General features: G+C 44.5%; 1 protein-coding gene across 1 annotated transcript; it reads right to left on the bottom strand.

Moving 5' to 3' along the window:
* Positions 1 to 33926: 33926 nt before the first annotated feature.
* zpld1a (zona pellucida-like domain containing 1a) lies at positions 33927 to 44966 on the bottom strand. The gene is made up of 12 exons (XM_034099640.1): positions 44617 to 44966; positions 44310 to 44434; positions 43680 to 43793; positions 43224 to 43444; positions 42549 to 42730; positions 41853 to 41925; positions 41346 to 41443; positions 39990 to 40070; positions 39723 to 39894; positions 36594 to 36696; positions 36402 to 36431; positions 33927 to 34839 (listed from the first exon to the last, which is right to left on the bottom strand). Exons 1-12 carry the CDS (start codon positions 44745 to 44747, stop codon positions 34664 to 34666), a joined length of 1506 nt encoding a protein of 501 aa, XP_033955531.1. The 5' UTR covers positions 44748 to 44966; the 3' UTR covers positions 33927 to 34663.
* Positions 44967 to 72089: the final 27123 nt, after the last annotated feature.

Genomic DNA, 72089 nt, shown 5'->3' with positions numbered 1-72089 from the left:
AAATGCAGTGAGGAACAGGTGGGTCTTGAGGCATTTCCTAAAAACTGAGAGTGATGCCGAGGTCCGTATGTTCTCTGGAAGCTGATTCCACAGACGTGGACCCAGGGAGGAGAAAGCACGGTTTCCCATGGTGACCAGTTTTGTCCGCGGGACAGCCAGGAGATTGGAGCTGTCTGACCTGAGTGTGCGTGAGGTATGGGAATGTTAAGTACATGTACTGTATTAAAGATGTGATTATTCAGCAGGTAAGAAATTGTGAAATTGACTGGGCACAAACGAATGAGTAAAGTGCCTCCTACTGGTTTAACGAAGAAATTACTGGACCATGAAATATCTGAACATGAAGTAGAGAGACAATGTAAACACACCAACTGATTGAATTGATTACATCAGAAAATGATAGCTAAAATGTGTAGTGATCGTGGCTGCGAGGGAATGCGGTCGTCTTTCGTTCCCAGCCAATGCAGACAACGGGTGTTTCTCAATGTCGAGTAAAGCTGCCCCAGAGCCACTATTTCAAGCATACTACGTCATCGAGTGCCACCGAAGGACGTTCCAATGTCCAGCAAACTTGGAATTCTACCGAGCCCGGCGTACTTCGTAGCGAGACATTTCGAGGCTGCACATGTGTAGACTCTTAGAGGTCTTAAAATCCCCACAATGCTTTGCGCACGGACTAATTTCCCAAAATCTGTGGCGGAAAATGTAAGGCTGGGCCTCTCATATGATGCACACCTGCACACTTGCTAGCCTGTTCCACTCTTCGTTTTCCAAATGCCAGGAAGGATTCTTGCCTAGCTTCTGAAGGAAGTGACTCGGAAGACATGAGAAGACACGAGCAGGCGTCCTCGACATTGAGAAACACCCAACATGTCGATGTGTTCTTGGGCAAGTGGATGAATGAGGGGTCATAAAGACTGGATAAAGCGCTATCTAACACTCGATTTTACTGTGGGAAATGACGCAGAGCCCTGTCACATCCCTTTTCTATTTATTGATCAACTGTATCCTGCAACAACCACCAAGCCGCCTGGATGAACATTTATTGACACGTGCACAATATGATAACAATGTTAATACTAGTCTTTGGCGATTAGAATCTACTGGGTTGCATTCAGCAACCATTAGAACATCTTTGTTTCCAGACTTTATTATAGGATCCAAATTCTGTTTCACATATACCGTACATACAGGATTACAATCTGATCACCTCTGGCTCTGGAATAAAAGTCTCAAAAATGCTACAACTACTGTCACAAACTGGATGAATGTGAAGTATTGTGTTAAAAGAGGATGAGAGCGTAATTAAGGAGCACTATTGGATCGACTTTGATGGTTATTGGACTCAGGATTCATTCATCTGGATTCCTGCTGTATGAAGAAACTAAAGGACGGCGCAAGTGGAAACAATTCACAAAGGGATTAAACTGTTTAAAACACATGCTCACAGTAAACCGGATTTTGCCGATGTGTTTATGTGGATTAAAAAGTCGTAAATAATCTACAAAATGGAGGAGACCGATCTGATCGGAGCAACTGTGATGAATAATCCAACTGAAACCGGCATGGACAATGACTATGTTTTAAAAATACGCTTATCCAGAAAAGCCTGGTTTGGACACTTAACGGGCAGAACAAACATTTCTATCAAAGAAAAAAGTATACATTTCTGTCTTTTTATGCCTTTAATACTAACTTGAATTTTTATTAAAATGAATTAATCAATTATTTTTTATATTTTATTGTAATGTAGCTTTTAGTGACAATCATGTATTGCTTTTTCTTTTGAAAATCATCTGAGGCCTGGCGCCCCCCCTGCGATCTTTGGCACCCCTCCAAGAGGGGCGCTGTTGTGCGTAGACGGCTCTGCTAAGATTGTTCCCTAGTTTAGGTTTCATGTTATGTGTTTAGATAGGTTCCTGTTTTATTTGTGATAGTCTTGTCTACCCTCATGTGTCTAAAGTACGTTTCCTGCCTAGTCTGTTTTCCCGCTGTTGTGATTGTCTAATTGTCTTCACCTGGTGTTGTCTGTCTAGTATATATAGTTCTCGTCTTCCCCTGTCTCGTTGCCAGATTGTCTTGTGTGTTCCAAGCCTTCCATCGTAAGATCATTTTGTCATTGTCCATAGAGTTAGATTAAGTAAGTAGTTTTTTGATAGTATAGGTTAGACAGTTTATTGAGTGTTTGTTTTGTTGCTTTATGTATTCAGTGTGTTATGACCTGTCTACATTAAAACACTTTATTTTGATACTTTGTTTGTCTCTGCATCGTGCATTTGATTCCACGCCCTTGTCCAGTCTTAACAGTACAATCTGGCCAAAACATGGAATTAGCAGATGCAGAACCAGTTAAAATAGCGATACGACGACTTCAGGGTGAACGTACACCATCATGAGGAGAAGTTCTCTGTCATACACCAGGCAGTGAGGGACCTGGCGGAGCAGCAACATGGACTCCAAGCCTCTGTCAACACCCAAATCAGCGACATGGCGGAGGCGGTGCATCGGGTGCTGGCACGCCTGGACGCCGGTGCCACTGCTCCGGCATTACCTGATGCTGCGGCTCATCCTCAACAGCTGGCAGCCCCTCCTACTACAGCAGCGCCGCTTCCTGGATCTCATGCTGTCCCGTGGCCTCGCTTGGCCCCTCCAGATAAGTTTTCCGGAGATTCCAATGACTATACATCAGTGGCGTAGCCAGGAATTATTGTGTGGGTGGGCCTGGAGAAATGTAGGTGGGCCAGGGGGAGACATATTAAGCGTGGGGTCTGAGCTGAAACTTCATTAATGATTTTAATGATTTTTTAATGCACTAATAGAACATAAGCATACATTAGCAGTGAAAACAAAAAACATAGGCACGGCGGCCTCAGAATGTGTGTACAACTGACATCCACATAGGGATGGGTATCGTTAAGGCTTTAACGGTACTACTACTTTTATCGATAACGCTTATGCTTATGCTCCAGGTTCAGTACCAACCACATCATAAAGTACGCGGACGATACAACAGTGGTGGGACTCATCAGGGACAACAACGAACAGGCCTACAGGGAGGAGGTGAAACATCTGACAGACTGGTGTAACACCAACAACCTGATCCTGAATGTCGATAAAACAAAAGAGATCATTGTCGACTTCAGGAACAAAAAGCACCGTCACCCACCACTCCACATCAACGGCACAGCAGTGAAGACTACAGGCCGCACCAAGTTCCTGGGGGTGCATATCACAAGCAGTCTGACCTGGTCCACTCACACTACATCACTATTTAAGAAGTCACAGCAGCGCCTATACTTCCTGCACAGCTCCCCCCTCCCATCCTCACCACGTTCTACAGAGGAACCATAGAGAGCGTGCTGACCATCTCCATCTGGTCGAGAGACTGCAACGCCAAAGACTGGAAGTCTCTGCAGAGACTGGTCAGGACAGCAGAGAAGATCATCGGAGTTTCTCTCCCTCCCATCAGAGACACCGCTCAGAAACGCTCCCTGACAAAAGCCCAGAACATTTTTAAAGACCCCACTCATCCTCACATGCTCTGTTCTCCCTGCTGCCCTCCGGCAAGAGGCTCTGCAGCATTAAGAGCAGAACAGCCAGATTCTGCAATAGCTTTTCCCCCAAGCCATCAGACTGCTGAACAGCAAGTAGACCAGTAACATAAAGATTACATTACGCTGTGTAAAGAGCACATATTTGTTACATAGTATGTCTATTTTATTTATATGTATAGTAAGTCTTTATATTTTAAACGCACACGTTATCTTTAATTTTATCAGCACCACGTCACTATTATTTATTTATATGTACAATGTTAGCAAGTTGTTATATTGTCCTGTTCCTGTAAGCCAGTACAACGACATGTCGTTTTAATAGTAGGCTACACTCTCATTTCATTTCATTTCAAACCTTTATTTATACAGATAAATCCCATTGAGATCATTGATCTCTTTTTCAAGGGAGATCTGCTCAAGTAGTTCCACATGAAACATAAAAACATAAATAGAACAACAAAAGGACATCATACAGCATCATTTACATAATTAAAATGTACTCTTGTTGAAATGACAATAAAGTATGTCTATGTCTATGTCTTATAGATCCGGTCCTTTAACATTACTTTTATCGGTTCTTTCGGAGAAAAAAATAAGGTCAACTAACTAAACAAATTGTGAACAAAACTAACATTGCTTTTTATTTAAATTAAATACATAATATTTCACATCAAAAGAAACAACAATGTTTTAACAAATCGTATTAAATAATCTGATGACAGAACTGTAAACAGAACAGCTGAAACTTTAACAAAATAAAGAGTAACTCTTGTTACCTCTAATCATTATGTTGTTAACTCTGTGTGTTGCTGCTAGCATACATAACACCTGACGTGGAAACGTTACTCGTGGATGGGGCTACAGAGCTGCTAGAAAGACAGTCGAACCCGGTGCATTCCTCCGTCTGGATGTGGAGCACTTTTGCTAAATGTTTAGACAAATTGCTCGTGTTACCGCCCTTACATGCTAAACTCTTATTCCACTTTTGGTAATGAGTATTGTCCACATCGACACGGCTATAGTTTAACCACACCTCGGAGCGCGTTCTCTCCGCCATCTCCTGTGTGTGTGTGTGTGTGTGTGTGTGTGTGTGTGTGTGTGTGTGTGTGTGTGTGTGTGTGTGTGTGTGTGTGTGTGTGTGTGTGTGTGTGTGTGTGTGTGTGTGTGTGTGTGTGTGTGTGTGTGTGTGTGTGTGTGTGTGTGTGTGTGTGTGTGTGTGTGTGTGTGTGTGTGTGTGTGTGTGTGTGTGTGTGTGTGTGTGTGTGTGTGTGTGTGTGTGTGTGTGTGTGTGTGTGTGTGTGTGTGTGTGTGTGTGTGTGTGTAAACTGCCCCGCCCCCTCGCTCATTCACTCACGGCAAAAGTTACTTTACTTACTATAAAAACTCACGGTAAAAAAATGCACTCCCTATTCCATTGTCATGAAGGTGGAATCTAACTATATCCAGAATAAGTTTTATTGGATCCAGGCTAGAAACATGTTTATTTCTGCTGTAAAGTTGGGCATTTTAACATGGGGGTCTATGGGAATTGCTGCTTTTTGCATCCATCCCCTGTCGGCCACTAGATGAACTGCAGTTTGTGGCACTTCCTTCTGGGCTTCCCGGCTCTGCGCTATGAAGCGCTGATTGGCTGTGGGTGGGCCAGACGTGCATGTGGGTGGGCCCAGGCCCACCCACAGCTACGCCGCTGCTATACATATACATATACATATATAGCTCTGATTATGCTCAGATTGCATTTCTCATTTGTCATCTGTCCGGCCGTGCGGCTGCATGTGCTACGGCGGAGTGGGAGAAAAATTCTACAACTTGCAACTCTGTCTCTCAGTTCATCCACTCGTTTAAAAGAGCGTTTGCACATCACACACCAGCTGTAGAGAGCGCACATAATTTGACATACATTCAGCAAAATCAACACTGAGTGGCGGATTATACAATTGAGTTCCGCACTATGGCTATTGATTGCGATTGGAATGATTCAGCGTTATGGGATATATTTCGGAACGGACTATCAGAGAAAATGAAGGATCATTTATTGTTTATGGATCCTCCCACAGACTTAGAAACTATGGTAGCGGCTGCTATTAAGATTGACAATCATATCTGTGAGAGGGATAGAGAAAGAAAGAAGACTGCCGTTTCGTCCAGCGGAACCAGAGGGTTCTCAACAGCTTTTCATCCTGTTCGGAGGACATCATTCGGCTCGTCATCAGCTTCAGAGGCCACAGCGCTCCCCATTGACTCGGAGAAGCCGATGCAGCTCGGCAGGGCCAGAATCTCACCGGAGGAACGACGTCACCGCCTAGTGTTTCTACTGCGGTCAACAGGGGCATCAATAAGCCATGTGTCCAGTAAAAGAACAGGCTCACCGGTGAAAGGGAAGACACTGGTGAGCCAATCTGACTTTTTTGACTTCCCTCCACGCACATTAACTCAAGTTATGCTATGTGAAGGTAATCAGGTTATTGAACAGGGGGCACTTGTAGATTCTGGAGCCGATGAGAGTTTTTTGGATAAAGAGCTAGCTCGAGGCTTAACCTGACGTTGACGCCATTCCCTTCGCCGTTAAAAGCGAACGCGTTAGATGGGCGCCTACTATTCACAGTGACTCATTGCACCACACCTGTAAGAATGACAATCAATGACACTCATGTTGAGAACATAGTTTTTCATGTGTTTAAATCAGCTCAACACCCGATCATTTTAGGTTACCCTTGGTTACTTTTGCACAATCCTGTCATTGATTGGCGGTCAGGAAAAGTACAAGATTGGGGAATGTTGTGTAAACAGAAGTGTGTACACGATCAGAGTAAGTTGATACTGAGGAAGATCTCCACTTCTAAAGCAGACTGTCACAACGAACTTCTTTCTGACTATTTTTCTGATTACCCTGATTTATCAAAGGTCCCCGCATGTTATCATGATCTAAAGGAAGTCTTTAGTAAAGCTAGGGCGAGTGCACTACCACCCCATCGGCCTTATGATTGTGCTATAGACTTGTTGCCAGGATCCACGATTCCCAAGGGCCGTCTGTACTCCCTGTCAGCTCCAGAAAAGGGGTCCATGAAGGATTACATCGACACCTCGCTCAAGGCAGGACTCGTCCGACCGTCTTCCTCTCCTGCCGGAGCGGGCTTCTTTGTGAAGAAGAAAGATGGTTCTCTCCGTCCCTGCATTGATTACAGTCCACTGAATGACATCACGGTAAAAAACAGATACCCCCTCCCTCTCATTGCTTTTGACCTGTTGCAGGATGCTAAAGTGTTCACAAAACTGGATTTACGCAACACTTATCATCTGGTAAGAATAAGAGAGGGGGATGAGTGGAACACTGGATTTAATACCAGGACAGTACCTCGTAATGCCTCTCGGGTTAACTAACGTCCCAGCAGTTTTCCAGACGCTGGTGAATGATGTACTCAGGGAGTTTTTGAATGTGTCTGTCTTTGTGTATTTGGATGATATTTTAATCTTCTCTCTTGATAAGGAGACTCATGTGCAACATGTCCACCAAGTACTACAGCGCCTACTGGATAATCACCTGTTCGTAAAAGCAGAGAAGTGTGAGTTCCATGCATCAACTGTCTCATTCCTGGGGTTCATCCTTTCTCCTGGACAAATCCTGCAAAGGTCAGTGCAGTGGCAGACTGGGCCACCCCCACCAATAGGAAGAAGGTACAGCAGTTTTTGGGGTTTGCTAACTTCTACAGACGATGTATTAGGAACTTTAGCTCTGTTGCTGCTCCCCTCACCAGGGGTTAACGTTGTGTGGGGCATCAGGGCCGAGGAGGCTTTTAATGAGTTAAAAAGAAGGTTTACCACAGCTCCCATACTGACTGTTCCTGATCCTCAACGACAGTTTGTTGTGGAGGTGGATGCCTCCAATGATGGGGTGGGGGCCATTCTCTCACAGAGAGCGGCTGGGGATCATAAGATGCATCCTTGTGCCTTTTTGTCTCGCAAACTATCTCCCGCAGAGAGAAACTATGACGTCGGAAACCGAGAGCTGTTGGCAGTCAAGATGGCTCTGGAAGAGTGGAGGCACTGGCTTGAGGGGGCGCCACAGCCGTTCTTGATTTGGACCGACCACAAGAACCTTCAATACATCCGCAAAGCTAAGAGGTTGAACTCACGCCAGACCCGGTGGCAACTTTTTTTCAACCGTTTATACTTTACATTGTCTTTCAGACCTGGGTCCAAGAATGGCAAACCTGACGTCCTCTCACGCCTCCATGACCCAGAGCTCATGGCCAAGGATCCAGAGCCAATCCTTCCACTCTCCCGTGTGGTTGGGGTGGTGACATGGCCTATAGTAGATCAGGTGAAACGTGTCAATGGTGAGGGGCCAAAACCTAGTGGATGTCCATTGGACAGGCTATTCGTGCCTGAATCCATGCGGTCACAGGTTATTCATTTGTCTCACACATTACTGCTCACTTGTCATCCAGGGGTTAAGTGGACCGTATTCGTCGTTCGACAGAGGTTTTGGTGGCCTTCCTTGGTTAAGGATGTGTCCGAATATGTGGCTGCCTGTGTAGTTTGTGCCAGGAACAAGACGTCATCAAAATCACAGATGGGACTGCTGCAGCCTCTCCCCGTTCCCAGCAGGCCCTGGTCTGACATTTAGTTGGATTTTGTCACGGGTCTTCCTTCATCCAAGGGTAACACCACTGTCCTCACTGTAGTGGACAGGTTCTCTAAGATGGTCCATTTTATTGCCATGCAAAAGTTGCCGTCAGCTAAAGAGACTGCTCAGGCGTTATTGACTCATGTTGTCCGTATTCATGGTATTCCCAGAGACATTGTGTCGGATTGAGGTCCTCAGTTTTCCTCCAGGTTCTGGAAGGAGTTTTGCACCCTCCTGGGAGCGACCGTCAGCCTCACCTCAGGTTATCATCCCCAGTCCAACGGACAGACGGAACAGCTGAATCAGGAGCTGGAGACGTGCCTGCGCTGCCTGGTTTCTCAGAACCCTGCAACCTGGAGCAAGCATCTGACATGGGTGAAGTATGCACGCAACTCTTTGCCCACCTCTGCTACCGGTCTGACTCCCTTTCACTGTGTCTTTGGCTATCAGCCTCCTTTATTCTCAGAAACTGAGAAGGAGGTGGTGGTGCCATCTGCTCAGAAGATGCCACCGTGTCTGGGCTGCAGCTCGTCGGGTCCTCCTGAGGAATTCGGCTCGGATGAAGACGGTGGCGAATCAACGGCGGCGGGCGGCACCTACATACAGACCGGGGCAGCGGGTGTGGTTGTCCACTAAGGATCTGCCACTCAGGGTCTTGTCAAAGAAGCTCGTTCCAAGGTTTGTGGGTCCATTTCCTGTCACTAAAATAATCAATCCTGTATCTGTCCGTCTCCGCCTGCCCAGGTCACTACGGGTTCATCCAACGTTCCACGTCAACCGAATCAAGCCGGTTCTGGACAGTCCCCCCCCCTGTGTTGTTGATGGCGGTCCGGTGTACTCTGTCAAACGTCTCCTGTCAGTGAGAAATCGAGGCCAATTTCGTCAATTTCTGGTTGATTGGGAGGGCTACGGTCCTGAAGAACGGTCCTGGGTCCAGTTTTATCGTGGGCAAAGACTTAATCGAGGACTACTACAGATGTCATCCGGAGGTCCCAGGGCCGTCAGGTGTCATCCCTAAAGGGGAGGGTACTGTTGTGCATAGACGGCTCTGCAAAGATTGTTCCCTAGTTTAGGTTTCATGTTATGTGTTTAGATAGGTTCCTGTTTTATTTTGATAGTCTTGTCTACCCTCATGTGTCTAAAGTACGTTTCCTGCCTTGTCTGTTTTCCCGCTGTTGTGATTGTCTAATTGTCTTCACCTGGTGTTGTCTGTCTAGTATATATAGTTCTCGTCTTCCCCTGTCTTGTTGCCAGATTGTCTTGTGTGTTCCAAGCCTTCGAGCGTAAGATCATTTTGTCATTGTCCATAGAGTTATTATCGTCCATTAAGTAAGTCGTTTTTGTAGTTTTTTGATAGTATAGGTTAGACCAGGGGTCAGGAACCTTTTTGACTGGGAGAGCCATAAAAGCCAAATATTTCTAAATATATTTCATTGAGAGCCATATAGTATTTTTAACGTATAATAAATTAAATATGTCTTACTTTTAATGTGACTTCTGGTGCTGCATGGTTTTGCTGATGGCCTTGTAGTCTGGTTCATACGTGGTGAGGTTGAGCTTCATGCAGGCGTTGAGGCTTCCATCAGTTAAACGTGAGCGTAGGTTGGTCTTAATGTTCCTCATATGCGAGAATGACTGCTCACATGCATATGTAGAGCCAAACATGGTCAATACGGCAATACTCACACGCTGCATTGTGTGGTATGTCACAGGAAGCTCGTTCCAAGTTTTAAGAATCAGCTGGTCTTCAGGTTGAAGATTTTTCATTTCTGTCCACTTGTGCTCCCTCGCCAGCTCTGCTCGCTGTCGCGTAAGACTTTCCAACTCTCCATTAAGTGACTTGAACTTACTCATCCACATGTCTGATGCCTTCAGGTCAGCAACTTCAAGCTCAAAGTCTCCGATAGAGACCCCGGGGATGCATGTCAGGTCGATTTTGTCCACTGCACACTCATGTGGATGAGTGATGAACTTGAAAAGACCAGTGCGCGCACGAAATTCTCCAAAACGTGCTTTGAATGACTGCAGGAGATTGGACGTAAAGCCAGCTAGCTGCAGGAGATCCAGATGTTGAGTGGAGTCACTTGCTAAGCATGCATCCCTAAATTGTTGCAGTCTTTCAAAGTGCAGAAGACGACCTGTTTCAATGTTCCTGAGAAAGACTTCCAGCTTGCTTTCAAATGCAAACACTGCTTGGGATGAGATTGTATTTCCAATACCTTGCATTTTCACATTGAGCTGGTTCAGATGGCCAGTGATGTCCACGAGATAGTGAAACTGCAGGAGCCAGTCAGTGTTGTCTAGCTCAGGATGCTTGACGCCTTTCATTTCAAGAAAAGTCCGGATTTCACTCAGGCAAGCTGCAAAACGGCTGAGCACCTTCCCCCTTGACAACCAACGCACGTTGCTGTGTAAAAGCAGGCCGGGATAATGATTCCCAACTTCTTCTAACAGAGCTTTAAACTGGCGATCATTTAAAGCTCGGGCAACAATAAAGTTGACCACTCGAATGACCAGCGACATCACCTCACCAAGCTCCTGGCCACACGTCTGAGCGCAAAGCGCCTCCTGGTGCAGGATGCAATGAAAACTTAGGATGGCTCTCTTTTCATGTTCACGGAGAAGCGCTACAAATCCTTTGTTCTTCCCCAACATACAGGGTGCACCATCGGTACAGACAGAAATAAGTTTGTCCATCGGTAATTTTTTTTCTTTAGCAAACTCCATAAAAGACGTGAATAAATCCTCTCCTCTTGTTGTCCCTTTCATTGGCAAAACAGCCAAGCTTTCCTCACGCAGTGTGTCACCTGCAGCATACCTGGCAATTATACTGCACTGAGATATATGGCTAACGTCTGTTGACTCATCTAACGCGAGAGAAAAGTATGTCCCGGCATTTATGTCCTTAATTTGTGTTTCCTCGACTTGATTTGCCATCATGATGCTACGATCGTGCACAGTTCTTGCTGACAGGGGCATGTCTTTTATTCGTTTGATTATCTTGTCTTTATTTGGGAAGTCATCAAACAGTTCATTGGCCACATCAAGCATGAATGTTTTGGCATACTCGCCATCTGTGAATGGCTTTCCATTCCTTACTATTGCCAAAGCACCCGCAAAGCTAGCGGAATTTCCATCACCTTGCTTGGTCCACACACGTAGTTGCTGCTGACTCGTCTGCACTCTCCGCTGTAGCTCCTCGCATGCCCTTTTCCTGCTGTCCCCCGCTGGATATTTCGATGCAAATGAAGCATGGTGCGTATCGAAGTGCCGCTTTATATTTGACCGTTTCATCGATGCAATTTTATCATTGCATATTAGACATACTGCAGATCCTGCTCTCTCCACAAATGCAAATTCCTCTGTCCACGCAGCCTGGAATGCACGGTAATCATCGTCTTTTTTTCTTTTCGCCATCTTTTCCGTTACAAGGGTTGAAGTGGATAAACTTGATTTCTTCACCTTTACAATGACCCGGACATGCTCGCGAGCCATTGGTTCCCAACCCGACCCACGGGTGACCCGTGACCCGTGAAATGTATCTTCAAAACTAATTTCTGTTTACTTTAAAATGACACAGTATTATTAAGAAATATCACAAGTATTTTAAAATCAGTTCCAAACTGATTTTTTTTTTTTTTTTTCAACTCAAAATTGTCTGGGAGCCATATGCCGTCACCGGAAGAGCCATATATGGCTCGCGAGCCATAGGTTCCCGACCGCTGGGTTAGACAGTTTATTGAGTGTTTGTTTTGTTGCTTTATGTATTCAGTGTGTTATGACCTGTCTACATTAAAACATTTTATTTTGATACTTTGTTTGTCTCTGCATCGTGCATTTGATTCCACGCCCTTGTACAGCCTTAACAGGCGCACCCCCCAGGTTGGGAACTGCTCTAGACACATTGAAAATACCTTTCTATGTCATTGTATCCCGTGCTGTTTAAAATATACTTTTTTTTGTTTCATAAAAGGGGATCTATCATGCATGATAGATCCCCTTTTATACATGAATATGTGTCCCCGGTGTGTCAGGGAACTCACCAAGTGTCAGAAAACACAACCCTCTCTCTTTTCCTCCATACCCAAATCTCTAAAAACGGGGCTGCAACGGATCTGATACAGATTTGAAAATTCTCTGACGTCAGAAACAAGGAGCTCCGCCTATACTGTATGGGCAACTCTCCACCTATCAGGGGAATGAGAGGTTGCCGTGGCATGGTAACAGCATGGTAACATGACACTCGTGCCTCGCCCCCCTCCTTTGCAGGGGGGCGTGGTCAGCTGCAGCTCATTTGCCACAGAATCAGCCCTTGCAAAAACTGGGCTGGAATACAGCAAATAGAGCGAAATGAGGCATGGCTAAAATATATGATCTGTTTGGTATTTTGAAAAAAAAACTTCACAGATATGTTTTATAAAGGTATGGCCCTACAAAATATTATTCAAATATATATATAGGTCCACTTTAAACAAGACAGGTGCAACTCAGTGAGCCAAAGAACATTTCTGGTCTCGCAGAGTGAATCTGGAACCAGGACCCCGCATACTCGGCCCCACAGAGAAATGACAAAAATACTATGGATAACAAATAAGGGTAACACTTAAGGTAAGTAAGGTACACAAATTCACCATCAACTATATATATATATATATATATTAGCAGTATATTGGCTCTTTATTAGTCATTATACAACACTTATTAATGCCTTATTCTACATGACCATATTCTACAAGTAATAGGCCATTAGTTGACCGTTTTTCCTCAATAGCCCTCAAATTTGTTCTTATTTATTGCAAGTAAGGAAGTTGTTATACATGAGTTTTGGTCTTAATATGCGCTGCTTAATATGGGCCTAATAAGGCAATAGTACCACAAGAATATGTCAAGGGGTGAACTCAGAGGCATGAACTTAGACTCAGACTCAGGAGGTTTCAAGACTTTACTGGACTTAACACAGTAACAAAAACAGGAAACACAAAATCACTCTTTCGAGGAAAAACTAATTGCTATCATCAGGAGCTTGAACACGGAATTCGAACATGGAGAAGGCTTGAATGTAGTCATGAAGGAAACAAACTGGCACTGGACAGGTGGGGACTAAAACAATATATACACAAGGTGAGGGGCACAGGTGGAAACAATCAGGGAAGGGTAAACAATCACAAACGCAGGAGACACATAGGGGCGGGGAGCATGGAGTCCTGAAACGAGAGGGAGAATTACTTTTCAAAAATTAAACAGAAGGTACAGGACAAAGGGACATCCATCCATCCATATTCTCCCGCTTATCCGTGGTCGGGTCGTGGGGGTAGCAGAGAGCCCCAAACTTCCTTTTCCCTGGGGACATCAACCAGCTCTGACTGGGGGATCCCAAGGCGCTCCCAGGCCAGCGAAGAGATATAATCCCTCCACCTGGTCCCAGGTCTACCCCTTGGTCTCTTCCCAGCTGGACGTGCCTGGAACACCTCCCTATACATATCCATGTATATTACAAACAGGATTGGTGACAAAGCGCAGCCCTGGCGGAGGCCAACCCTCACCGGAAATGGGTCGGACTTACTGCCGAGGACCCGCACACAGCTCTCGCTTTGGGAGTACAAAGATTGGATGGCCCTGAGTAGAGACCCCCTCACCCCATACTCCTGCAGCACCTCCCACAGTAACTCCCTTGGAACTCGGTCATACACCTTCTCCAAGTCTACAAAACACATGTAGACCGGATAAGCGTACTCCCAGGCCCCCTCCAGGATCCTTGAGAGAGTAAAAAGCTGATCCATCGTTCCACGACCAGGACGGAATCCGCATTGTTCCTCCTCAATCTGAGGTTCGACAATCGGCCTGACCCTCCTTTCGAGTACCTTGGAGTAAACTTTCCCGGGGAGGCTGAGTAGTGTGATGCCTCTGTAATTGGCACACACCCTCTGATCCCCCTTTTTAAAAAGGGGAACCACCACCCCGGTCTGCTACATCTTCGGTACTGTTTCCGACTTCCACGCAATGTTGACGAGACATGTCAACCATGACAGTCCCTCAACACCCAGAGCCTTCAGCATTTCTGGGCGGATCTCATCCGCCCAGATGTGTGCCCAGATGTGCCCAGATGTGTGCCCAGTGGCTTTGCCACTGTGGAGTTGTTTAACGACCTCAGTGACCTCCCCCCGGGAGATTGGTGTTGATCCCCCGTCATACTCCAGCTCTGCCTCTAAAGGCCCTGACACACCAACCCGATTTTGGGAGTCAGAGGCCGTCAGAGGCTGTCGGGCATTCGCGGCGCCGTAGTCAGGTTGGTGTGTCCCGCACCGTCGACCGTGACACGCCTTATTTGGACTGCCAGACCCGATGCATGGCCGATTCAACATGTTGAATCGGCCATGCATCGGGTCTGGCAGTCGGACCAAATAATCACTCTGATTGGCTGTTCAGCTAGCAAATCAGTGCATGAGAAGCGAAGCGGAAGTGAGGGACGTAAACAAACGATTTAAGAAGGCACACACAGACTGCTATTCATTTTCATCTCATCATGGCGATCTGGAATGATGCAAACGAAGACCTGCTCATCACCTTGATCCAGGAGAGGCCAGCTCTGTATGATATTACGGAGAAAAGATACTCTTCTTCTTCTCTGTCTTCCGGTTGTTGCCTCTTTTGAATGACGAATACACACTACCGCCGCCTGTTGGTAAGGAGAGTTATTGCCACTCACGCACTGAAGTCGGTGCGGTGTGTTCCCGTGCGACACATGGCCAAAACTTAGGAGAACACGGCCAGGCAACAGCCGACTTCAGCGTCGGCTAGTCCTCTGGTGACTGCTTGGTGTGTCAGGGCCTTAACATAGAAGGCAGAGTTGTCGGGTTCAGGAGTTCCTCAAAGTGTTCCCTCCAACGCCCCAACACTCCATCAGTTGAGGTCAACAACGTCCCATCCTTACTGTACACAGCTTGGATGGTTCCCTGCTTCCCCCTCCTGAGGTGTCGGACAGTTTTCCAGAACAACTTTGGTGCCTCCCGAAAGTCCTTCTCCATGTCTTCTCCGAACTTCTCCCACACCCGCTGCTTTGCCTCGGCCACAAAGGGACATGACAAAACTAATTTAAAGAATAAACGTACACAATAATCTTCCGAGACATGACAGAATAGTAATCCTCCCATAACAACACTTAACAAATATGATCTCTTCTTATGTAAGAATACATGAAACTGCAAGTGTTAATTGTGTCTAAATACTTCAAAATTAGGTATTTCTATCTAAGAACGTGAAGTCTTGTTCATAACCAATAAGCTAGTAGTTTGACTCTAATTAGGTATTTCTATCTAAGAATATGTTCCCTATTTTAAAGTGAAGTCTTGTTCATAACCAATAAGCTAGTAGTTTGACTCTAATTGACCTGAACAGGTTCCCTATAGCACACAACTACTGAAATTAACCTCAACAGTACATGAACAAAGTAGGCTCACGTTGAAATATCTGTTTTATCAATGAACCACTAAAGAGAGGTTCAGACACATCCCAAAACATGTCAAGTTTCACCAAGGCTGAGAACACAAGCAACATGTACTTTTTAATAAAAACAGATTTGTGATTTGTGATCATACTGTGTGACCTGCTTGCATGTACTTACACACTAGGTGTACTGTTGTCTCTCTGTGTTGTACCGTCTCAGTGTGAACAGAGATTAAACAGCCAGCCAAATTCTTTTGAGAGCCAGGGAATGAGCAGCCATGCTCCTTTATTGAATTATTTGCAGTCCACTGACATTCAAACGGAGTGAAACTATAAAAAAGAGGTTACAAGGGCAAGGCACTTAAGGATCTCATACATGCAAGTGTAACATACACAGATTAACACATAGGACCGCTAAGTGTCAACAAGGTAAATACAGCTAATGCTAGCTGTGTGTGAAGTCAACTTGGAAAATCCTCACAGGAGATCAAGGGGTTAAAAAGTCGGGCCTCCTATGGACTGTACCATCCCTTTCAAGCGGGGAAACTGCTAATATACCCAAGGGCTTGACACTGTGCAATAAGCATGTATGGGCGGCTGTGGCTCAGAGTGCTGGACTTAGAATCAGGGGGTAGCAAGTTCGAGACCCACAGCAGTCAGCATGTCGTTGTGTCCATGGGCAAGACACTTCACCCCAAATTGTTCCTGTGGGGATTGTCCACAGTACTGAATTTATGTAAGTCGCTTTGGATAAAAGCCTCTAACAAATGACATGTATACAGGCTATTATGGCTAATGCTAGCGTGTATGCTAACGCTAGCGCGAATGCTAATGCATTTTCTCATTGAGTTTAAATATCTCCAAATGTCATCACATAAACACAATACATGTTATTAATCCTTACAGTGTAAGTGTAAAGCTTACACTTACAGTCATTGCTTTCTGACGGACTTGACCCTTTTACTATTCAGGTTGCATAGGGACAATTAGTAGCAGTCTACTGCCCAGTAGGGCCTGGCTCATTTCGTGGCATCTGCAGGCAGTGGCAAATACTTCCGGCATCTGTCACAGAGGCCACTACTCTGTGGCATCTGTGGAAAGTACTTCCGGCATATGCCACCGATGCCACTATTTAAACCCGTATTTATCGTGTATCGGAAGTACTTGCCACAGATACCACAGAGTAGCGGCCTCTGTGGCATATGCCGGAAGTACTTGCCATTGCCTGCAGATGCCACGAAATGCGCTTGCTGTCTCTCCTACTGCCATGCTATTCAGTTCACTTTCTCTTACTTCCTGTACCCGGTTTCCTGTCTAACCTTCAGTACAAATTTAACAAAAATATAAATTTGCAAATATGAAACATGTAAGGGAAACTTCTGTCTAGCAATGCAGTGGGAGTCACCGACTCAGGAAGGAGACACGGTAGAGCAGGAGCTTCGATGTCAAACACTGGAGGTTTATTTGGAGTTTTGGCCGGAGCATTCACATCACAAGTCACAGCAGTCACGGTCTGACTGCACGGCAGAGTTGCCACGTCAATTCTAGAGCGCCTTTCTCTTGCTAGCCCATTTAACTGGTTTCACAGAGAGTAATCAACATGTTTTGATAAGATAGCTTTAGACAGTTTGGGCACACCAAGTTACCTGCTTCCGCCACTTATGGCCTTGGATATGTCATACCCTGGAGTCCTCAAACAATAAAGAAGGAAGAGTCCCAGTGCACCCACAACAAAGACCATCTGTGACCTAGTATTGACCGGTCACAGAATGGGAACAATAACATTATTGGCTGAAGCAGCCTGTGTCCTTAAAGGACATAAACAGACGTCAAGGTTGGTCCTGTACGTCACATCTAGGAGTCTAGGATAATTATTTCCCTAACAGTTCCTCTCTTTTTATCATTTATGATAACCTAAAAACATTAGTCTAATAATGATTTGGTCAATAATTAACTCAATAGGCGTCTCCAGATTTGAGTGTGGTCTCACCTTACATTAATTACATCACAAAGTAGAATAAGATTGAAACATTCAATCACAATGATTGATACAGCCAATCATAATAGGAAAAATCATCTCTCATCAGTGTTTAATCATCTTTTTTCAAAAGCACAATAATGAACACACATAAAACACAGATGCACAATAGCCAAATATTTGTTTTAAACTAATATCTTTTATTATTTACCATTAGTTAATTTCATTTATCAAACTATAAAATCAAAACCAGCTTGCCGCTTTAAAGATTTACTTCAAGGCAATCACTAGTCAAAAGCATTTAAAATGTAGGATCCTAAGAGATCCAGCTAAGGTATACAATTCACAGTTGTGATTTTATCAATCTGTAATCTGTAAAAGTGCAGTGTCTTCAATTTTAGGATTACTTTTACGTTTACTTACATACGCTTTAGTCCAGAGTAAGGCACTTAGTCAAATCAATACATTCATTTTAGTCAAGTACATTGTTCAAAATCTGAAAAGGAAAAGTTAGGCAAATATTCAAAGACTTTTGCAAAAAACCTGGAAAGGAATGCTGTGAATGCTACCACTGATCTGTACCAAATTAAGTCTATCAATTATTCATATTAGCCATACTTACCTGAGCATCTACTTATGGTACTTGGAAAGGATTCTTCTTTGTGTATCTAATGTTGAATATAGAATATCAATTTCTTTAAATCATATTTCTCTAATTTGAGGATCAAATATGCTACATAATTGTTTATATGAAATATTATAAATATGAAATTAATCCAGTACTTGAAACATCATTGTAGGTCTTTCTGTGCATGGATAATACATTAAATAGTAGTGTTGTTAAGCCTGATTGCTGGACGATTAAGGATATGAACATTATCTGTGATAATAGTATAAATATCTTATTATTCAATCTGAAAATATTAATTAATTAATTTTGTTTAGTGTGAAAGTGCAATCTGATCCGGCAAAATATATTAATCAACACTATTCAACACATGTCTGGTCATTGGAAATATAAAGACAGTCATTAATTGTACATATGTAAACATCCAAGATATAAAAAAAATTCAAAGTTCATCTTTGTACGGGAGCTGGAAGAACGTGTCTTTCAGTCTTTCTGACTCGTTCTCCTCCTCTCTTTATGACAACGAGGGTGTGGTGTGTGTAAAAGGCATCCTGATACTGTAGATTAGCACTGAGGTGCTGATTGGCTCAAACTCTTCTTCATCAGAGCGCCATATTTAAACCCCCCAATTGCTCTGCTTTTTTTGTGTGGCTCATTCAGTGAGCACTGGAGTTGATCCCCCCAGTGAAACGGAGGCTCATCCTCCTGCATTCCTTCTGCTGCTTGAGAGTAGTGCCAGACAAAACTGCGTATTCCAAGTGGCGCATCCAGGTCTCCCCCCGTGATGGGAGAGGTTAGGAAGACATCTGCTCCTCCAAGAAACAAGGAACCTTGTATGAAGCCTCTGAAGTCCTCGCTCGTCCTGCAGGGTTGTCTGCTTGAGCCCACCGAGCAGAATGGTGAAGAAGCATCCCATCTCCACAGATAGTTGAAGATTAGAATCCTCTCATCTCGAACGACCTTGTGCCTCCTTGCCCGTGGATGGGGTTCCCTCTGCAGCCGGAGAGCGTGACCCTCTATCTCTGACCCTTGGCCTTCAGAGCTGTCCTAGTTATTGGGTTAACACTTGATAGGGATGTTTTCCTGAGTGCAGACAACTCAAAGTAATGGATTAGCACATTATCATTTAATTACAAAAATAGGATAGGCCCCTCAGAATTATTTGGGAGCCTTCCTGACACATGCACATGCGTAAATGTAAGGTTTGCATTAGTCATTTAACATGCAAGAATCATATACTCATCAGTCCAAAGCAGAGACATTTTATTTGAAGTTAAAGGTGAGCTAGTCCCTGTCGATATAACCCCTTCTCAATGATTCTAGATGTTATATTAATTCACCATTTGATAAAATATTAGTTTATCAGAAATATATATTTTTTCCTCTTCCATAAAACAGGTTTGAGAAATAAATGTTCCAATACAAAATCAATTACTCAATATAATTGACTCCTCCCTTCCTTTTCTTATATATATCACATATGCAATAATAACTTAGGAGTCTATTTAAGCATGGTGTAATCTATTACTCGAGAAGACTCGGTATCACCTGTGTGCAGTTTGCAACAAAAAAACAATTGTGAGAAACATATATTATGCAGGAAATGTATACTTTTGTTGAAAAACAAAGCATCTCTGATTTGGGAGGGAAAGCTTCATCCCCCCTAACATCTGAGTTATTACTGATGGCATAGCATAGCATGAATGGAATGTGGTGTCTGAGGGTGTTATTACTGAGAAATGTCAAACAAATTCAAAACCTTACATTTGAAAACAGGTTTGCATTCCTCCACTTAAGGTGACGTTATCATTGGAAACAATAAAAGCTAATTGTTTTGATGTAGAATCTATCAATTGAATCGTTAGAGCAGAACAGAACGGTCGTATTGTTGCTCCATTGAAAAAGAAGAAAATAAAACAACACAGATTAGCTCCATGGCATAATGCCGAAACCCGCAGAATAAACCAAAAGTCGAGACAACTTGAAAGGATATGGTGTTCCACTAAACTTGAAGAATCTCGTTTAATTTGGCATATTACTCTCAATGAATATAAGAAAGCACTGCGTAAAGCGAGAGCAGCCTACTACTCTTCATTAATAGATGAGAATAAGAATAATGCCAGATTTATTTTCAGCACTGTAGCCAGGCTGACAGAGAGCCACTGCTCGATTGAGCCTTCTATTCCCATAGCACTCAGTAGTAATGATTGTATGTGCTTTATTAACGATTAAATTGTTACAAAATTAATGACCTCTTGCCTTTGACCAGTATAGTGTTATCAACAGCTCCCGGAAACGTAAGTTCTAATATTACACTAGATAGTAAACTAGAATTCTTTTCAGCCATAAACCTTGAACAATTACATTCAATGATTCTCTCTTCTAAACCATCAACGTGCATGTTAGACCCAATTCCAACTAAGCTGTTGAAGGAAGTTTTTCCATTAATTAGCACTTCTTTATTAAATATTATGAATACGTCTTTATTATCAGGCTATGTTCCACAATCATTCAAAGTAGCAGTGATAAAACCGCTTCTTAAAAAGCACAACCTCGATCCAGAGGTTTTAGCCAACTATAGACCTATTTCTAATCTTCCGTTCCTCTCAAAAAGTCTTGAGAAAGCGGTTGCAAAACAGCTGTGTGATTACTTAAAAAACAATGATTTATTTGAAGATTTTCAGTCTGGCTTTAGAACACATCATAGCACAGAGACAGCTCTGGTTAAAGTCACAAATGACATTCTAATAGCCTCAGACAAGGGACTTGTCTCTATTATTGTTTTGCTCGATCTCAGTGCTGCATTCGATACTATCGACCATGATATCCTATTGCAAAGACTAGAGCACTTAGTTGGCATACAGGGAACTGCTTTAGGCTGGTTTAGGTCCTATCTATCTGAACGCTCTCAGTTTGTACGTGTTAATGATGAATCTTCCACGCAAACCAAAGTTAGCCATGGAGTGCCACAGGGCTCAGTGCTCGGACCTATTTTGTTCACATTATATATGCTTCCGTTAGGCAATATTATAAGGAATCATTCTGTAAACTTTCATTGTTATGCGGATGATACTCAACTATATTTATCAATCAAGCCTGATTAAATTAATCATCTAAATAAAATTCAAGACTGCCTCAAGGACTTAAAAACGTGGATGACCTTAAACTTTTTGATGTTAAACACGACCAAAACTGAAGTTATTGTACTTGGCCCGAAGAATCTGCGAAACAAATTATCTAAGGATATACTAACTATGGATGGCATTCATTTGGCTTCCAGTGAGACTGTAAGGAATCTTGGTGTTATATTTGATCAGGATTTATCCTTTAACGCCCACATCAAATCAATTTCAAGGACCGCCTACTTCCATCTACGTAACATTGCAAAAATCAGGCATATCTTGCCTCAAAACGATGCAGAGAAACTAGTCCATGCATTTGTTACTTCTAGGCTGGATTATTGTAACTCCTTATTATCAGGGTGTACCAAGAAGTCAGTCAAGTCGCTTCAGCTGATTCAAAATGCTGCAGCTCGTGTACTAACCAGAGTTAGGAAAAGGGACCACATTACTCCTGTTCTGGCTGCCTTACACTGGCTCCCTATAGAACACAGGATAGAATTTAAAATTCTTCTTCTCGCCTACAAAGCCCTTAATGGGCAGGCTCCATCTTACCTTAAATAACTCATTATACCCTACTGTCCTACTAGGGCATTGCGTTCCAAGAATGCAGGGTTGTTGGTTGTTCCTAGAGTCTCTAAAAGTACAATGGGAGCCAGAGCCTTTTCTTATCAAGCTCCACATTTGTGGAATCAGCTTCCAGTTTGTGTTCGGGCGGCAGACACCCTATCCGTTTTTAAGAGTGCGCTTAAGACCTTCCTTTTTGATAAAGCTTATAGTTAGGGCTGATTAGATTCAGCCCCTAGTTTTGCTAATATAGGCTTAGTTTGTCGGGGGACATCTTACTTCTTCCTTCTCTCTGTCTATACCTGTGTCCTCTCATGTTCCCATTAACCCAGCTTCCCCACATGTCTTTCTTTTTGGTGTCTATATACGCCGGGATCCGGAGTCATGGATGATCCTGCGGTCCTGTGTCCTGGATCACGAGCCCTGGATTGCGAGTCGTGGCTGTGGCCCTGGATCATCGGTCCTGGATGGATATCCTCGTGGATTCATCTTCCTCTTATACACACATGCATTTCCAAACATTTGGACTACCTATGTTGCAAATGTATTATCTTTTCAATTTACACACGGCATCTATTGCACGTCTGTCCGTCCTGGGAGAGGGATCCCTCCTCTGTTGCTCTCCCTGAGGTTTCTCCCATTTGGAGATCCCATTTAAACTGTGGGTTTTCTTCGGAAGTTTTTCCTTGTACGATGTGAGGGTCTAAGGACAGAGGGTCTAAGGACAGAGGGTGTCGTATTGTCATGCTGATATTCTGTACACACTGTGAAGACCACTGAGACAAATGTAACATTTGTGATATTGGGCTATATAAATAAACATTGATTGATTGATTGATTGATTGATATTGTAGCCTGAGTACCGTGCAGCCTTTAGTTTTACCAGGTGTAAACATGGTCCATATAATGTGAATACATGTAGAACTAAGAGGCCCCTGACATTAGGCCTATTTTAAAAATAGTAGGGGCTTTTAACAGCTTGCCAACTTTACAGGCATCCTCTGCATAGCAGTCTGAATAGCCTTAAAAAAACAACCCACTCTGCGGCAACGAGTCATATTTCTGAACCAAATTCCCTAAGTTAAGCCGTTAGTCCCATCTGACTGACCCAAGGGTTTGGTGCTGGTGTGACCGGGAGGCTTCCAGGTGTTCAAAGCAGAGGTCAAGCTTTCAGTTCATGGCTTGGTGGGGGGAGTGGCCCACGTGAGACAGTATCAATGGCAGTTTGAGGAGCATTGTCTCTGGGAGCAGGAAATGGTGTCCTTTCTCGGACCAGACCATTAATGTCATTTCATGTAGAGCAGCATCTCTGTGACTGCACTCAGCCGGACAGTAGCAGGGTATAACTGGGTGACTCTTAGTGAAGCCGTCCAAGGCCATAGACAAAATGGAACCACGTACCAACAAAAGGGACACAAGGTCATCAATGTCTCTCTTTACCATTGGCCTAATTGCACAATAAATGAGTGGGGAAAAAAATGTGGAACACTAATCCATCATGTGAAATGTTGAGTTAATCTAAATAATTACTTATGGGTTGAAATCAAATTAACATTAACATTAGAACTAAAGTCAGTCAAAATTGGACTTGCACGGATCAGAATCTAAGCAATACACCATCTTCCCAGCTCTGTAATGAAAAGGATAACAAGATTAGGTACATTACAGGAGTGTTAAAACATCCAACATGCACACATATCTATATATATATCTATATTCTAGTAGAGATTAGAGGACAAGGTCTAATTATGTAGCATATTTAATTTAATAATTAATCTTGAATTACTAATAACTTTAAAGAAGGCAACAATTTACAATTTGGATAAAGTGAATACTCATCCAAAGTGTGTGTGTGTGTGTGTGTGTGTGTGTGTGTGTGTGTGTGTGTGTGTGTGTGTGTGTGTGTGTGTGTGTGTGTGTGTGTGTGTGTGTGTGTGTGTGTGTGTGTGTGTGTGTGTGTGTGTGTGTGTGTGTGTGTGTGTGTGTGTGTGTGTGTGCTTGTCTGCCCAAGGTTTAAAACATTTGGGGCAGCACAGCAGTGAGAATGTTATGAGAACCAATATGTTGTTTACACTAAATTCGAAGGAAGCTAGACTGGAACACTTTCAATAAATCAAAACACTTGCACATTAATTAAATACATTTGACATTTAGCTCGAGCTGGGTTCAATACTTTTCTTTATGGTATTTCAATTGGGTTCGAGTAGAACCCCTGGATTTGGCTTGCAACACAAAAGTGATACTGATCTCTGTTGGACTTGGAAATGTTATGATTCAAAGTGTGGGCCTGTGAAAGAGAGGCCCTTGGAAAACAACATCTATTTTTTAACTGTAATTACTTATTTTAAAGAGATTGCAACATTATACTTTTTAAAGAATTGCTCAATTAATTTAACACATTTTATTATGCACACAATAAAAAACTTCAACAAATATATTGATCCTGGCTTAACCAGCGACCTTCACTCTGTTGTTCATAAGCTCGGTTTCAGAAAACCTGTCAGTAGTTTAACAACTATTTTAATCTTAGTAATGTCTATGGAGACCAATTGGTTGATACTAGCAATCATTTGAAGCAGTTTAATAAAGAATGTTAGACTATTTTTAAAACTGTAATTGAACTTCAACTTATATTAATTATCTGAATCCAGTGGCCAGTTAGAATAGACAATCAACAAAGTTTCCATTTTGCAACAACAGCACAAAAGGTTTCAACAATAATTAGTATTATGTCTGAGTCTAGTTCTGTATTATCTGCTTTGTTTCGGAATGTGTTCAATACATTACGTTTGTATTCATTATTACCATACAATATATAGATTTAAGAATACATTAAACAAATAATACAACATTGACCTAAAAAACAAACAGATTTTGCAACCCTGATCTCCTCAGGCAGGTCTCTGAGGGTATCGGGGCGCAGGACGGGGCATAGGGTTTATATAAGGTCACAAACATATCTTTAACATACCAGCAATACCATTTAAGAATGGATTCTTAAAGCAATATAATCTTCTTTTTTTCTTACACCTAGCGCTCACCCTGAACAGTGGGCTTCTTGTTTACATTTTCCCCTGCACACTGAGAGGCAGGACATAAAAACACTCTTTTGCTATTTATTTTCATTTTGCAGCACATTTATACGACCAGAATTTTGCCTTACATCTTTATATTATTTATTTTTCTCAAGTCATTTACTTTTGGTGAGATAACTAAAGTGTAGTTCATTTTACCCTGGCTATGGACTGATTCATTATTAGTTGTTACAAAATATACACAAGACGGCGGGTAGACAAACCAATATAGACCCCCCATACAAACAATCAGACAAACAAAACATGAACTCATAATAAACACCAGCGAGACAGCAAAACTCAATCCAGCTCAATTTAGTCCGGATTAAGGGGTTTAGAGGGGGTGGGGAATTATCTCCAGTGGGGAGTCTTGTCTCACGCACCCACCCTTGTATACAAGTCATTTATCGGTGCCTGAAAGCCGTCCAAGAGCGATAACTAGCTTACCCTCTTGCGACAACCACTACTCTTTTCTAGTGGCGCTGTGCCCCCCCGATCTGAGCCCGCAGACTTTTCCCCTGCCCTTTCTCTCCAGTCCAAACTGTTTAGAGTATAGGTGAAGTCCTGATAATTTATTCCGGTAAACTACTCTGACCTACTAATTGACCTGACCGAAGTTACTGAGTCTATGTAAGTTTATTGCTTGGCTCAGATCCACCAACGTCAGCAAGATCTCACCTCTACTAACTCCCCGAAGAACCAGGTTCAATTAACTGCTGTTTCAATTCAGACAACTCTTTTTTAATCTGTTTAAGCGATCCCGAAGGATTTTGGTATCAGTAAATGGGGTGTGTTCCTACCTAAACATGTGTGTGGCAGGGTGCAGTCTTACCTTTGAAGCAGGAAAGGAGAGCACAGATTTTCCCTTTTATTGTCCCAATCCAAAAGGTGAGATCAGTTTATTTGAAAAAAAAGTAGGTCCAAACCAATAACGAGTCTTTACCTTTTAACACATTATAATCATACAAAACATATCATGCTGGGGTTATATTTTTTATCTAAAACCTTAATTCATATTCATTCAAAAGCCCAAATCATGTATTCTGGTCGTTCTAATAACGTCTTCCAGCAGAAAACCCAAATCATGTATTCTGGTCGTTCTAATAACGTCTTCCAGCAAACCTAATCATGTATTCTGGTTCGTTCTAATAACATCTTCCAGCAGAAAACCCAAATCATGTATTCTGGTCGTTCTAATAACGTCTTCCAGCAAACCTAATCATGTATTCTGTCACGATTCTCAGGTTATGTCACGTTTGTAGTTTTGTCTGTGTTGGTGTTTTTCTTGTCTTTGGGTTTCCTGTTTTATTGTGTAAAGTGTTCACCCCCGTTTCCTGCCTGTCTGCTTTCTGTCTATTTCCCTCCCTGATTACCCGATTGTGTTCACCTGTTGTCCTTGTGTTTCTCCTCCCCTGCCCAGCTGTGTCTTGTTCTGTGATTACCCTTCTGTGTATTTAGTCTAGTCTTCCCCTGTGTTCCATGTCGGTTCATTGTTTCCCCTCCATGTCATTCCACGGTCTGTGTTCCTTGTGCTGCTCGTTGGTGTTGGATATTTTGGATTCTGCCTTGTTTTGCCACAGCTTTAATTTATTTAATAAAGCTCGCTTTTCGTTTTTCTGCATTTGAGTCCTACCTGCTTCACCCATTCGTAACAGAATGAACCGACCAAATTTGGACTCAGCAGATTTCAATGTTTTGGCCCCACAGGCGGAATGTCTCGGGTATTCTCTGGAGTACATTTTTTACACCTGGAAGAACGCCTCATCTAGACGGGGTAAAGAGGCTGCTTTGAAGGAGGCACGCCGGGAGGTTGCTCGCAAGCCCTGGCTCAGGAGCTTGTTGCCTGAGTGGCTACAAACCTTTTCAAGTAGCCCTGAGGAATTGGCACAAGCTTCTAACCCTTTCCTGGGATCCGACTACTGTCCTGTTGAAGGTCCACAGAGTCTCCAAAAAGCCTCTAGGAGACGCAGGGCCAGGATTCCAGACCATGCTCCAACAGCCATGATCCCGGCTTCAGTTCCGGTTTCCACAGCCATGGATCCATGCACCAGTACCGGCCCGCAGAGCTATGTTTCCTTGCTCGATTACCTGGCCCACACAGCCATGGTCCAGGCCTCTGTTCCGGTTCCAGCGGCTCCAGTTCCAACCTCAGACCTTTTCTCAGGAACCCGTCTGGCGTTTGGAGATCCACGGAGCCTCTAAAAGGTCTCTGGAAGATGCAAGGCCAGGATTCCAGCCCGTACTCCAGCGGCTCCGGCTCCAGTGCCGGTCCCAGCAGCCATGGTTCCGGCCCCAGTCCTGGTCCCAGCTCCCATAGTCCCTTCTCTAGTCCCTTCTCTAGTCCCTACTCAATTCCTTTCTCAAGTCCTTTCTCAAGTCCCTCCTCTAGTCACTTCCCTAGTCCCTTCTCCAGTCCCCATTTTAGTCACCTCTCTAGTCCCTTCCCAAGTCCCTTCTCTAGTCCCTCCTGGAGTCCCCTCTCCAGTTCCCTCCTTTAGTCCCTCCTCTGGTCCCTCCTCTAGTCCCTCCTCGAGTCCCCTCTCTAGTTCGCCTCTCGAGTCCCCTCTCAAGTTCCCTTCTCTAGTCCCTCCTCTAGTCCCTCTAGTCTCTCCTCTAGTCCCCTCTGGAGTCCCCTCTCCAGTTCCCTCCTCAAGTCCCCTCTCTAGTTCCCCTCTCGAGTCTCCTCTCGAGTTTCGTTCTCTAGTTCCTCCTCTGGTCCCTTCTCTAGTCCCCTCTGTAATCCCTTCTCTAGTCCCTTCCCTAGTCCCTCCTCAGGTCACTTTCCTAGTCCCTTCTCTAGTCCCATCTAAAGTCCCTACTGAAGTGCTGTTGGAGGTCCCGCAGACTACTCTTCTGCCGGGGGTCCTGCCAACCCCAGGTCCTGTGCCGTTGGAGGTCCCGCAGACTACTCTTCTGCCGGGGGTCCTGCCAACCCCATGTCCTGTGCCGTTGGAGGTCCCGCAGACTACTCTTCTGCCGGGGGTCCTGCCAACCCCATGTCCTGTGCCGTTGGAGGTCCCGCAGACTGCTCTTCTACCGGGGGTCCTGCTAACTCTTAGTCCTGTGCCGTTGGAGGCCCCGCCGACTACTCTCCTGCCGGGGTTCCTGCCAACCCTTTGTCCTGTCCCGTTGGGGGTCCCGCCGTCTACTCTCCTGCCGGGGGTCCTGCCAGCTCCTTGTCCTGTCTTGTTGGAGGTCCCGCCGACTACTCTCCTGCCGGGGGTCCTGCCAACCCTTTGTCCTGTGCCGTTGGAGGCCCCGCCGACTGCTCTCCTGTTTCCCTCCCTGATTACCCGATTGTGTTCACCTGTTGTCCTTGTGTTTCTCCTCCCCTGCCCAGCTGTGTCTTGTTCTGTGATTACCCTTCTGTGTATTTAGTCTAGTCTTCCCCTGTGTTCCATGTCGGTTCATTGTTTCCCCTCCATGTCATTCCACGGTCTGTGTTCCTTGTGCTGCCCGTTGGTGTTGGATATTTTGGATTCTGCCTTGTTTTGCCACAGCTTTAATTTATTTAATAAAGCTCGCTTTTCGTTATTCTGCATTTGAGTCCTACCTGCTTCACCCATTCGTAACAGAATGAACCGACCAAATTTGGACTCAGCAGATTTCAATGTTTTGGCCCCACAGGCGGAATGTCTCGGGTATTCTCTGGAGTACATTTTTTACACCTGGAAGAACGCCTCATCTAGACGGGGTAAAGAGGCTGCTTTGAAGGAGGCACGCCGGGAGGTTGCTCGCAAGCCCTGGCTCAGGAGCTTGTTGCCGGAGTGGCTACAAACCTTTTCAAGTAGCCCTGAGGAATTGGCACAAGCTTCTAACCCTTTCCTGGGATCCGACTACTGTCCTGTTGAAGGTCCACAGAGTCTCCAAAAAGCCTCTAGGAGACGCAGGGCCAGGATTCCAGACCATGCTCCAACAGCCATGATCCCGGCTTCAGTTCCGGTTTCCACAGCCATGGATCCATGCACCAGTACCGGCCCGCAGAGCTATGTTTCCTTGCTCGATTACCTGGCCCACACAGCCATGGTCCAGGCCTCTGTTCCGGTTCCAGCGGCTCCAGTTCCAACCTCAGACCTTTTCTCAGGAACCCGTCTGGCGTTTGGAGGTCCACGGAGCCTCCAAAAGGTCTCTGGAAGATGCAAGGCCAGGATTCCAGCCCGTACTCCAGCGGCTCCGGCTCCAGTGCCGGTCCCAGCAGCCATGGTTCCGGCCCCAGTCCTGGTCCCAGCTCCCATAGTCCCTTCTCTAGTCCCTTCTCTAGTCCCTACTCAATTCCTTTCTCAAGTCCTTTCTCAAGTCCCTCCTCTAGTCACTTCCCTAGTCCCTTCTCCAGTCCCCATTTTAGTCACCTCTCTAGTCCCTTCCCAAGTCCCTTCTCTAGTCCCTCCTGGAGTCCCCTCTCCAGTTCCCTCCTTTAGTCCCTCCTCTGGTCCCTCCTCTAGTCCCTCCTCGAGTCCCCTCTCTAGTTCGCCTCTCGAGTCCCCTCTCAAGTTCCCTTCTCTAGTCCCTCCTCTAGTCCCTCTAGTCTCTCCTCTAGTCCCCTCTGGAGTCCCCTCTCCAGTTCCCTCCTCAAGTCCCCTCTCTAGTTCCCCTCTCGAGTCTCCTCTCGAGTTTCGTTCTCTAGTTCCTCCTCTGGTCCCTTCTCTAGTCCCCTCTGTAATCCCTTCTCTAGTCCCTTCCCTAGTCCCTCCTCAGGTCACTTTCCTAGTCCCTTCTCTAGTCCCATCTAAAGTCCCTACTGAAGTGCTGTTGGAGGTCCCGCAGACTACTCTTCTGCCGGGGGTCCTGCCAACCCCAGGTCCTGTGCCGTTGGAGGTCCCGCAGACTACTCTTCTGCCGGGGGTCCTGCCAACCCCATGTCCTGTGCCGTTGGAGGTCCCGCAGACTACTCTTCTGCCGGGGGTCCTGCCAACCCCATGTCCTGTGCCGTTGGAGGTCCCGCAGACTGCTCTTCTACCGGGGGTCCTGCTAACTCTTAGTCCTGTGCCGTTGGAGGCCCCGCCGACTACTCTCCTGCCGGGGTTCCTGCCAACCCTTTGTCCTGTCCCGTTGGGGGTCCCGCCGTCTACTCTCCTGCCGGGGGTCCTGCCAGCTCCTTGTCCTGTCTTGTTGGAGGTCCCGCCGACTACTCTCCTGCCGGGGGTCCTGCCAACCCTTTGTCCTGTGCCGTTGGAGGCCCCGCCGACTGCTCTCCTGTTTCCCTCCCTGATTACCCGATTGTGTTCACCAGTTGTCCTTGTGTTTCTCCTCCCCTGTCCAGCTGTGTCTTGTTCTGTGATTACCCTTCTGTGTATTTAGTCTAGTCTTCCCCTGTGTTCCATGTCGGTTCATTGTTTCCCCTCCATGTCATTCCACGGTCGGTGTTCCTTGTGCTGCCCGTTGGTGTTGGATATTTTGGATTCTGCCTTGTTTTGCCACAGCTTTAATTTATTTAATAAAGCTCGCTTTTCGTTATTCTGCATTTGAGTCCTACCTGCTTCACCCATTCGTAACATATTCTGGTTCGTTCTAATAACATCTTTCAGCAAACCTAATCATGTACTCTGGTCGTTCTAATAACGTCTTCCAGCAAACCTAATCATGTATTCTGGTTCGTTCTAATAACATCTTCCAGCAGAAAACCCAAATCATGTATTCTGGTCGTTCTAGCAACGTCTTCCAGCAAAACCACTTACCGAGAGCCATCTAACCCAGCTCTGAGGGTCAGAGCTTACCGGGAGAGAATATACCAGGGGTTTCCCCCTGTCTCCCCCTCAAATCATTCCACTCAGCAAACAAAGAAATTCACTCAGCATTCAAAGAAATTCACTCAGCATTTCATCCAAGAAATTCACTCAGCATTTCAACCAAGACATTCACTCAGCTTTCAATGAAGAAAATCAAGAGATATTTACCAAGTTTGAGAGAACCTTACCGAGAGCTATTAACCCAGCTCTGAAGGACAGAGCTTACCAGGAGAGAGTATACCAGGGGTTTCCCCCTCTCTCCCCCACGAAATCCAAAAAAGCCAGTCTTTTTATGCTCAAAAAACCGGATAGAAAACCCACAAACACCTCCTCTATACCCAACCAACATATTCTATTGGCTCTGGCATAAGACACACCTTCCCAAGTTTGTGTAAAACAAAACATGACTAGACATATTCTATGACTATGACATAACCACCTTTTTGAGGCCTCAATGTGTTTCTCCTTAAGTCCGGAGCCCCCCTCCCTGCAGTGAGAGGAGAGGAAAGAAACTGCCTACTCCCTTATCAGTGACACCCATAAATCATTATAAGTCTTACACTCAATTTAACAAACCACTTTGTTTTGTTTATGCTGTAAATATAGAAAAACCCCAAATATGAAGCATTTTCATTGTGGGTTATACAAGAATATAATTGATTATATTTGATTATAACTAACTTTCGTTTTAAGTATTCAACATACTATGAAGCTGTCAACACCCTCTTTTTAAAACGCAAAGTTATCAAACCGCAACAACTAAAATTGTAAGCATACATACATATTCAAAAACCATCAAGAAGCATTCTCATTATGGGTTCATACAAGAATATGATTGATCATATATGATTTATAATTAACTGTCGTTTTAAGTATTTACTTCATACTATGAAGCTCTCAACAAAACGACAGCCCAGTTGACTGTAGTCCGTACGACCAGCCTATATACTTGCTATCGAGTTCACCTCAAGATGAAACACAGCCTGCCTATGCTTGCTTGCCACTACCCACCTGTGATCAATTAGCCTATAATTGTATGTATGCACCCCTGACCGCCACCTGCTCCTCAATGTCTAGGGAGCCGTGGCGCATCTGGCGATGCACGCACCTCGTGCTGGCCCGTCTAACCATGAGAAAGTGGTCCTGAACAACGAGTGCTTTTAGACCGTCCCGTTTATAATAGAGACGGCGGTGCTGTGAGTTAAAGCCTATAGGCAAAAGCTGTGACTTTCTCCCTCTCTTTCCTGCACTTCTCCAGCTTCACAAACACGGGGAGGTTTTACACACACTCCCAAGGCTGCAGCTGGAGCCGTGTTTTACAGAGAGGCGATAGCAGTAAATATCTCTGGCTGCTTATTTTTAACTCCTGTGCTTGGCCACTAAGACCCTCAGAATCCGGCAATTTGTCCAAATACAAATCTTTTACATTGCTTTCAATTCACACAGAAGCTCCACTTCACTGATGCCCTCCTTTAAGGTCTCTCTAAACATGAGCTGTGTATGCTTGTATGGCACTTCCGTCCCGAGCAGCACACACAGAGGAAATCAGCCAGGACTGAGTCCCCAGACACTGATTCCCTGGGTTTTTAATCCCCAAATGTTCATTAACCGAAACGAAACGCAGCCGCTCAGTTTCACAGGTAATTTTAGGATACCGTCAATCACAGATTCTGGTAAGGCAATGTCCAAATGTAGATTTGAAAATCACACTTACCAGCTCTGAAGATTTGTTGGCATCCTGCCGACAACGCCAAATTGTAAGGGAAACTTCTGTGTAGCAATGCAGTGGGAGTCCCCGACTCAGGAAGGAGACACGGTAGAGCAGGAGCTTCGATGTCAAACACTGGAGGTTTATTTGGGGTTTCGGCCGGAGCATTCACATCACAAGTCACAGCAGTCACGGTCTGACTGCACGGCAGAGTTGCCACGTCAATTCTGGAGAACCTCTCTCTTGCTAGCCCATTTAACTGGTTTCACAGAGAGTAATCAACATGTTTTGATAAGATAGCTTTAGACAGTTTGGGCACACTGAGTTACCTGCGTCCGCCACTTATGGCCTTGGATATGTCATACCCTGGAGTCCTCAAACAATAAAGAAGGAAGAGTCCCAGTGCACCCACAACAAAGACCATCTGTGACCTAGTATTGACCGGTCACAGAATGGGAACAATAACATTATTGGCTGAAGCAGCCTGTGTCCTTAAAGGACATAAACAGACGTCAAGGTTGGTCCTGTACGTCACATCTAGGAGTCTAGGATAATTATTTCCCTAACAATACATACCGGTCAATATCACCTTGCTATTGGTAGCTGAACTGTCAATAGGCCTACCCCAAAACATATTCTTAGATAGAAATACCTAATAATGTGTTGACACAATCAACACTTGTAGTTTCATGTCTTGTTACATAACAATAGATCATAACTATTCTTGTACTACTGCCCTATTAGGCCCATATTGAGCAGAGCATATTAAGACCAAAACTCATGTACAACAACTTCCTTACTTGCAATATATAAGCACTAATTAGAGGGTTATTGAGGAAAAACTCTCAACAAATGGCCTTTGTAGAATACGGTTATGTAGAATAAGGCATTGATAAGTGTTTTATAATGACTAATAAAGAGCCAATATACTGCTAATATGCATGGTAATTAACAACTAGTTGATGGTGAATTTGTGTACCTTAATATAAAGTGTTACTCAAATAAGTTAGGAAACCAGGAAACGCTGCCATAAATGTTCCTCCTACAGTGAGACACCTGTCACTGCTGTTCAGCAGACAGAACTATATGTTGGGAGAGGTGTTTGGGCTCTGAATATTTCCCACTGGGGATTATAAACAATCGTTTCAAACTCTTTTTAGGTAAGAACATATGCATTCATAACTACAGAATAATCCTTAATCAAGACCCAGAGACCATCCTTTTGGATAGTTCAACATGGTGCATGACTGATGTGTTCACATTATTGCAGGAGTCTCGACAATCTACACAGCGATTAACGTGGTGGTTAAGAATTAAAAGTTTGCATCATTGATCGTGAGGTTATTTGCTAGGTTAATGTGAAAAGCCTCTGAGCTGGTTGCTGACTCAAACCCTCCAGTCAGGTTTGAGAGGAAATTCATACTGGATGTTCAGAAATATGACAGCGGCAAGTTTTAATGACAAGTCAAATTTAAATGTTTGCAATATGCACAATAGTTCACAATTTGTACATTTCAGGAAAAGATCATTAAAGACACTTAAAAAAACACAGTTTGGGTTATACACAATTACTATGGGTAGATGTACACATGGAACTTAACATCAGTATTGCTGCCACATTGCATACATTGTTTAGTGTGAGTGAAGTTCATATGTTGGTAAAACAGACCTGTCAATTGATCAATCATAAACCACATCTTTTATTAGTCTGTCTCCTGGAAATACATCTATTTATATACATGTATTTGATTGTTCACTACATCCAGTTTGGGTTCCTTTTATACAGTTGCCCTCATTCTCTCAAGTTGTATTTTCATTGCATTGTTTACATTGTTCCTCCTCCGAGCAGGAAGTGTGAGTTTCCAACATACTATGCTCTGTAAAAACGAACTGTGAGCCTGGGATTGGGTTATATACCCTGCAATTAAAAGCTGTATAGCTGAGGTAATGATTTAAGTTAGGATTGTCCCTGCTATGTGGGTCTGTATGAGGAATATTAACATGCAGGACACGGTGTAGCCCGCCACATGGTTGAAACACAAAGTAGAACATCAAAGGTCTTGCTTTACTCTACACTAATGCACATTGTATTGACCTGTTAACCCTTCTCTACTTCAACATTTAGCTTTTATTCTTCTGTTAAATGACTACATTCACAAACATCATTACACCATGTTGTTTGACCCTGGCTTAGCATTGTCAGTTAGAGGAGTGCCTGCAGTGAGGTGCGTTCAGGTTCTCAGTTGAAGGCCGGGTTGCGGACCCCCGACAGGCTGCTGATCGGAGTGCTTTTGCCTTTGAGGAGGGTGAGGGAGAAGATGAAGAAGCAGACACTAATGGCACCCAGGATGATGACCCCCGAGATGAGAGCACTGGTCACTGTGTTCATCTGAAACGCCGGCGCCTTCAGGTGGGCTATAGCAGCACAGACAGAGACATCATCACACACCTTCCTCATTTCATCTGCACCCCACACACAAACTACACACCTTCCTCATTTCATCTGCACCCCACACACAAACTACACACCTTCCTCATTTCATCTGCACCCCACACACAAACTGCTGTTGATGACGCATTGAGCATTTCCAGTCCAAGTGTTTTCATGGCTTGTTTGTCTTGTTCCCAAGAACAATGACCCACAGAGTAATAGGACTCTGGGATCAAACAGCAAACATAGCTTACTGCCACGAGAGTCAGAGAGGCAGAATATAACAAGCCACGAGACACTGCATTGAGACCTCCTGGAGGATCAGCGCATCTGTAAAATAACAGAGTATCTATGCTGGTACTATGTTACGTACAATCAGAATGTGAGTCTCTCTGGACCTCTTCTTAGTCTGAATGCAATCACTTCTCAGGGATGTATGCAGTGTTGGGAACGTTCACTTTCTACATGAACTAGTTCAGTTCACAGTTCACAAATTTTAAAATGAACTAGTTCAGTTCATAGTTCATAATTCAAAATTTTGAACTAAAGTTCATGGTTTCAAAAATGAACTAATTTATAGTTTATAGTTATTTTTTCAATACGTTGCTGCGAGCTATTATTTGTCTCCTGTACGATGTTAATGGGCTTTGGGTGGTAGTGGATCCGTGTTGGCTCTTTTTTATTCGCCACTCGCACACACCGTGAAAGGCTAGTCGTGTGCTTATTCTCAATGTGCCGTTTAAGGTTTGTTGTCGACGTCGTCGACGTACGGACTTGCTTTTTCAAACCGGGCGGACACAGTTTACAGGCAAACGTTTGATTTTTTTCGTCTGAGTCAGTACTGACCTTAACGTAAAACTATTTTAAATGCTCATACGCCGACGCCGTAGAGTCTCACTCTGAGCGAGTACTGCTCCAGCTGCTCTCGGCTTCGTCCATACTAATTCATTCATTCATTCAATGCTCGCCGGTTCCGCGGTTCCACATTGTTTGTTGTGAGGAGTCTGATATATTTAGTATATCTATATTTTAGTGCGACAGCCAGGGGTGACAGGCGCGTACGCGTCACAGGCAGCTTGCTGTTGCCAGATTGGGTGGTTTTCCGCATTATTTTTAAGCCTGTTTACGGTGTGTTTTAACTGGGTTTTCGGCTGAAAGGCATATGAAATCTGGCACACTTTTGAACGCCGTTATACAGCTCTGAGAATGAACGCGTTCTCAATTACGTTCATCTAGCGGAAATACAGTACGTTCAGTTCACGTTCGCCCAAAATATGAACGCGTTCAATGAACGATCGTTCATTGAACGCGTTCAGGTACATCACTGGATGTGTGTGTACAGTCTGTGTTACGCAGCAACACTACTAATCAAAGGACCTAGGGTCACACATTACGTGCATCAAACATCACAGGATATTAGGAAATAACAATGTTAAAGAGAATATGAAATGTTCCTTCAACCTAAATGCTTGAACAAGCTTCTCCTCCCTTCCATTTCAGTGAAAGGCTACCCCCCCCCCCCAAAGGACAGAACGCTCAGGCTCACCCAGCTGAGAGTTGTTGGTTGGCGTGTCATCTGTGGTAAAAAAGCAAAGAGCATTGAGGGTACATTTCTACTACATTACTCATCAGAATGCTACAGCGGCACAGATACGTTCTCAACATCAGTCCCAACATCGGTTTCAGAATTGAAAAAGCTGAAGGAATGAAAAGTGCTGTGAGTGCTATCAGAATGTACCGCTGCGAGTGATGATGGGCCCCGCCGTCAGGACGGCGTTCCCAGACGCAGCGCTGGATCCCCCCCCCTCAGACACGTCCCTCCTCTTCCTGCTGCCACAGATCTAAGGAACATGAGAGGGGAGAGCTGCTACAATGTACTTATACTTTACTTTTGTATTTCCTTTAGTGCTACCTTATACTTCTACTCCACATTTAAAAGAGAAATAATGTAACTTGACTTCACTGCATTTATTTAACTGCTTTAGCTACTTTTAACAAAATGCATCTCTAAAAATGCAACGAGTGGGCTAACTCTTTCGTCACAAAACAGTTTAAATATTGAAATATTTAACAAAGATTCTACAATAGTAAAATGCTTGTTTGTCAGTAAGATGCTTCTTGATGCAACAATGTTATCTAGAAGTGTCACATATACGTATATTTAATTCTTTACAAACATTGATGCCATTTCTCTGCTCCATGAGTACTAACTTGTTATACTTTAAATACATTTTACTGATAATACTTTTGTACTTTTACTCAAGTAAGAATTTGAAGGCAGGACTTTTACTTGTAAGTATTTTGACAATAATGTTTTGGTACTCAAGTAAAGCTTTTGAATACTTCCACCCTGGTGTTTTTTACATTTCATCTACTTTAGTGTCCGGGTCAACATTGTGTAATTTGATACATGATTTTTTTAAAGAAGCAAAAACTGTATGTGTCTTTTGGACCATCAAAGATTCATATTTAGTGATTAGTAATTGAAATAAAAAGGGTACTGTCTTCTCAGAGGGCAAACAGACTGTTACTGTTCTGCTCTGTCTCTCCACCCAACAAGCATCTAGGAAGTCTGATCAGAGGATTACCCTGCCGCTGGAACGGGAGCCATGCCGGAGAGATGGTCTGCTACAAATACATCTGACAAATACATCTGACGTGTTTTTTGAATTAGCAGAAAATAGTTTAACATTTGTTGTAAATACATAGTAAATAAATACATGATATCCTGCTGTAAATATCCAGCATGTCAGTAAACACCTGGTGACTATAAATGTAAGAATATAGAATTACAGCAAAATGGACCACATCTAATTGACTAGAAGTACTCATACAGAATGAGCCAGTGTTAGATGTATGTACTTTAATATTTGTTTATTATTAATGTACCTACTGTGTAGATGCTTAGGCGGATGCTAATGTTCACAATTTGAGTTGCAGTTGGGTAGTTAATTTATAAAAATGCATCTTATTTGATGAGATAGGAATCTTTTTTTTATATTTTTACTCTGCCCAATTTTGACCTCAGGGCTCAATTAAATCATTTTGTATTTCTAAATGTAAAATAAGTTTTGTGAAGTAAAAATGTAACTGCAAATGGAAATACCAAAGTCAAGTAGAAGTACTACAAATGTGTACTGAATCAGCGGAACTTGCCATGACTGTTGCTGGTGATGTGTGAGGGTGGATGTGTGAGGGTGGATGTGTGAGGGTGGATGTGTGAGGGTGGATGTGTGAGGGTGAATGTGTGAGGGTGAATGTGTGAGGGTGGATGTGTGAGGGGGAATGTGTGAGGGTGAATGTGTGAGGGTGGATGTGTGAGGGTGAATGTGTGAGGGTGGATGTGTGAGGGTGAATGTGTGAGGGTGAATGTGTGAGGGAGAATGTGTGAGGGAGAATGTGTGAGGGTGAATGTGTGAGGGAGAATGTGTGCAGTGGCATTGTGAGGTGAATGTGTGTGATGAATGTGGTAGATGTGGAGAATGTGTGAGGGAGAATGTGTGAGGGAGAATGTGTGAGGGTGAATGTGTGGGGTGGATGTGTGAGGGTGGATGTGTGAGGGTGAATGTGTGAGGGTGGATGTGTGAGGGTGAATGTGTGAGGGTGATGTGTGAGGGGGATGTGTGAGGGTGAATGTGTGAGGGAGAATGTGTGAGGGTGATGTGTGAGGGTGGATGTGTGAGGGTGAATGTGTGAGGGTGATGTGTGAGGGTGGATGTGTGAGGGTGAATGTGTGAGGGAGAATGTGTGAGGGGTGAATGTGTGAGGGTGATGTGTGAGGGTGGATGTGTGAGGGAGAATGTGTGAGGGTGATGTGTGAGGGAGAATGTGTGAGGGTGATGTGTGAGGGTGGATGTGTGAGGGTGGATGTGTGAGGGTGAATGTGTGAGGGTGATGTGTGAGGGTGAATGTGTGAGGGGGATGTGTGATGGTGGAGGTGTGAGGGTGGATGTGTGAGGGTGAATGTGTGAGGGAGAATGTGTGAGGGAGAATGTGTGAGGGTGATGTGTGAGGGTGAATGTGTGAGGGTGGATGTGTGAGGGTGGATGTGTGAGGGTGGATGTGTGAGGGTGATGTGTGAGGGAGAATGTGTGAGGGAGAATGTGTGAGGGTGATGTGTGAGGGTGAATGTGTGAGGGAGAATGTGTGAGGGAGAATGTGTGAGGGTGATGTGTGAGGGAGAATGTGTGAGGGAGAATGTGTGAGGGTGAATGTGTGAGGGTGGATGTGTGAGGGTGGATGGGTGAGGGTGAATGTGTGAGGGACAATGTGTGAGGAGAATGGGTGAGGGTGATGTGTGGGGAGCCTGTGTGCGGGAGCCTGTGTGAGGGTGATGTGTGCGGGTGAATGTGTGCGGGTGAATGTGTGAGGGTGACTGTGTGAGCGGGTGGCTGTGTGCGGGTGCCTGTGGGGTGGCTGTGTGCGGGTGGATGTGTGAGGGGTGGGTGTGCGGGTGCCTGTGTGCGGGTGCCTGTGTGTGAGGGTGGCTGTGTGAGGTGGCTGTGTGCGAGGTGGTGTGTGCGGGTGCCTGTGTGCGGTGAATGTGTGCGGGTGGATGTGTGAGGGTGGATGTGTGAGGGTATGTGTGAGGGTGATGTGTGAGGGTGGACTGTGTGAGGGTGGATTGTGTGCGGTGACATGTGTGAGGGAGATGTGTGCGGGTGAATGTGTGAGGGTGGATGTGTGAGGGTGGATGTGTGAGGGTGGATGTGTGGGTGGATGTGTGAGGGTGAATGTGTGAGGGAGGATGTGTGAGGGAGGATGTGAGTCAAAGCAAAGGAAGCGTATGGAACGAGAGGTCTGGCCTGATACGTGTGCTCGGGTTCTTCCCGTGTGTCTGCAGTGTTCAGTGTCCTGTGCGTCTCACCGGCATGAGCATTGGACAGTCATCAGCCCGACACAGTTTGGTGACACAGTGCAGGAAGACGGTGGACATCTTCTGGTTCTTGTGCTTCACAAAGCGGAATACTTCAAAGGCAAAGCGTCCCATCTGGCTCTTGCCATTTTCAAAGACAGCGGTCTGGGGGTCTTTGTCACAACTGGCTCAGAGAGGGACAATCAGCACGTTTCATTAGAGAGGAGAGCAACTGAAATATAATCACTGAACACAATCTGTGTCTTCAAATTGAGTTACCTAAAGAAAAGATCATAGCGGAGGTCATCGTTGGGGTTTCCAGAGGGCGTGGTATAACAGTAGTCCATCAGAACATTCCATCTGTTCCACAGGAAGAGAGGTCATGCGCTGCACTCTCATCACTCCTAAAGTGATCTTTGTGTTTTCAATAGATATCATTTTCTATAAGAATTAGCCCCGTTTCCAAAAAATACTTTATATACTACCAATTAGTTTCTGTAGGAAAATACATTTGCTACCTGGATTATGTTCCAACATACATTTGGTAACATTTGCTGAACACAACATGAGTCATAGGGAGATGGCCAGCGGTGGGGGCCCGTCTTCCACTTGGTTTAACACTAAAGGCTGTTTTCACAAACGTCTTTTAAAGGGGGGATATTTTCTCCGTGCTTATTTCAATGAACAATATTTGCTTTGCATATTATAGATTAGTCATTGACATTATTTCTACTAATTCTGTAAAAATCAAAACATTATTTAAGTGGTGAACCCCCCCCCCCCAATAATACGAACATTCTTCGCGTTGATTACCCCCCTCCTCCTCAGTCAGAGGCGAGATAACACGCGGAGACAAACCATGGAGTCACCCGAGTCATTTTCAACAGCAGAGGGCAGAGCTGCTCTCTGGTCCAAGGAAACATTTGGAAGAACAGTTCCAGGTGGCTCTAGTGCGAGGGAACCTGGTGGGTCCTGCAGAGGTCGCTCACAATCACAATGCCCCTCTGACTTTCACACAGTAGTGCATTAGCTGATGCTAAGGTCAAGGATGCTGGACACACATCATAAAGCAGTCCAAACGAAGGTGTTAAGGTGCTCAGCTGCACTGTGCTTTATGTCCGCTTCACTCACACATTTGTGAAATTCTTTTTTTTAAAGTAAACAACGATTAGCAGTGTTTGTACCATGTGATTTTGAAATCATGAGAAAAGTTAGAACAAAGTAAGTCAGATCCAAACCCAGCCTTCCCCATCGCCGCACTCTGTTATCATTAAGCAGCATCGTGCCATAAAACACAAACGCTCTGTGCAGGTGCACAAAGGACACACAAAGCACAGCCCGATCCCTCCGGAGTCCCTGAATGTTCCGGCTGATTTCAAAGCTTCTTCTCATGTGTCTCTTGTTACGAGTCAGGCAGCATTTTGCATTCAAGAGTTATTCCTTTTCCATAAACCTTGTAATTAGGTGAAGTTCTACCAGGAATCCCCTCAGCCTATGTATCATCTCCGTCTAGCTCAGAGGTGCCACCGTCAGATGTGGTGTCCTTACAATGAAGTGACTTATCACATGTTCGGACACTTTGGCTGAACAGCAACAACAGCAGAACATCATTGTTCAACCCGAATGACTGCATACCTTCGATCCAGGTTAGCGGCTTTGACAGCTGCGAACACACGCGTCTTCAGGGTGAGTCCAGCCATGGGGATGGACAGCTGCTGGATGTACGATGAGTCCTGGAGACACACACAAGACACGTCAGCATGTTTCTCACACACCCTCTCTGTCTTCCTGTTGGGAGCAAAGTGTTTCATTGCACTACTCCTCACACATCTGGCTGGTTTACATACAGTCCCGTTCACTAGTGACTAGTGTAACATCGACAAGTGGTTCCAGAGTAATGTTTGTGTTGAGGGTATGTTCAGTGTGATCTACTCCATGGACAGTATGCAAGGTCCAATTAGGGACACCTCTCCATCTTAACATGGATCATCATTCCCAGAGGTTGTTAGTGAAGATGTAAAAGGGGCAGACTAACTTAACTTAGCTGAGAGTGTGGCATGCTGTGTGATGCATGCTTGATGGCTAACCTAACCCCCGGTGCAGAATAGCAACAGATGTGCAGACAGAGTGATGTGGACGTACGTTGTAGAGCAGTAGATTCAACGTGCTGATGAAAGTACCGTTACTTTCCTTCACTGAGATTGCAGCTGCTGACCTGCAATGAAGATAAAATATCAAGGCTGCCAAAAACATTTTGAAACGGGATTCCAATATTTCACAATGACCTGATGTGGAAATGTCTTTTTAATCACAACATATGTTTGTAAGGATGGATGATATTTAACTTTCTGAATGTTACAGAATTAAATAATGAGGAACAGCCTTGATGAAATGCCTCGAAGCCAAACCTGAACATACGTCTGTGGCTTTGCTTCTGTCTGCTACTGTGACCAAAAGTCAAATCTTCAGTTCAGACCTTGTTATAAATATCTTCTCTGGTATCATTCATTTTAAACATAAATACATTTGTCTCCAAATGCATTATTATTATTATTATTATTATTATTATTATTATTATTATTATTATTATTATTATTATTATTAAGCAGAATATTGTGCATCGTATAAAATATTATCCATCGTGGTTAACAACAGAAATTCAGTACTAAAATTATAAACTGCATGAATTAGATATTAGATATATACATAGGGAGGTTTTTATTTCCCTTTGTTCACCGGTTTGTATAATAGTTCACATTTGACATCACAAGTGGCCCAGTCAGAAATGTCCAAACAGAGGTCCCACTGAGCACTTTGAAAACAAAAGCAGAGACTCACGAGGCCAGCTGTGTGTTGTTCACCAGGTATTCCAGCGGGTAACTGCAGCTGAACTTGTACAGCAGCCCTGGCAGGTAGCTGATGATGGTGGGGGGGTCCGGAGTGTCGATGTACCCTGATATGTTCCCAATCTGCACCAGTGACAGGTTGCCATAAGCGTTGGGTCCTTGAGCTGTGGAGACCTGCAGCAAGCACATCAGTGGTGAAACTCCTGGCAGGCTGATGCTGCACTAACCCACCCGTGGTCGATCCCCCTGTATCTGAGCACGGACCTACCCCAGAAACTCAGGCACCCCTCCTAACACTAGAGCCCGGTCGGGATCCAGCAGCAGCGTCTCGACACAGATAAGCAGTGCTCGACTCTATTCCCATGCAGGATAACAACGACTTGTCAACATCGAGCTTGTTACTGTCCAACACAGCTGGCTGTATTAAAACACTGACACACTGCTGGGAGGAAGTTATACACTTCAGTGTGTTTGTTCTGCTGTTAGCAATTACATGTTATAATGATAATTGTCGAGTCAGAGAAGAATATGAATCATTTATGTTGTTTTTAACTGGGTGTGGCTAAATACAGCACTAACCTCACAAGCCATTAACATATGACATGTTTTCATGTACACAGCGACACACAGGGTGCAGTGTCAGTGGTGCTGACAGTAACACTCTTACCACCAGGGAGTTTCCACAGGACTCCAGCGTGGCCAGACTGATACTAAAGATCACTACGGTGGGGAAGGTGTTGTTGTTGATGAAACCGCGGCAGTGGGCATCTCCATGGCGACCATTGAGGGCCAGGTCAGAGTCAGTGTAGCCAGAAAAGAGGACGGGGCAGAAGTTGATCTTGAGGGTGATGGTCTGCACCCCACAGTACACACTGATATCCCTCTCAGCTGCAAGACACACACGTGATGAAATACAAATGAGTGCAGTTCTAGAATAACGGTCCAGTACCAACATGTTACATTTTGTTTAAATGACAAATGAGGAATCGGTATAATGTGGTGGAAAATGTCATCATCTCCTCTTGGGACTTTGAAGCAGCTTTGAAATCAACTTTCTTTTTAAAGAAACATTGACATGTGAATTCCATTCAGTGAATGAAACATACAAATGTGTTCTCCTCACCGGGGAAGCGGCTGTGAAAGTTGGCATCACAGTTATATCCATTGAATTGAGCTCCAGCCGATAAAGCTTTACTGAACAGTAAAAGAATCAAAAATATATGTTCCATTTCAGCACCTGGAACAGAGAAAGAATGTGCACTGAGAAACCCGTCACTTCAGAAAACAGAACAAAAAAAGTGAAATGTATCCAATGGTTCATTATTTGTCTCCAAGTGTGCTTTAAGGAGGAGAATATTTCCCCACGAGATTCGAGTTATTTCACAGCAGTTTGACTCCAGAGGAACATACTTCATATGCTTGTCAAGCAAATAAAAAGTAAACAAATGTTACATGGAATTATTTATAAAAGCTGCAAAGTTCTTAAAACGATGCTGGATAATGACTGATGTCATATCATCAGGTGCGATGGTTTATCACCGAGTGCACATTTCATGGTCCTGTGAAAACCTCCTCTCACAGAATTATTGTCAGTCCCACATGCAGGGTTTCAGTCCTGATGAAAAAGCTAAATTAAAGAAGTAATGTCACCAAGTTAGCAGGTACTGACCTAGCTCTGACAGTACACATGCTATTACTGACAGCTGGAGGTAAAAAGGCAGACCATTGCTCTACGAGAAGTAGGACCACTCACCCTGGTTCCTGGAAGCAAGCGAGTCAGCGGTTCTCCATAAGCTTGGGACAGACGATGGAATGGTCCGCACAGCATCCCTACCCACAACTAGAACAGGACTCGAGAGCAGGGGGGGAAAAGGGATCCTACACATAAGAGATTCATTATTTGAACATGTCAACAAAAAAGGGCTGTCCAAAGTAACATGGGAAAGTCCATCAAATTTGAATGTGTTATACAAATCCTTTCACGTCTGCAGAAACATGAGCAGGTTTTGAAGTTTCCCACTCATATCCTTTCGGCCCAATCTGGCTGTGTCACTGCTCACAAATGGTTTGACGCCGCATGAGGTCCAGCAGCGGTGGGGGGGAGAATTATCTTTTCATCGCTCCAGTGGCCCTGGCCTGCTGACTGAGCCGTTCCTTTCTCCCCTGGCCGGCCGGGAAGTGCAGAGCCCATCACGCTGGCCTTTGGCCCCTGGAATCCACACTTGTCATGCTTTGTGTTCAGCGGTCCTCCGTCAGCACAGCAGCAGGCAGTCTGTTGGTGGGGCTGCGGGCTGCTGCCGGCCTCCTACCTGATCCGCAAACTTTGATATCTGGTCACAGGACTCTTGCCACATAAAGAGAGCAAAGAAAAAGAAAGCAAAGTTCATGGAGTTTGAAGGGATTAGCTGGTCCTCGCTGTCCCATCTTCCATATGGACGGCTGGTGCAGTGTGAACCCCGCAGAGCACACTGGGATCCTGTGAATGTGGAATATGAGATGGAGATTTTGGGCAAACCTCTCACTTTAGGTCCAATGGAAAACAAAAGAGGCAATGTTTTTTTGTCTTCTTCAGACTGCATGAAAATCCTCCCTTGTTTATCTTTCCTCTCCACAGAGGTCTGCCACCACCAAGATTATCTCACACCAGCTTCAAAAGTAACATGTTGCATCGACAATCTGTCCTTACATCTGCTCTTACAACATCTATACTTCAAACAACTTGGGGTGGGTTGGGTTGCATATTCATAAATTGATATGAGCTAATGTGATCAGGTGCTATCTGCCCTTACCTTATTATTCTCAACTGATTTAGAGTATCTTTAGCCTTCATCTGTGGTGTTTCCTTTAAGGTTTCGGCAGCCTTCTTGCTCACTGGACCGTAGTGACTCTGAGGATCCAGACACTCAGTCCTTCAATGCTGACATTTTCACTCCGAGGGCTGTTTAGGAAAGGGAGCACTGAGTTGGCAACTTCTTATTTGTAAGGACGCTGCTAATCCAGATCAATTGTAATTACGAGAATCTTAGCCAAAAACTGGAGAAATGGCTTCACTGCAGACTGATAGCCATCTAGAGTGCTCCAGCTCTTCAATTATCCACACATAATGACAGCGCTTTACATGCCTGATAGATAGATAGAATTGTATCAGTATGAGAGCATCTTAATCCATAGAGCATGGCAACCATGGAGGCCAGAGGCACTATTTTGGAATGTTTCTTCAATTTGCACAAACAGACAGACATTGTCAAACCACAGCTATCAGGTGACAGTCTACCTATGTCTAAATCCTGAGTGCTCTTTAAAGGGTATGTGCACGCATAACTTGCTATTGGACAAATATCATTGCATTCTAAACATGCAACATATAACCAACACATGTTCACACTTGTTGGCATACAGTTAAAAAAATAAGACTACATCGATTTTTTTTAAATGTTGACATTCTTGGTAGGGAAGAGATCCCCCAGGATGTGACTTTAATCTAAAATTGAACAGAATACTCAGTCCTCAATATGTATGAAATGCATGTCTAGGAGCCATAATGCTACTTAGCCCGAGTTCATTATTTGTATTATTATTATTTGTTTACGTCACTTTTATTTGTTTGTTGAGCACTTCCGGTAACTGCACATTGGTGTGGTTTATGCATATTGGTCACCATGTCGAGTGCGGATGACAGAGGGTGAGCTTGTGCTGTCATTTTTTCTGTTGACCGTTTTGTCCATAGTCACTGTGTTTTGATTTTGTTAAATATCGTAAAACTATCTTGCTTCAGTATGGACTTTCTTTTTGGAAACGCGTCACAGTTTATATCCAAGCTTAGCCTCTCTGTTAATGTAATTAGTGCCTGAATACTGAATACAATCCGAATACAGTTACGTGTCTTACAGTTACGTATTTAGATTACTTTTAGAATACTTTTGGAATACTTTTATTTTTCCATAACAGATGGGTATATTTTGGTGAACAGGCGGACACGTATTTTACTGTTTTAATGGCTTATCAAGAACTCAAACACAACATCTTGGTGTCATTCTGGACAGCTCCCTCTCATCTGCACCTCAGATAACAAACATCACCCGGACTGCATTCTTCTCCAGACTCCGCCCTGTCTCAATCCAGCACTGAAGTCCTGGTTCATGCATTCCTCACATCCCGTATTGACTATTGTAATACCATGCTCTCAGGCCTTCCCATCAAACTTCAAATCATTAAGAACTCTGCTGCCCGAATCATCACCCGCACCAAGTCCTCTGACCACATCACCCCCATCCTCACCCGTCTGCATTGGCTACCTGTAAAATACCGGATAGACTTCAAAACCCTCCTGCTCACATTCAAAGCCCTCCACAACCTGGCCCCCACCTATCTGGCTGACCTCCTACCAGGGCTGTATTCATGGCGTCAACATGGACGGGGACCAAAAATTCAATAACAATTTGAATACTAATTTCCTGCCATGCTAAAGGAAAATACATACAAAATCACTAACACATTGGATACTTTAAAACCTGTTAAACCCCATGCCCCTGCCCGTGGGGGCAAAACACAACAATAGTCACGAAACTGTGTCTCAGGCATGGGTGTAGGAAGCATCCTCAATGTGGGTGGGACAATTTGATGGGGGGTGTGGGCGGGCGGGGGACCTAACCTCCTCTAGGGGGGTCCGGGGGCATGCTCCCCCGGGAAGATTTATTTTTTAAATGTTGAAGTTAAAAGCATCAATCTGGTGCACTTTGAGAGCAACATTAGGGACTAAATCTATGGATACATCTCAACAACACCCATGTGAAACAGAACTGAACAGATTTACTTTTTCTTTATGCATATTTTACAAATCACTCCCTTTTTAACACTAGAACCGCCAGAGGTCGCTGTATACCTATATCCGCCAACGGGTAAAGTTTACCCACTATTGATTTCCAAGGTACAATGTACCATACAGAACGGTGAGTTTTGATCGCACAGGGATGAAATGTATACCAATATAATCTGTGGACTCTCAGCTTTTCATATTATATGTGACCCGCTCTATCGAAATCAGTCGGAAGTCGCAACGGCTCATTTCAGAATAAACGTGGATTTACATAAAAAACAATTTTTTCAGGGTTCGGGTGTTTTGTTTGATTTTAAACAAACAAAGTCTTGGCTTTCAGAATATGAAACTTTTATTTCCAAAATCACACGATAAATACATTTTTGAAGCTTGTAAAGGGACGGAGACAAGCACCTCTCACTCGCAATCTGCTCTTCCAGCAGCGCCGCCCCCCCTCCCTCCGGCTGAAATTATGAACGTAAGAGTATAGTAATCATAGATAACACGGCAGGGTCCGTTACAGTTTGTTTTAATCTGATTTAAATTAAACAAAGTCTTGGCTTGCAGAATATTAAACTTGTTTCGGCAAATTCAGATGATAAATATAACTGTGAAGCTTGTAACGGCATAATTACAAGCGGAGAACGGAGTAATTTAACGTCACAGCAGGCATAACAACAGCCGGTGTTTCTCGTGAGGGTTTTCTTCGGGAAACAAACACAATACACACAAACGCAAAAATACACAAACACACACACGTATACACACACACTCGCGAGCTTCCCCATCAAACGAAAATATCTTCCCTCCATAGTATTTTGATCATTTTGATCGCAAAATCAATTGCGCGAGGAGCGCTGCATTTCTATGAGGTAAATATTACCCGCTGGCGGAAATAGGTATACATATCAATTTTTTTTGCGATTTTTTCAATCTGACTTCATATTGACAATTTTTAACAACACAGGGTGTTACATAACACACTTTCAGGAAAAGTCACGGACTGGGAGACATTCATATTTTATTGAAAAAAAGTTACATACAATAAAAAAACAGCTGCGAGTAAAATGTACCCGTTGGCGGTTCTAGTGTTAAACTGTAGTATGAGTTGGAATGATTTCATACCTGTTCTTCTGTTATTCTCTTATTTTGTATAACTATAATGATCATATAAAGGTGTGCCTTGGAAATACTTGTTTTGCATTAATCTGATACAGGGTACTTATTATATGTTATAGTTTGGATTCCTAAAGTTTTTAGTCTACTATCCCATCATTCAAGGGTGGTTTTCACAATAAGTAATGGTAATGGCACGGACACCATCATTTACATTTTTTTACTATGTTCAATCTGAATTTACTTAAAAAACATTTATATTGATATCTATATTATATACTGACACTAGCCCGCCAAACCCTGGCTAACAACTGAAACCAGCTAGCCCACAGCTAGTTAGCTACTATTCCTGAAAAGTTCGGTTTTAACATCAGAACTACAAGTTACTTACACAAAGAAGCTAAACCGGAGGGTTCATTAACATTACCATTACGAAATAAAATAATATAGATTACTTTAGGGCTAACTAGAAAAGATACCAGAACTGATGGAGGGCAAATTAAAACATGACTGACCTGCTTGGAGCATCAAGCTAACTGAAGGTGGACTCAGACGTGCAACAGCGAAATACACCCGCGGGTACAAAATAAAGGAACCAATTATCATTTTGGTGAAGTTCACAATAACAGAAAATATAGATTTTCAAGTATACAAATAATCAAAATAAAGAAGTCATAGAATAGCAATTTTATTTTAATTGAAAAAAAAAAAAATGAAAATAAAAAAAAAAATGTTGTGTGCTATTTATTGGGGGGGACATCTTGAGTGTATCTGAATATTGGGGGGGATGTCCCCCCCCAATGTATATGGTGAATACGGTCCTGCCTCCTACACCCCCTCTCGCTCCCTCCACTCCTCCTCTGCTGCCTCGATAGGCGCCTCTAAATAGAATGAATTATTATTATTAGGGTCTGAGACCTAGGTCGGTGAAGACCCTATTGAAATCGGTCGCGCAGCGAAACACACCCAAAACAGGGAAAACGACCGGCAAAAGCACAGAAAAGGTTCGGAAATCATGACGGCTGATAGGCCGCGTGAGTCCCACTGCAACTCGCATAATTGATATCGTCACGATCAATTTAGTCGCTCGCGATAACCAAGCAAAACCCACAAAAAACAAGGAAAACGAGGGGCAAAAGCCCATTAAAAGTGGCCTAAATCATGACAGTAGGTAGCCCATGCGACTACAGTGACGTGTGCTGTAAACTAGCACATTATTGATATCGGACCGATATTTATTATTATTATTATTTTAATAAAGTGCGTGCACTTTTGACCCCCGTAACATATGTGAAAACTCACCAAATTTTGCACGCACGTCAGAAGTGGTAAAAATTTCGATATTTAATTGGTTCCGGAACTTTGCGTCAAAAATTGTGTATGCCACGCCCACTTCAGTTTTTAACGTAAACTCCCCCCACTTTAACTTTCACATAAACAAACGAAACTCGTTACACATATCTAGGGTGCGGAGACCAACAAAAAAGCCTCTTGGAGAGGTATAAAATAACGTACAGGAAGACGGCCATGTTGAATTTGGCGTTTGAAAAACGCGATTTAACACGATGATGTCATAACTTAAACTGACATACTCAGAACGCCACCAAACTTCACATGATGGTTAACACTACGGCCCTGAACAGCTCTAAGTAAAATCTGATGTTACTTAATTTGGCGTTACCACGGCAACGGATCCTTCGCCATAAACTACGGTGTCGCTGTAACTCCAATGGACACGGTCCCATCGTCCCCCAATCTTCACTTTTATATCACCGGTCCATGCTTCAACAGCTCTACATGAAATCTGAGGTCTCACCATATGCCGTTTCCATGGCAACACATCCTTCGCCAAAAAATACGATGTTGTTGTAATTCAATGGAAAATCGTCCAAACAGCACCAGACTTCAGACTATCATTAATGGGCCGGCCCTCAACAGCTCTATGTCAATTAGGGGATGTCATCATATGCCGTTGCCATGGCAACAGATCCCTCGCCATGAAACATGGTGTTGTCCTAACTCAATGGAAATTCGTCCAAACGGCACCAGACTTCATATGATGGCTAATGGTCCGGCCCTCAACAGCTCTACGCCAGATCCCTCGCCATGAAACACAGTGTTGTCATAACTAGATGGAAATCTGAAGTCTGGTGCCGTTTAGACGATGTGTTGAGGACACCTCCATATGACAATAGTGAGTTTTCCTCAAAAGCTGTTGCCATGGCAACACATTCCTCGCCGTTAAGCACAATATTGCTATAACTCCTGTGTAAATGGTCAAAAACTGTTCAAACTTTACATGTGTTCTAACCGTCAACCCCTTGAGACATATATGTGTCAGTTTTGACATTTCGCCAAATTTCGTTGCTATGGTAACAAAATGGTCGCCGTCAAACACGGTTTTCTCATAACTCCAGTTAACATGCTCCAAACGGCCCAAAACTTCACAGGTTTGATAACGATGCAGCCCTCAACACATCTAGGCGTATTATGGGTGTCATCAAATGCCGTTACCATGGCGACAGATCACCCGCGTCGAAGACCCGCTCAATGCTGCTTGCAGCTTTAATTATTATTATTATTATCTGAAACGAGCTAATAACTTTAAAACTTTTTCACTTGCCCCATGCATTCAGCAGCAGCAGGCCATTCACTTTGATTGTCTCCCGTTATGAAATGTCATCATTTCAACAATAAAGAAATGCATAGACGTTATCTTGCACATTATCCGTTTCTTGTTTGTTTGTAGCCTTTATTGAACCAGGTGAAGCCCCTTGAGATCAAAAGATCTCTTTTTCAAGGGTGACCTGCAGGACATTAGTTACACATGTAACATAAAAACAACAGAACAACAATAAGGAAGACATACAACATAATGTACAGGGTACAGTTTACAAAACTCTATTTACAGTGACAGGTACCATGAGTATCAAACAGCATGTCACCCAGCCGAGTTTTAAAATGATGCAGGGGAACCAAAGTGCTCAGTTTTAAACAGGTTTGCAGACTGTTCCAATTTAGTGGAGGTGCACATCTAAAAGCTTTCTTCCCTAAGACAGTCCTAGCACTTGGCACATTTAATAAAACAACATCATGAGATCTCAGGCAATACGTACTTTCAATTCGTCGAGAGATCAGAGAACAGATATAAAAAGGTAGTTTACCCAACATGGCTTTATAAATGGACATGTACCAATGACTGAGCCTCCGTACAGTTAGTGAAGGCAGACCTGCCTTGGCATACAGGGTACAGTGATGAGTAAGTGCTTTACAGTTAGTAACAAATCTCAGAGCACTGTTATACGCAGCATCTAACTTTTCCAGGCAATGGGCAGGTGCATTCATATATATCAAATCACCATAGTCCAGCACAGGTCAAAAGGTCACAGAGCCTTTTCCTGGCTTCAAATGAGAAACAGGACTTGTTCCTGTAGAAGAAACCTAGCCCTCAGCTTTTTACGCAGATTAGTGACCTGAAGTTTAAAAGTAAGACAATCATCAATCCAGATACCAAGGTATTTGTAACAGGCAACAACTTCAAGTTTTGTTCCTTGCGTAGTTACAATATCAAAAACAGGCTCTGGTGTCTTTTTTACTTTTGAAAAGAGCATTACCTTGGTTTTATCCACATTTAAAAGAAGCTTTAATTCAGAGAGCTGAGTCTGAATAGTGTTAAAAACAGCCTGTAATTTAACAACAGCCTCTTTAATGGAGGGACCTGCACAATACATTACAGTATCATCCGCATAAAAATGTAAAGTAGCTTCATCCACATTATCACCTACGCTGTTAATATATATGGAGAATAAAAGTGGTCCTAAAACAGAACCTTGTGGTACACCATTTGAAATGTTTAACCACTCAGAAGACAGTCCATCAAAGTGAACACATTGGGACCTTTCAGAGAGGTAGTTCACAAACCACCCACTGCATGGCTGGACATGCCTATACTGGCTAGCCTCTGCTTTAAGATCAACGGTGTCAAACGCTTTGGAAAGGTCAATAAACAGAGCTGCACAACTCTGCTTATTATCTAAAATACTAGTAATGTCATTTACCACTTTCATTGTCGCAGTGATGGTGCTGTGTTTCTTTCTGAAGCCTGAATGATGTTTAGACAGGATGTCATTTGTACATAAAAACTCCTTTACCTGTTCACTCACAAGTCGTTCGAGCACCTTAGCCAGAACTGACAACTTAGAGATTGGCCTATAGTTATTTAAAATAGTTGCCTCCCTTCCTTTCAGTAAAGGCAAGACATAAGCAGACTTCCATACTTTTGGAATTGTTATTGTGCTGAGGGAGAGGTTAAAAAGAAAAGTAAGAGGAAGAGCAATAAAATCTGCAACTATCTTTAAAAAGAAAGGTTCTACGTTGTCCGGGCCAGCCGGTTTCCTAGGATCTAGCTTAGATAAGGCTTCATGAACAACATTGACAGTAAAAGGAGTAAAACTGAAAGGGTTTTGTTCAGAGTCACGGATTGTGGTGTTTACAGAAGCAGAGTTAGGCTGCGGCCCCACGAGGACGAAAACGGCTAAACGCATAGGATTAACGCAAACGCAATCGCAAACGGCTTCCGTCCACATGCAATAATTATCCGGATAGTGTCTGCCCACACGAGACCGCTCCGTTTAGCTCCAACCGCTGGAGAAGCTGCAGTACATATGCAGGAGCCTCTACGTGGCGCTGTAACTTCCTCCACAAAAGCAGCGAAGAAGAAGGTTGTCATGGTTGCCCTTCTGTTTATTCTCCGCGGTGGGGGCCGAGGGAACCGGGCAGAGTTTTTCGCCAGTCAGCGTGTATTAAAGTTGAAATCTTCCGGACAAAATTATAAAAGTGCCGGTCAAAGGTCTTCTTTGTTATTTATTGAGCTTTAAAACAAATGAATAACGACTCTATATAATATAATGATAAAATACACGGAGCCTCTCTTTTTCCTCCCTCTCTTCGGACAGCGCCAGTGTCTGTCTCATGCAGCAGCTCATCCAGTAATCAGTGACCCGGCCGACTGTAAAAATAAACATATTTATAACTAGTTTAGGGAGTTTGAGAGGTAATTAAAATAGCTAAGGGTGATGATCTGACTTGAAGTGTGTGTTTTGCTGCAGAGGGAGGAGCTGCAGGTGAGCAGAGCTGCGTGTCTCCGTCCTGTCAGATTAGACTTCACTCGCGAGAGAAAGATAAATAATCTGAATTCAGGGTGCAGTTTACTTTGACGTGGGGGTGAGCAGCAGAGGTGGGGAGAGGCGGGGCTATTGCCTCATCATTATTGCTGTAGATGTTGCACAAACAACTGTAGCATGGTCAACAGCGTCCGGAGCACGATAGCAACTCTGCGATCCGCCATTGTTGTTGTTGTTGGTGGCGAAACACTTCAGCACTGGCGCGGGGTAAGCGGAGGTGAGCAGAAGAGGTGGGGAGAGGCGGGGCTATTGCGCAATCACTATCAGTGATCTGAAAATGTCCGTATAGGGCGCACACACGGAGCTGTTTGACCCCCCAGAGAGTGGCGTATGCATTTCTATCCACCTTGGGACCCGTTGTCGTTTCCTCAGTCGATTAGTGCCATATTCGGTCGTCCTCGTGTGGCCGAACGGTCTATATGACACTAAACAGTAACGCAAACGACCAAATTCGTCCTCGTGGGGCCGCAGCCTTAAGGCCCTGACACACCAAGCAGTCACCAGAGGACTAGCCGACGCTGAAGTCGGCTGTTGCCTGGCCGTGTTCTCCTGCGTTTTGGCCATGTGTCGCACGGGAACACACCGCACCGACTTCAGTGCATGAGTGGCAATAACTCTCCTTACCAGCAGGCGGCGGTAGTGTGTATTCGTCATTCAAAAGAGGCAACAACCGGAAGACAGAGAAGAAGAAGAGTATCTTTTCTCCGTAATATCATACAGAGCTGGCCTCTCCTGGATCAAGGTGATGAGCAGGTCTTCGTTTGCATCATTCCAGATCGCCATGATGAGATGAAAATGAATAGCAGTCTGTGTGTGCCTTCTTAAATCGTTTGTTTACGTCCCTCACTTCCGCTTCGCTTCTCATGCACTGATTTGCTAGCTGAACAGCCAATCAGAGTGATTATTTGGTCCGACTGCCAGACGTTTCTGAATGGTTAGCTGACAAGCTGTTGTCCCTATTTATTTTACTCTGTTACGATGCTTGCTCCTTATTCCGTTCATAGTTTGGCTAATTAGCAAGAATGCAATGTGTACAGTTTGTAACGCAAAAACAGCGATATATATATATATATTTATAAAGGGAGACATTCATATTGTCAGCATATATACAATGGCCTCATTGCGTTTATTAATAGTTTACAGTCCTTTTCTTCCAGCATCGTGCAACAACCGTTGGAAAGTTGAATAACTTAGGATGATAAAAAGTATAACTCCAACAACAAGTTGTCAGCAATGTGTGTAGTTTCATGTGTTTTTAAAAGCTCAGTTATTGACTTCTTTGTGCAAATTGCGCCACGATGCCTTCTGAACGGAGAATTTGTGCTGCATGGAGATACCACAGGTAACATTTTTGATAGCTTTACTAAGTTGTCTGTTTAAATACATTTTTCACATGTCATTCAATATATGTTTATCACAATGTGTCAAGACGGATGCAGTAACTTGAGGACTCTGTAACCTGTATGGTGGACCATCCTGGATTGGAGCCTGTGTGCCTAAATGTGTTCTCCCTGCAGAATGCGTTGCATATTTACAGAGCTGAACATGGTGGACTACAGTTGAGACAAATAGAGCGGTTTGTTTGTTTTGACTGAAATTGTAAAACGAATGCTAATATTGTTCATGGAAATAAATACTGGTGTATATGGCTTTATGCAATCTTTCATTCTGTCATTGTACATGTACTATTATATTATATACTACACAGCAATGGCATAACACACCCATGTGTACGACAAAAAAGTCCACACACAACCTTATGCTTTTGAAATCAGAATATTCTTTACCCATCCAAACATGAATAATCACGACACATTTTGATATCAACTTGGAACTTTATTGTCAAAATAAACGGTTAAAAAAACCCATAAAAAAAAACTAAATGTAGCCTACTTGTATTTTGTATAAATGACACTAAATATTTTTACAGAAGCTTTGTGAGCTGGTGCTGGGGCTTCCTTGGACGCAGGATCAGAGTGGTGATTCCGGCCTGCGTTGTCCTCAGGATACGCAGGGAGTTTCCTGATCCGTGAAATGTCGATGTTGGGTTCAGACAGCAGCCAAATTGAACCGTGTAGCATACCCGGCGATGACCTCCTCCCTGTCAGGTCGCTCATAATGGTGCAGGGTCCACAAAGACTTGGTCGAAGATGAGGTCCATCAAGTTGGCCACGTAGGGCTGTGCAATGGTAAAAAAAGCACAACAAAAAATGTGGTTTAGATTAGTATATGCATGTAAAAAACTGAAACTTCTTTCTAATTTTTTTATTTTATATTTGTAAATAGTTGTATAATAAATATTTTAAACACTTACGGAATGTGGGGTCAGTCTTTACTGGTTTTGCTCTGCATTCTCCCTTCCTGGCCTTTGGGAACTGCAGTTTATACAGAGGGTTTCCAGTGGATGTAGTGGCTTGTGCACGCTCAGCGTTTTCATTGTAGTGCAGGGCTGCCAGGTACAGTCTTTCATTTCCGCCATGATACAAAAAAATGTAAATAATAGCAAAGGATGTACAAATTGTCACTAATTAGTAAGTATGTGAGGTGCTGGCCTGTAAAGAAGAACACATAGTTAGAACAAAATCATCTCAACTTAGTATTCAGGATGAGAAAATACTATTTGGATAAATATAGTCTGAAATCCCAAAAGATGGGGCTAAAACTCTCTATTTAGCAAAACTCTCTATTTAGCAAAGCTCTTTGCTTAGCCTTTTCCAATCTGAGTTAGTTTTGAACCGTAACGTGCATGCTGTGTTTCTGACTCAATACAGGTGATGTGTTGGAGAGGGGCTGAGCTCAGTAGACTGACTGTAATGAGTGCTAGCCACTAATTAGCCTGTTGCTAGAGGTAAGGCCTTGTCAACAACAACAGACCGACGGGGCTTTAGCTCAGTTTTACTCGTGGTGTGTGTCCCCCCTCGCATACATACACAGTGTTGTATCCTAACACACCCCCATTTATATTCATGTGCGCAAACAAGTAAACACACAAAAGCTTTTACATATAACGCTGCAAAACACGGCATGTCTCATTAGCGTAGCGTAGCGTAGCTTAGCTTACAGATCGATGATATCTGATCGTTCTTACAGACTACAATCACAAAAGCGTTTACATATAACGCTGGAAAAAACGGCACTTGCCTACAGAAGATTACGTTTGTTATTATAACTTACTCAATATGATTGTAGAGGATACTAAAATACTAATAAATAGGAGAATAAATACTTGTGTTATCGCCTAGGGCGTGGCTTTACAGCCTTCACACAGATCGCCATTATGGCAGTATGTCTGAACATGTTAGCAAATGCCTGATAATTCAAATGACAAAGCAAAGACTGCGGAGCGTACAAAATAAAATGCTACAAAAATATATAAACACCTAACCGATTACTATTTGGGTTTGAGGCGACATTGATACGGCGAAGCTACATGCTACATGCTACAAGCTAGAGATAGCTTTATCAGGAAAAACACCACTAAATAAAAACTTACAGCTTCAAAATTGGATGTGTCCTCACTGGCCTGGTCCCGGATGGTTGGTATTGATCCCGGGTTTAGCATTACTTTGGAGGCATATCCGTGTTGGACTTGAGACAAGTTCATAAACATGTCCGTCGTAAAATGTTTGGAACACACAAACAGAAATCTGCCGTGGTCTTCTGGCACATGTCCCTTGTAAATGAAGTCTAGCCACAGATTCATTTCTATTTCCACTGATGGCATTGCATGCAGTCCCCTGTCCCGAGTCTTGCAGCCAACAACAGCACAACGTTTAACTATCTTAGACATCCTGGCAAGAGCAGGCAAAAACACAGATGTGACTGGGGTGTTGATTATTTAGCCTGCCGATAGCCTATATGCGAATGAGAGGTTTAGCAATGCACGTGGCCGTGGCTCATTCCCCTGATAGGTGGAGAGTTGACCAATAAGCCGAGGACTTCTCTGTGACGTAGAAAAGTATTGAAATCTGGATCCGTTTTTTTCAGATCCGTTGCAGCCCCTTTTTTTAGAGATTTGGCGAAGGAGGAAAATAGAGAGGGTTGTGTTTTCTGACACTTGGTGAGTTCCCTGGAACACCGGGGACACATATTCATGTATAAAAGACGTACAAAGGTGCATTTTGCATGATAGGTCCCCTTTAACTTTTAAACATCTTACAACTGGTTTCCTCTCTGTGCCCTTTTCTTTAGTGCAGTCATCTGCAATGAGTTAGAGAGAGACAATAAGTGGGGCTGCAGGCTGACATGCTTAACTAACAATAATGCTTACTTTATTATATCTGTCTTTCTAGTATAAAACCCCAATAAACTGCTAGCAACTGCAAAACACTAGTGCTAGCTAATGTTTTGCAAACTATTAAAAGTGAGGCTATTACAGTAGATCTAACGTCTAGTCGCCTCACTTCTAATATTTTGCTAATCATTTGCTAGATACATGTTGGCTAGCTAATGAGCTTCACAGATCAACCTGAAAAACTGCGAGGCTCCACTCGCAGCCCCCCCTCCGCACCACAGTTACTCCGCTGCGAGACGCTGCACGCACCCCCAACTCTGACTGACTTCCCGCGTCCCTGTGTAACTGATAGAATTGGACCATAAGATCTTGGTGTTTTTGCAACTTCAGCATAGGGGATAGGGATGTTTATTGAACTTCGGTTTAACACATGTATGCATGGGCGCGGGAAGGGGGGTGCTGAGGGAGCTGCAGCACCCCCTAGCGGCAGGCAGGGGGTGCGGAGCTCCCCTGTCTGAATTATTATTTGAAGGTTATTGCTGCTCCCGTTGGGCATAATCTGTGTAATATGTAGCCAATAAATTCCACATTGTTGGTAAAATAATATTTTGGCCTGTCCCGAATGTTTTTACTGTAGCCCCGGACAATTCTACCTCAATAATATAATACATTAACCGTGCTTTACGTGAACCTCATCAAGACATTAGAGAGGACGGCAGGACTGTAATTTCCCGTGTTCAGTGAATGCAACAGAGGCATGACACCAGACCAATCAGAGAGTTGCATGGAAATAAAAGTGTGCTTGTGTCATTCAAGCTTGGCTGTGTGTGTGTGTGTGTGTGTGTGTGTGTGTGTGTGTGTGTGTGTGTGTGTGTGTGTGTGTGTGTGTGTGTGTGTGTGTGTGTGTGTGTGTGTGTGTGTGTGTGTGTGTGTGTGTGTGTGATCACAGAGCCTGCCGAGGCTATACATTACTTTGATTTGTTGTTTAAATAGGGGGCCTACAAAACCTGCCATCAGCCCCAGGGCCTGATAGCAGGTTAAGGCGGGCTTGGATATGCCGGTCCTGTAAGTGGCGCTGTACTTCCGCCAAATTATACACCAAAAGCAGCAAAGAAGACTTCTGAGCATGGTTTGCATGGTTGCCCTTCTGTTTATTCTCCGCGGTGGTTTTAACAGCAGAGGTGGGGAGAGGCAGGGCTCTTTTTCTCCGTCAGCAGCAGCTGATCTCTGATCTCTCTTTCCTGTCCGATTAGACTTCACTCACGTTTATTTCCATATCGATCAGATCTAGCTAGTTATAGCTAATGATATGACTGAGTGTCAAAGGACACTTAAACAATAAGCAACATTTTGACTGGAGAATTTTAGATTTCGGCTAACGGAAACTCTGCCGTGGAGGCACCTGCTGGGTGCACTGTCCTGCGAGATACCGGAACATGGCTCGAAACACTCGGAAAATTGTTGTTGGCGAAACACACCAGCAATGTCTGGGGTTACGTACTGTAACCCAGCTTCTATGAGTATAGGCGCAGCCCTCTAAGGCTATCGCTATTGGGTAACTGCACGTGTGCAGCACTGACAGACTTAATCCACGCCCACCTATGACGTGGGCCCCACCTACGGACTCACTTCCGTATAAATAGGAAGTAGTCCCTACAATCTGGTCCCACACAAACAGCTTTTCTTCAGCTATTCGCGGAGCCAGTGGGGCCCGAACCTTAGAGGGCTGCGCCTATACTCATAGAAGCTGGGTTACAGTACGTAACCCCAGCACTAGGTTACAGTACGTAACCCCTATTTCGTATAAGGCTTCGCCCTCTAAGGCTATCGCTATTGGGTTAAGGGCGAAGCAGGATGTAGTCCACGCCCCACTGGTCCGTCCGTTACCAGAAGCACAGAAACACACTTACTCAGTTAATAACCCATGTCCATTTCGCCGTGCGTAAATGGAGCATCACATTCCCAGGGAATATAGCATTAAAAAATGAATATTCTCCATACGGGAAAGAAGGTAGGCTAAATAGGCTACCTGTCGTTATAAAAAGTAGAGACCAAAGTCCCACTTGTTAAAACGATCAAAGAGGGGGAAAGGGCAGCTCTCTGTGCCGACAGGCAGGAGAGAGGGCACGCAGTTGAGTCCCCGACGTCACTCACTCTGACAGGACACTCAGTACTGAGTGTGTAAGAGAGGAATGGGAGACATCCCTCAAAATAAACACGAATAAAAGAACAGGAGGAAGACCAAGATGCAGCAGTGCAAATGTCTTCCACTGTCATTCGTCCATGCAACGCCGTGGAGGAGGAAATTCCTCTGGTGCCGTGCGCTTTGATGTTCTCCGGGGGATCAACCCAGAGGAGACATACGCCTGTGACACAGTCTCACACAGCCCGTGTGACATGACGGAGCCACCGAGAGAGCAGACACATCACTCACCCTTTAGCTGATGTCAGAGCCAAGAGCAGAGCTACTTTGGCTGACAAGAACTTCAGGGGAACCTGATCTAAAGGTTCAAATGGAGCTTTACTCAGTGCGCGTCAAGTTACATAAACAATTTATAGGCCTGAATTGCATAAGCTACAGTATTGCAACTAAGCAGACTCTCTCTCTCTCTCTCTCTCTCTCTCTCTCTCTCTCTCTCTCTCTCTCTCTCTCTCTCTCTCTCTCTCTCTCTCTCTCTCTCTCTCTCTCTCTCTCTCGCTCTCGCTCACAATTCCCAAAGTTGTCCTGAAATTAACTTATTAAATAAACGAAACGAAAAATATAGCCTACTTATGCAAACAACATGCACGCACACACACACACACACACACACACACACACACACACACACACACACACACACACACACACACACACACACACACACACACACACACACACACACACACACACACACACACACACACACACACACACACACACACACACACCTCTTGCTTCCTCCGTCCATACCTCTGGGACAGCTGAGCTTGAGCTAGCCAGGGGAACGTTGCTAGCGCAGCTAACGTTAACGTTAGTGCTAGCATTATCCACGTCTTCAGACGGCTCTTCTGATGATGTAGTAGTAGCAGCTTCACGTGTAGCTTCGGTGCTGCTAGCCTCTTTCTTCTTGTGAATGATATTATTTTTAGAAAAGAAGTCAAGTAAGAAAAATGTTCCTGCCATTATAGAGCGTTTTCGTGAGCGTTCTTGAGGGAAAGAGCTGCCGCAAAATCGGCGAGCTGGCCGGGGCCGGTGTGTCACTGACACACCCCCAGCCCTCCGCGGGGTCACGAGCCTGATGACGAATCATCATTTTTTAAGGAAATCGTTTTTATTTCTTATTATAATTACTGTGAAATGTATTATGTTGTTGTCATTATTACAACAAATACACACTTGCAACTGATAACACTGGCAATGATTTTATATGTATTAGACTATTGAAAAAAAGATCATGCTCCAAATAAGTGGGGGTACGGCGTACCCCCGCGTCCAACGCCCACTACACCACTGGTGCTGACCCCAAACCTACGTGGCAAGATGAAATGGCAGCAGCATATGTTTCGACCGTCCAGCAACAGCTGGAGGAACGACAGCACGAGGCAGGGGGCCCGTAACGGGATCCAGGATTTTCCCTGCACACCACACGGAACGCTGTCCATTTGGCTGTGTAGGATGTGTGTTCAGCAGCTGCGCTGATCGAACACCTCCCTGGCGATTTATGTAGGCCGCATCTTAAAATGCGTCTTAAAAGTCTTAAAAATGCTTAATTTTTGTTTCACCAAACCACTAGATGGTTTGGTGAAACAAACCATCTGAGTCAGGCTAGTAATGCTCCATCACATGTTTCACATCTATTACAGGGTGAATCTTAAACTGAAGCTTGACTTTAAAGCAACCCAATGGAAGTTTCATGTAAGTTTAGTTCTTTCACTCGTAGCTCGGGCTGCGGGGGTGCTAGAGTACGTTGATACGACCTTCCTAGCCGGAGTTATGGCCGCATTTTCCAATAAACTTCCGTTGGGTCGCTAAAAAATAAATATCGCAATTTCCGAATCGCAATCGCAATATTTGTCAGAAAAATCGCAATTAGATTTTTTCTCAAAATCGTGCAGCCCTAGCTGATATCATGCCTAACAGCTGCATCACGGAGAGGGCTGTCACCGCCCCGCGGGGTGTGACGCGCCGGAGGAAAGCTGTCCGTGCTGCTTAAAAACCAACAGATTTTAAAGACAGCCGGTTATGCAGCGAGCCATGATGCCTATAACCGACAGGTCAGGGGCAGCCGGCTTAACCGGTGAGCCTTGCTGCTTATTATTATCCATCTGTCCATCGAACACTCTGAGTAATACTCTGAGAGCGCACAACCTGCTCTGGATGTGCTGTGGTTGTCATGGTGACGAGCCAGGTCAGAGCCCTCGCCGCCGTTGCCCGTGAAGCAGCCCAAGAGGGGCCCGGACCGAAAAGGCTGCGAGGGGGCCTCCACACGCTGCATCTCACACCGGCTCTCATCCTGTCTCTGTTTCGGAGAAGGCTCGTAAACTGGACATTGAGGCGCGTTCACGCTCAAACCTGCCGAGGAATGAGTGGAGGTGTGTGCAGTGCTATTCACACAGTGCGTAATAACAGCCCTGGGCTCACGACCGTGTGTAGTATGCACATCTGGGACAGAGGAAAAACCGTGCTGCCTGCTAGCCGACAGGTTAGGTTTAACCGTCAAGCCCTGCTGTCTAATAACCGACTGGTTAATTACAGCTGGCTTGTGCTTGTGTTTTAAAGACAGCCGGTTTGAGCCGTGAGCTCTGCTGCCTAACAACCGACAGGCTGTGAGGCAGCCACTTATGCAGCTTTATGTCATCCGGAGGAGAGCTCTCCTGAACCGGGGGAACGGGGAGATCACATTAGGCGGCAGAGCCCTGATGGCGGATAGAGGGACCCGTTGACCCGTCATCAGCCCGGCAGCCGAACCTATGCTCGGCTACCGGGCTGACCCCGGACCCCCGCCCCGTCTCCCCCGCCGGAGGAGAGGGAGACAGGGCGGGGGAACCACTTGGTGATCCGTGAATGGAGGGGAAGGAGTCGCCTGACTGCTGCCCGCCACTCGGATCCAATAAATAAAGGGCTTGGTCCACAGAGTAAGACTCCTGGACTAGCCAATCATCCTCGGCCGCAGCAGCGAGAGCGTCCGCTCTCCACTGCCTGTGGGCCAGAGGGAGACGGACACAATGAGTGCACGACACCTGGGGAGTGAGAGCCGCGTTTGCGTGCTCTAATCCCCGGCAAAACTCACACCGTGAGCTCCGGTCGTAACTCATATGTCGGGTTGACACCGGGCCCCCACCCTGTTTCCCCCGTCCGAAGGAGAGGGAGGATGGGCCCAGGGGAACCAGGAATGTTTGCTTTCTAGTAAACAGCTCTGAAACAGTGCAACGGAGTGCTGAAGAAAAGTGGGAGCAGATTGTAGGGACTTCTTCCTATTTATACGGAAGTGAGTCCGGAGGTAGGCGTGGATTAAGTCTGTCAGTGCTGCACACGTGCAGTGGGGATTACCCAATAGAGATAGCCTTAGAGGGCGAAGCCTTATACGATATAGAACGCGGGTGACACGGGGGTGAGCACGAGAGGTGGGGAGAGGCGGGGCTATTGCGTCATCGTTATCAGAAAATGATCGTATACGTAGACACGGAGCTGTTTGGCCCCCAGAGCGTTTCGTCCGCAGATCTACCCACCTTGGGACCCGTTATCGTTATCTGTGTTTCCCTGTCAGCCTTCTGTGGCCGAACCGTCTATATCAGGGGTATTCAACTACAATTCAACGAGGTCCAGTTAGAGAAAATGTCCCCATGCAAAGGTCCGGAACATCAACCTGTCTAACTTGCTTCATGAATTAGTGTGATATATATTGAAGTGACCTGTAGCTTTATCAACGTCTGCATGTAATCAACAACTGACTGCCAATCAAATAAAGAAAGTACAATTCAAAAACAACTATTTATTGTCTATTAACATTGAACTCTACAGATATACAGTAAATACTGTGGATATGTGTTCTCACACACATGCAGGTGCTCATTGGTTAGCTCATTGGTTAGCCTGGGTTAGCTCATTGGTTAGCCTGGGTTAGCTCATTGGTTAGCCTGGGTTAGCTCATTGGTTAGCCTGGGTTAGCCTGCGCTGGAACCATATTTAGTTTTAATGTTGATCCTGGGGGACTGATCATATTGGGCTCTGAGACTGCTTAGTTGTTGTGACAGTTCTGACTTGAGAGGGAATGTTTGGTCAAACACTTTGTGTTTTGTCTTATAGTGGCGTTTTGGCACTTTGAATGAGCGCCACGGTCTCTGAACAAATGAGCGTCTCCAGCATGCCTCCCTAACATGCATACTTCCATAACCTCGCACACGGACTTAAGCACTCCCCCACGGACTAAACCCAGATGATCACACCCTACAGAAACTCATGCCCCTGGTAACACTTAAAGGTGGTGGATTTTGTGGTGCTTTACCGTCCGCCCACCAGCATCAATATTCGGCCTTCTTCACGGCACCCCCCCTGTGCTGGAGGTTCACACTTTAACTGTTTTGTCATAGTTCGTCTTTCCACGGGTGGGTGCGCCTGGCAAAGCTGTGTACCCAAACTCAAGCACTCTCACTCTGACTAAACACATAAGGACATCCGGGTAAGACCTTAGTGCCCCTGGTACGCCATGTCGTTAAATGAGCTCAGTGATGTACTGCACAACTTCACATGGGTAGAATGAGCTCCGTGCTGCCTTGCAATATCACATTTGGTGTATTTCCAAAAAGCTGTGAAAATACACCTATCTCCGTCATGTCCTGTAAAATAGCATTTTTTTGTTTATTTCCATCATTCAGGCAAATACACATATCTGTGTCCGCTCCAGGAGCTTCAAAGTGCAGACTCCTGAGCTCCGTCATGTCCTGCAAAATGTTATTCTTCCGACCGCCAAGCACCGGCAGGTGGACCCGGGGAGGAGGCCCTCCGATGGTGGGTCAAATTTGCTGATAGCACAGCTGACGGCTGGACACTAGCCGTAGAGGAACACCAGGGCAGGACCAGGCAGTTCCCTCTTTGCAGACAAGCATAGATGGTTGTTACGCAGGATCAAACAGGTAGCCTGTGATGAAGTAGGGTCGACCCTATATCATGTGAAGCCACCGAGCCGTGGTCCCCGGGGGAACCGGTGCCCGGAGCAAGGCCAATTGCTGAATACCGCGTTTGCCATTCGATCAGTGAGGTCAGAGGAGAAGAACCCGCAGTTTGGAGGAACCGACCGCCAGAGCACCGGCACGAGGCCGGGCCGGCGGAGGCCCTCCGATGGCGGGTCGTGTTTGCCTTTCGATCAGTGAGGTGAGAGGAACGCAGCAAAAATGGACAAAATCCGTTGATGTACGGTCGAGTTGGGGGGGGGGGGCTGGACAAAGGCCGTCGGGGGGCACCCAGGACCGGGCAGTGCCCCCGGTAGGAGGAACCGGGCAAAACGGGCCAAAACAGAAAGAAAAAGAACCAGACAAAAGTGGTGAAAATGTAAAAAAGTATCCGAAAATAGTGCATCATAAAGTAAAGTGAGTATTTTTCCAAACTCCAGTATTTGGTTCCAAATATGAACTATTAACCAGTTGAGCCCCGAACCACTGATGATGTGTCTCAACAGAAAATCAGATCTGACAATCCTTTATCTGGAGTAATATAATGTCGACACTGGGCCCTCTCTAGCAGTTTGAGCGGCATACAAATAATTGTGCACGTTTGACAAAATAAAAGGTTGAGGCTCTCAGCTTTTGTTGGCTTGAATGTCATCACCTGGCACGCATACAAATAGCCAAGTCTTTGCATCATGTTCCGAGTCCCTCAGAGAGTATCCTGTAGAGCAGGGGTGGGGAACCTCCGGCCCCCGGGCCGTATACGGCCCGCGAGACCATTTGGTACGGCCCTCGAGGTAATTTATAAACACACGCAAAAATGAAAGAAATCTAGACCGCAAACAAATTAAAGTTTGTTAGTGCCTGTTTTTCCTGGCCAAGGTCAGGGTCCTTGAACACAACACGAGCCTAACTTGTCATCACGTGGTATATGTCTCGTCTGACAGGGGTGTAGTGCTGACGGAGAGCACCAGAACGCCGCTCCGGCACTTCCAACAATTGCAGTAGCCTACCATAGACTGTATATATAAAGTAGCCTACCCATAAGGAGCCGTATAGTACACATGCCACAGTTTTTGCGTGTCTGTGTCTTTAGTTGAAAGCCCAGTGGCGATCTGTTCATGACTGTCATACTGATCATACATACAGTCAATAACTTTGTTGTAATTAGCATCTGGTTAGCTAGCTATGCTAACGAATATAAGAAGCTTTTTCTCCAACCAGTGAGGACATCACAGCACATCTGTATATGATCATTATTATAAAAAAATAAGATAATAAAGTAAACAGGTATAAAATACTATGACAGTAAACAAAACTTGTTATTAATAAACAAGAATACAGTTTGAAAGGGGAGTGATTTGTAAAATGTCCATAAAGAAAAAGTTAATCTGTTTACAGTTCTGTTTCATATGGGTGTTGAGAGATGTATCCATAGAGCTCCTAATGTTGCTCTCAAAAAAATCTTCCCGGGGTCCCCCCCCCCCCCCACTTAAATCATGTCCACATGGATAGGAGTCTAAATACATTTGCACACATCTTGTGTCCATATCTTTCTGTTTTGGTGTTCATGCCACGACCGTGCACGTGCATGCATCATCATGGTGAGATATCTGGATTCAGAGGTTGCTTTTTCTTTGCACAGCATGAAAGAAAGGCCAAATGAATGGGCTGTGATTTTAGTTTTTTTAAGCAGAGGTCAATAATTTGTACGGCTCTCGGAGGATGTTGAAAAAATTGAAATGGCCATTGACAGGAAAAGGTTCCCCACCCCTGCTGTAGAGGCTGCTCCTCCCTGATGACAGCCATTATATCAAGGACAAATGCATTCTTCAGAGGAGGTGCTGCTATCCAAGCCCAACATGTCACTCGCCTCATCAGGTACACTTCCTCAATTCCTGGGCATGGGGCGGCACATTGATGAGGTTTCAATGTATTTAGATTCATTAAGATAAACTATATCAATTGTATAATAACAAGTAGATCGTAATGGTTGAATATGCGTCTTTATTATGAAGAAAACGGTACTTCTCTCTCTTGTTTTTGACTGTTGTGTAGGATCCGTGTGTGATGTGTACAGTAACAGTACGTATAAATACAGAATGACACAGGCAGGTGCACAATTTTGTGAAATAAAACATACAATAGTAGCTCTTTGAGGACCTGCCAAGCTTTTGTGTGGATTTTGATGCGTGTGCGTGTGCAGCTCCAGCCGGGAGGTTTCAGTCAAATTAAAAGTATTTTGTACTTTGTTCTGAAAATCGGTTTGTTAGTCCTGCGTAGAGACTACAAGTATTCATTTCCAACTGCATATTGCCAGCAGGACTCTGAAAATGGGACAATGACCCTGGACATACGGCCAAGGCAACACAGGATAAATATGAAATAATAAACATAAACAGAAGGGGCTAAAGAAGAAGCACATTGAGATGATGGAGTGGCCTAACCAGTCTCTGCATCTTAATCCCACAGAACATCTGTGGAGGGAGCTGAAGCTTCCAGAGGCCAGGCATCAGCATCAACACCTGAAGGGTTTGGAGAGGGTCTTCAGAGAGGAGTGGACCAACATCCTTCCTGAGATGTGCTCAGACCTGAGACCAGCTACAAGAGGCGTCTGACCTCGGTGCGTCCAACTAGGGTTTCTCCACCAAGTACTAACACGTGTTCTGCAAGGGGATCAAATACTTATTTCCCAAAGTTAAATGCAAATACATGTCAATTTCTGGATTTTCTTTTTATATATATATATTCTTACCCTCACTGTTAAAATAAACCTACCATAAGAAATATAGGCTGTTAATTTATTTGTAAGTGAGCAAACTTAGAAAATCTGCAAGGGATCAAATACTTATTTCCTCCACTGTATACCTGCATAAAATAGACAATATGAAATATATTGCTTTTTAATTCTGTTATGTTTTATTGTAAAAAAAAATCCACATTGATGATGAATGTGGAAATGTAATATACTATTTGTTACTCATCCTAATTTATAGAATGTGTAGTGGAAATAAATAGTGACATAATTCACACACACACACACACACACACACACACACACACACACACACACACACACACACACACACACACACACACACACACACACACACACACACACACACACACACACACACACACACACACACACACACACACACCCACACACACACACACACACACACACACACACACACACACACACACACACACACACACACCTCTTGCTTCCTCCGTCCATACCTCTGGGACAGCTGAGCTTGAGCTAGCCAGGGGAACGTTGCTAGCGCAGCTAACGTTAACGTTAGTGCTAGCATTATCCACGTCTTCAGACGGCTCTTCTGATGATGTAGTAGTAGCAGCTTCACGTGTAGCTTCGGTGCTGCTAGCCTCTTTCTTCTTGTGAATGATATTATTTTTAGAAAAGAAGTCAAGTAAAAAAAATGTTCCTGCCATTATAGAGCGTTTTCGTGAGCGTTCTTGAGGGAAAGAGCTGCCGCAAAATCGGCGAGCTGGCCGGGGCCGGTGTGTCACTGACACACCCCCAGCCCTCCGCGGGGTCACGAGTGTTCAGTACCATATCGGCCTCATTGATTATACTAGAAATATGATCTTTTAAAAATGAATAAGTGTAAACCCTGGTCCATTTGGTGACTGAAGCCCCTTGCTTTAACTAGACGTAATTAAACGGAAAAAAACGTATAGCTGCAGTGAAATGTTAAATAACCCTTTGTTTTGTTCCTGCCAGGTGCAATGTAGGCGAACACTGACAGAAAGAGACAAAGTGGAAATTCTAGTCGGAGAATGACATTACATTACATTTAGCTGACGCTTTTATCCAGTGCGTTCGACCAACAAGATACAAACTTGAAGAAAACAGAATCATAAAGTACATCAGGTTTCATAGAGCTAAAACATTTCAAGTGCTACTCAACTGGCTTTAGATAAGCCAGCCCTTTATTAGTATATAAGTGCTTTGTTAGTAATTCTATCCTCGAGGTGGAGTCCAAAGAGATGAGTTTCAGTCCGGAAGGTGTGTGAGCTTTCTGCGGTCCTGATGTCAATGGGAGCTCATTCCACCATCTTGGAGCCAGGACAGCAAACCCACGTGTTTCTGCTGATGACAAATGTTCACAGACTCCATTAATGTACGCTTTAGAACATCTCTGATTGATATGTACAACAGCGTGTTCTAATGTGGATGTGTTAACAATCAACACTTTTTTTATCACATGAACTAATTTAGTCAACTAGGAAACTTTAGTATTTATGAAATGTGTCATGACAAAGCATCTCTCAACACTGGAGATACAGTGCCATAATTACAAGGGTTGACCACAAGATGTCCTCAGAGTGTTGTGACCTGGGCAACAGAACATGTTGCTGTCAGATAAAACATAACTACATCTTTACAAGCGTGCAGGTGCCAATGTAGTGTTGATTTAATATCCGTATTAGCAGGAAGTCATTATGGGGAGAGGACACAGAGGCAAAATCAAAGCTAAAATTGATTACATTATTTTATGATTATTTCTGTAGACCAGCTACATGGATCCTGAATATTGGCCTATTGACTACTGTGTTGGAAAAGGCTGCCTAAAAGTGGGCATTTCATTTTTTCTCTAATTTCACAATTTGTGATGTTTTATAACCACAGGCTATGTAAATGAACATGTAGGCTACTACACTCATTTGTAGTCACTCGTTTTTTTCATTTCCATTAGACTAAAATAGCTCTGTACCACCTGCCATATGAAACAGGATCCTAGTGAGCCTGCTCTGCTACAGAACTCCCTCACAAATTCATGTATGGAAGCCATCCACAATAGTGTTGGAAGAAACGACTGACTCTACTGAAGTGAAGTTTGGTTTTAATCAAGAGTTCCCCAAACAAACACACATAGACCAGTCCTACCCTGACCACATGGGCTGAATCTGGACTACACATAGGAGATAGGAATCTATCTAGGCAGGAGCAGGGCCAACTTGTGGCCCCAAGCAAAGTTATATGATGAGGCCCTCTGTGTTGCGAGCGTCAACGGGGGGCAGGGGGTGTGCTAGTGGAGCCCCCCGAGCTCCCACTCAGATGCGCGTTCATAATGCCGAGGAAAATAATTCTCAGAATAACGTTATTAGCACATTTTACCACTTGAGGACCTACTGTTTTTCATAAGGGCTATACAAACGTTCATACTGGGTCGTTTATTGGTTAAAAAAAAAAAGTATCCAACAATTTACAGACCACTCTTTCCCCATGATAGTCAATGGGAAAAGTCTTTCTGGGCCCAGGGACATCACGGACTGATACGGAAGTTGCAGCACCGCTGTTGGACGCAACGAATATTTTCCTCAGAGTCCGGCGCACTTCCTGGGGACTTGGGCTCCCTCCGCAAAATGAAGCACCCTCCGCAAGATGAGGCCCCCTCCGCAAGATGAGGCCCCTCCGCAAGATGAGGCCCCTCCGCAAGATGAGGCCCCTCCGCAAGATGAGGCCCCCTCCGCAAGATGAGGCCCCTCCGCGAGATGAGGCCCCCTCCGCAAGATGAGGCCCCCTCCGCAAGATGAGGCCCCCTCCGCAAGATGAGGCCCCTCCGCAAGATGAGGCCCCCTCCGCAAGATGAGGCCCCCTCCGCAAGATGAGGCCCCCTCCGCGTGATCAGCCTGTAGGGAGGGGCGGCCCTGCGCAGGAGCCTGTCTTTACGATACGATATTACTTTATTTGTCAGATCAAGTCTGAAATGTGACTTGCATCACAGCAGCTCCATGTCCAACATCAACAGACAAATATCCAGACACGATACATGAAACACAAACAACAAACATTTAACATAACAGCACAATCAGTGAGAGAAAAGCGTGCATCTGATCTGGGATCAGCTCTGTGTTCTCTGAGAGGACTGACTGATGCTCAAAGGATGCTTCAGTCTGACCTTATTGAATGGTGGGACCCTGTGTCTCCGATCAGACGGTAGCAGTTCATACTCTCTGTTCAGAGCATGCTTTGGGTCAGAGAGGATGTGGTTGGACAGCCTCACTGGGCTGTTATGATGAGTCATAGCGTCTCTGGCAGGTGGACCAACAGTCTTTGAGCAGATGTTTAACAGGTGGAGCCGTTTTGATTTGAAAGCTGCTGACACACAGTTGTACCAGGTAGTTCTGCAGTACTGCAGAATGGACAAGATCACAGACGTAACGAACAACAGAAGAGTTTCTCTGCTCGCCCCAAAAGACCTGAGACGGTGGAGCAAATCAATTCTTTGTTTTGTCCTTTTGCTCAGATATTCAATGTGATCCTTCCATGACAGCAGATGGTCAATCCTTACACCCAAGTATGCTTGGTTTCATCTGGATGGATGACCATGGGGACTTTATGGGAGTCAGATGGAGCCCAAAACAACAACAAGAGCATTGCTGTCAGTCCACTCAGCACCTGATGCACAGCCTGTCGGTGCAGCTCAGGGTCGCCTGTGTGACTGAGCAGAGATATCATTCAGTATCATCGGAGCACTTCATGATGACTTGGTTTGGTGTGTTGGTACGACAATCAGTGTAGAGAGTACAGAGCACAGCGGAACTCACGCAGCCCTGGGGGGGGGGGGCTGTGATGGCAGATGACAGGGTTTTGTTAACCTTCACAAGTTGCTCTCTACTAGTGAGGAAAGCAGCGTACCAGTAAATCAGGTATGGATTTACTTCCATTTTGGCCATTTCTGACCTCAAGATGTCCGCTTGTGTTGTGTTGCTGCTGAAGAGAAGTCTAGGAAGAGGGCTCTTGCTCGTGTTGCGTCTATCTGAATGTTTAGTGATGTGAACCAGAGTGGCCACAGCGTCTTCCGTACCGCACCCTTGCTTATAGGCACATTGGTAGGATCCAGTTTGTCTTGAGTTGAACTGATAAGAAATCGGAGCAGAATTCTTTCTAGTGATTTCATAATCCCTGAGGTGAGGGCTACTGGTCTGCAGTCCTCATGCAGTCCTCATGGGCAGCGGTTTGATGTGTGAAGCGTCCCATGGCAGAGGGATGTGTCAATGGAAGCC

Source organism: Pseudochaenichthys georgianus, chromosome 14, assembly GCF_902827115.2.
Source record: "Pseudochaenichthys georgianus chromosome 14, fPseGeo1.2, whole genome shotgun sequence".
Classification (NCBI taxonomy): Eukaryota; Metazoa; Chordata; class Actinopteri; order Perciformes; family Channichthyidae; genus Pseudochaenichthys; species Pseudochaenichthys georgianus.
Note: the sequence above shows the minus strand (reverse complement) of the source record. Positions and strands in the feature narration are given on the sequence as shown.

What these genes read in the sequence shown, in the direction of transcription:
- zpld1a (XM_034099640.1), bottom strand. Translation starts at nt 44,747, where the DNA reads ATGGGCTCTGCACTTCCCGGCCGGCCAGGGGAGAAAGGAACGGCTCAG. An exon ending in CATGCGGCGTCAAACCATTT is followed by an intron (nt 44,435 to 44,616) that starts GTGAGCAGTGAC and finishes TCTTATGTGTAG; the next exon opens with GATCCCTTTTCCCCCCCTGC. An exon ending in GCCGCTAACCTGGATCGAAG is followed by an intron (nt 40,071 to 41,345) that starts GTATGCAGTCAT and finishes CCTGTGGAACAG; the next exon opens with ATGGAATGTTCTGATGGACT.